This window comes from Saccostrea echinata, unplaced genomic scaffold, assembly GCF_033153115.1.
Source record: "Saccostrea echinata isolate AGI-Se365-2 ecotype Australia unplaced genomic scaffold, CSIRO_AGI_Sech_v1 ptg000033l, whole genome shotgun sequence".
In the NCBI taxonomy this organism is placed as follows: Eukaryota; Metazoa; Mollusca; class Bivalvia; order Ostreida; family Ostreidae; genus Saccostrea; species Saccostrea echinata.
In genome coordinates this window covers 15653949-15726037 of record NW_026889782.1, presented here as the reverse complement: position 1 = coordinate 15726037, position 72089 = coordinate 15653949, and the positions used below count along the sequence as shown (strand labels likewise).

The 72089-nt window shown below is 34.5% G+C and overlaps 3 protein-coding genes across 3 annotated transcripts in view; 2 read left to right on the top strand and 1 right to left on the bottom strand.

Annotated features, from left to right (window-relative positions):
- Nucleotides 1-20181: 20181 nt before the first annotated feature.
- Nucleotides 20182-21966, bottom strand: LOC133199131 (THAP domain-containing protein 2-like). The gene is made up of 3 exons (XM_061335003.1): nucleotides 21765-21966; nucleotides 20870-21394; nucleotides 20182-20549 (listed from the first exon to the last, which is right to left on the bottom strand). Exons 1-3 carry the CDS (start codon nucleotides 21964-21966, stop codon nucleotides 20182-20184), a joined length of 1095 nt encoding a protein of 364 aa, XP_061190987.1.
- Nucleotides 21967-56990: 35024 nt separating this feature from the next.
- LOC133198695 (uncharacterized) lies at nucleotides 56991-57965 on the top strand. Its single transcript, XM_061334720.1, has one exon. It carries the CDS (start codon nucleotides 56991-56993, stop codon nucleotides 57963-57965), a length of 975 nt encoding a protein of 324 aa, XP_061190704.1.
- Nucleotides 57966-67492: 9527 nt separating this feature from the next.
- Nucleotides 67493-72089, top strand: part of LOC133199130 (uncharacterized) — a 4851-nt gene continuing 254 nt past the window's right edge. Inside the window, exons 1-4 of the mRNA XM_061335002.1 lie at nucleotides 67493-67540; nucleotides 70613-70810; nucleotides 71080-71241; nucleotides 71473-72089. The exon at nucleotides 71473-72089 is cut by the window's right edge and continues 254 nt beyond it. Of these exons, the coding sequence (XP_061190986.1) occupies nucleotides 67493-67540; nucleotides 70613-70810; nucleotides 71080-71241; nucleotides 71473-72069 (1005 nt within the window). The 3' untranslated portion in view covers nucleotides 72070-72089. The remainder of the gene's footprint in view (nucleotides 67541-70612; nucleotides 70811-71079; nucleotides 71242-71472) is intronic.

Genomic DNA, 72089 nt, shown 5'->3' with positions numbered 1-72089 from the left:
TTTTTTTTCTTGGGGGGGGGGGGGGCACAGCCATACATTTTCAGTTGACAGTTGAGGGGGCACTACTACCATAAATTTCCTGACAAGCAAAAAAAAAGGTCACCAACTACCAAAAATTCCTTGACAAGCAAAAAAAAAGAAGGTTATCAGACGTTTTTATTGAGGTGGCACAAGCTATAGTATCTATGTCTATTATAGTAATCTATATATCGGCAAATTATTGGGGGGCACCCCCCCCCCTCCCTCGGCCATGTTGATTAAATTTAGGGTCACTAAGGAAAGAATGTTTTGACTGGATGAATGGTCTGAAAGAACATGTGTTAACTTGTCGAGTCGGTAACACATAGATGGGGTTTGCTTATAACCAGAGTGTGTCATGGTTTGATGCAAGGTCATTTGAACGAGTTCAAGGTCATCAACGGAGAAACAACATTCCTTAACTGTCTTTCTACTGGTGAGACATTGCAAGTTGATACCCCTTACAAGATTGCTTATAACCTTAGAATGTGGCATGACCTTGACTCAAGGTCACTTCTTCCTGTTCGCAGCTCCAACGGAAGACCTACTCGTTGCTTTGCAACGAGCTCTGCTCTAGTTTGATATCTATACTTATAAGTTAATAAATTTTGCAAATAAACTTCGAAACGGATGCACCAGAGTTCTCACTTACTCCTCTAAGAATACACTAGATACAAGATGATGTCCGTAAAATATATTTAGATTTCACTCGCATAGTAAATATAGTACATTAAATGAAAAAATCTACTTTTATTCTCTATAAACAGCCATGAAATAGCCGAAAATGTGAGTACGGTGGCGTTTCCGGTTGGCGAATCTAAGTAAATGGCAATTTTTAATGAAACTGACAACAAGCAATCGTTTATTTATTTCATAAAACGTCATCACTGGGTTAATCAATCAAAAATTGATTTAAATGACATAAAAGAAATAAGTTATGATAACCGATTAAAAAGGGAAGTGTGCAAATTATTTTCGTCATTCCCCGATCTTAATATTGACGGAAGCTTTTAGAACATCATATAACAGCGAGCCCGATGTTAAAAAGAAAAACGAGGCGATTATGGCATGAACATAAGAAGCTCATCGGTGAATGGTCATTGAAATAATGGTAAATCATGGATAACACTATAAGTTGTGTATATATTTATATATCGAAAGACTATTACATATATGTACACTGTAGTAGGTTTTCCTAAATTTGTATATATTCCTCACTGAGATCATCATTGCAACGAACCCGAAGTACAATTTCTACTTCGTAATAAACTTGCTTGCATGAAAAGGGAAAATTAATGAATAAGGTATTGTTCAAATACAATTAAAGCTGTAAAATTTTGTGCTTTAATCAATACATTTCGTATTTTTTTCTGAATACAGTCTACTCAGCCTATCCAATAACTGACTCATCGTTTCAAAATTATTTGTATCACAATCTTGTAATATAAGAAAATTTTGTTCGTTTATAAAGAACAAAAAAAGTAATTGTGCTCCCCGACCTAAAATTCCCATACTTCACATTTATAGCAACGCACTAAATTTTGTGTTTTATTTTTCACGCCTGCCTTATCTTTTATTTTGTATTAATCACCCATATTTTCTTGTAATCTCTATATACCATAATTGTAAAATGGTGAAGAGATTCAAATAAATGATTATGAATTACAAGGACAAGACCGGATTCCTGTGAGTTTTCTTTTAAAAAAATTTTCAGTATTTGTCACATTAAAATCTACATGTTCCTAATCGAACACGCAAGCAATTTATATTTACCTGTGGGGAGCCTCCATTTTTCACCGGGTTTATGTTACCCTGTTTTATACCTCAAACCACCGGACCTTTAAAATATTTGTAAGCCCGTGCTTGAGTTTGGACACGGCAGTCCTAGGAGAAGGACGTTTTCAAAACTTCTCAAGATCTGTTTGATTTATCTTATACACATGGCAGATCACTGATGGTTTCACTTGTTTAGAATTTAGTTGTATGGTCCTGCTTCTCTGAGGTAAGCCTTATTTGTGTTTGTTTTTAATATTTTATAAAGTTGTAAATATCTTAAAACACCCAGATACGGAATTTTTAAAATATGCAACTTTAAGCATATCTCAACAGTTCTGGCAATCTTCCAAAACTCATATCCGGTTCTGTTATTTATATTTACTCGAAAATGTTTGAGTCTTAATTGTACGGTGGATTGTTTGTGTCTTTATTTGTCGGTTCTATGTTCTGTAACAACTATTGTATAGTAAAGCATTTATTGCGTTGTGAATATTGTACTCACGGAGTAAGTTGTATGTCTATATTATTCTGTGTATGATATTTAACAGGTCTCATTCCTGTATAGTAGTGTAAAGATGGCGGACGATACCAGTCACATCTCATAGTCTTGAACGCAAGACGGACGTGTAACCTCCTCGGCACTGGAGAGGGGGAAGTGTAAACCTTTCTCGGCACTGGAGAGGGGTGTCTGAGCCTCATTAGCGGCAAGAGACTGTAGTGTAGCCTAAACACCGTGTGGAAAAAAACATAGACGTAGTAGACATTCTAGGGACACGGACGACCACACACCGAACCAGTTTTTTTGTTGTATAATATTATTTTGTTAATTAAAATGTAAAGTTAAAATGTAGAAAAGATTTTCTGTTATTATTTAGGGGAGTTTGGATCACTATTCTCTACGCAAGGTCATTATTTGACAGTATTGCTCCTTTTAAAAAAATGTATTAAATCAAATACCGTTACATTGATGTGCATATAATTAATTACTTTTAAAAAAAAGTTTTCTTTCCATCTTTATTTAAATAAAACAAGAAAGAAAATCAAACAAATATGTAATACATTACCTAATAATTTTATTTTGTTGTTTCCGTATTTTTTTTTTTCGTTCTTAAAATACCACCGGTATGATATATCCGAAAAATATTAGCTACAAACAACACAGAATGACATGTTGATCCATCAATAGCCATATTTAAAATAAAATGACATTCGAATGAATCCTACACGTTTCTCACACGATTCTTGCATGAAAATCGCAGGTATCTCACGCGCTCGCTACACGGTTTGCACGAAACGCTTTGGAGCTTACACGAAACGGTACACGGTTTGCACGAAACGAAAAGCGCACGAAAGTCACAATCTTTTTTGGGGTAGTAGCACGTTTCAGGGTCTGTATTATAGATATGATGTTTTTTACTGCCTTTTGTAAATACAGGGATACTCTTTACAGGTTGTTGGATATTTAGGAATTATCTTAAAATCTTATAAATACACTTGTTATTGCATATTCTTCATATATTTTTTTAAATTTTTGTAATCAATTAAAATTCTCATTCTGTAAGCTGCACCCTTATATTTCTACCCCTTGGCGGGGCCCTTGATGACCGGTCAGTTTTCTGGTTAACAAGAGGCCCAAGGGCCTTAACGGTCACCTGAGTACAATACAACAATTTAGAGGATTCATAAACTGATAAATGAAGCTTTGTTGCCCAACAGCAAGAAAAATTGTATGATTAGCATCAACAGAATAATTGGTCTAGTATTTATCTGCCCCCTTCCCCCATTTATCACTATTTCCATGCAGACTATTAACAAAATGTCTATTATTTAACCCCATATTATTCCTTCTCACAATGGCCTCTCTTGGCCTTTGAAGAACATTTTAAAAGATAAGTTATTTTTGTCTCATTTTATTCATCTATTATTTCCAAGTCATTAAAACTATGAAAGTAATTTTTTTATAATACAATACATTTTCTTGCATAATTCTCTTATTCTATTAAGCTTTCAAATACATTATGTACATTGATTAATTATCAAAGGTGAATGGCAAAGGGGAATAACTTTGCTCAGTAGAATACAAGTTAATATAGCCCTGGCCAGGACCAGAAAACTTGACTAAGTGGTCCAGGTGTTCAAAATTCTGGTAAAAATACCCTTGCATATTAAAACTTTTACTCTGTTTGCCTTCAACTTCCAGAGAAGCATAGACGATTTTCAAAGAAATGCATTTTCACCATGTTATTAAATAAATAAAGCCCCATCCTTACACCAGAACATCTGACCCATTGGCCACAAGCTCGCAATTCTGGAAGAAGCACCCTTTCTCATCGTAACTATACACTTGTTTTTTTTAGTTTATAACCAGTAGTAGATAAAAAAAATTTGAAAGAAATTATGCATTTTCAGTATATACATGTAATCAATAGAGCCCCCCCCCCCACACCACCACCACCAGAATCCCTGACCCAGGGGCCATTAATTTCACAATTTTGGAAGAGGCATTCTTCCTTATCATAACCATGCACTTCCTTTGTTTGAAAAAATACCCATGAGCAGAGAAGATTTTGAAAGAATTATTGTCTTTTCCTTATATAATCAATAGAGCCCAACCCTAACACAAGAACCCCTGACCCTGGGGCCATGAATTTCACAATTTTGGAAGAGGCACTCTTGCTCTTCATAACTATGTACTTAGTTTATTTAATACCCAGGAGCAGAGAAGAAGATTTTCAAAGAAATAATGCACTTTCTATATAGACCCACCCTAGCACCAGAACCCCTGAGCCTGGGGCCATGAATTTCACAATTTTGGTAGAGGGCTCAATGCTTATTACTATGATGCCAACAGTTTGACTGCTTGATGTCCAGGAGTAAAGAAGAAGATTTTTAAAGATTGCATTATTTTCATTGGTTTTAGCCCCACCCCTCAGGCCCCAGGGGGGCAGGGACCATGAAATTCACAATTTTTGTTCCCCTTCACCCATAGATGCTATATGCCAAATTTGGTTGAAATTGGTTAAGCGGTTTCAGAGAAGAAGCTAAAAATGTTCAAATGTTAACACACGACGCACTCCGCACGCCGACGGACGAGAACAGATAGCAATAGGTGACCTGAGTGACTCAGGTGACCTAAAAATAGTTTTAATCTTCCTTGTAATGAAGGAACGGTACACTACAGTTAAAAGAATTAATTAAAACCCTCGTCTATATAAGTTAATTTATATGTATGTTCGTCAGTCCAATTTTATAGTTTTCTAAACATTTAAGCATTAACACTTAAGACTGATTAAGGCCTCGGTTTTAAGGTCATAATAGCCATATTTAAAATAAAATGACATCCGAATGAATCCTACACGTTTCTCACACGATTCTTGCACGAGTTATCTTGAAATTTCCGAAAGACGCATGAATTTCACTTCTAGTGTCGGGAGCTTGGCGAAGGAACAGTCACTACTTATGCTTGTAACGTTTTAGGTTTGATGCGGCGCGGCGAACTAGAATCGAACCCGGGCCTCTCGATCAAGAATCGAGCGCCCTACCACTAGGCTACCTTGTCCATATCCCTGCAGATATTTCTTGAATAGGTATCTTTTATTTGTATAGGATTTTAGAAAAACATTTAATTATACTGACTAAATAAACAATCGCCTGATATTTGTATAAATCAAATACTAATCGTTAAATAATCAATACTGTATATTGTTGACAAGTTTACACACTGTAAATCATTTGCAAGAAATCATAAGCTATGGAAATTCACAAATTGGATATATTGTAGAATAAACTATTTCTTTTTTTTTATTCATCAAAATGTAAGCACATTTCACCATTTATACAGTAAAAATACTGCATATCAACAAAAGGACTATTGGCCATTAGAAAAAAAATAGGTTAACACAACAGCCAATTAAATTTTAGACACTACGCATCAAATTGTTTATTCATATTATTGACCCCAATTTGTTACTAAAGAGGAACAATGTTTGCGTCGGTTTCATAATTAGAGAAAAGATTCTAATTGAGATGCCAATACTTAAAATATTGATTTATATTTGTTAACTCTAGCCTTAGCGTAAACAGTTAAATGTCAACATTTGATTGTCAGTAATTTATATAATCTGTTTCAAATTGTTTAATTCATTCCTTAAATATTTATCCCTACCAAAGATGAATTTTCTTATTTAATACTTCATGTTAATTAATTGGTTACTGAAATTTTAGTATGGATTGTCAATAATTCGTTAAGGTAGAATGTCTTACATTATCAATATATGTTATATTCTCGGCGCTGGATAATTTAAACGAGCAGAGGTAAGGATATTTATGTCCGTTATTTATTTATTTTTTACAGCTTAAATCTCAGAAACTATTTTTTTTTCGGAAAAAATACTCATGACATTGATTTATGTTATATTATTGGCACTAGATAATCTGTAGTAGACGGGGGATTTTTGTCCGATTTCTTCCTCTTCTTTTTTTATTTTACAAAAACAAAATTATCAATTTCCTTCTTAGTTGAAAAATTAAGATATTTTTTTTTTTAAAGAATACTCATAAACTCTTGAGAAAAGAACTTAAGTTTGTTCTCCTTGATTTTATCCGAGAATCTTTTGTAATATATAATTTGTGATAAACAGGTTTTGTGATAAACGTGCAGTAGTTGTTTAGATTTATATATAGAAGCTTTAGTAGCCAGAACTGCATAAGACAAGTCACTCGTGATATGAGTTATGTCAAAGATTTTTTAAGAATATTTTGGATAACTACTCATAAAGCATTACTCAAAATTGCGAAGAAAAAATTGGGTCAGTGTGCATTTTACTGAGGAGTGGTGCAACAAACCTGGCCTTTTTGCACTTAAATTTTATAGTAATTATACAAATTAACCTATTTTATATTTTACTTATTATAACCATGGTAATAAATGTAATCTTATTTTAAGTAAAATGGTTTTAATAACATTTCTTATTGAAGAAAACTGTGTGACCTTTTCGCACTAAAATATATATTTGGGATATAAAAAATCTGAAAAAGCAGAAGAACATTTTCTTGTATCAAACGTTTTTTATGACTTTAGTACTGTTCGGTTGAATGTGTTTTGTAATTTAAAATAATGAAAGAAAAAGTTCTCGTTAGCGATGTAAATTATGAAATAATTGATCAAAATATGCGATTTTCAGGTGAAAAACAACGGAAATGTGATCTTGACTTCTTATATAGGTTTTTATATTTTGGAAAGGTCTGTTGAGTAAATGTGTAAAATTCGTTTTGAAATATAAATTGAAGCCTACTAGTATATTTTAAATTCCTAGCATATAATAACGAACAAAACAATTCTGAGTAAAAATAAATAAGATAATGTGTGTAACGTGTAGATTTGAAGAATTTCCCTCTAAATATCCTGCTTCCACAAGAAGTAGTCCCTTATGAATTATGTTCCTTAACAATTTTGTGGGCAGTTTTGAAACTGAATATTGTATAATGTACATATTTTATTTGAAACAAGTCATAACAAAATTAACAGTAATGAAAAAAAAATTAAATCACTACTTATATCACAGCCTAATCATTTATTTATTACTTTACCAAATCCACCTTTAGGTGTTGTAAAAGACCAAAACAAATTGATTTTTAATTTTTTATGGAAATCAAATGTAGACAAAATAAAAAGAAAAGTTGTGACTCAGAAGTATGCACTGGGAGGATTAAAAATGGTTGACATTGTGTCTTACATAACAGCTTTAAAATCTACATGGATAAGAAGAATAATTTATAACAATAATTCAAAATGGAAAGTTTTATTGGAAAATAGTGTTGACATGGATAAACTTTTAAATACAGGATCAGAATATATGGCACATTTACAAGAAAATGTGCAAAATAATTTTTGGAGAGATGTTCTGAAAGCTTTTCAGGAAATTCAAGAGAAAATAAAGAAAATAAGAAATTGGCAAGAATATGCCTGCCAACCCTTATGATATAACAACAATTTCAAAATTGAAAATCAAACGATATTCTACAAGTCCTGGTATGTAAAGGAAATAAAATATGTATATGATCTTTTAGATGAGAATAGTAACTTCTTATCATTAGACAACATTCAACAAAATTATGATATCAAAATTAATCATTTAACTTATACAGACATACGACAAGCAATACTTGCAAATTTAAAGAAGTATAACTTTTGTAGAAACGGATTTATTCATAAACCAGAAATTCCATGCAATATCAAAGTCTTTGTATCAACCAAAAAAGGATCAAAGCCTATGTATGATATACTAAATAAATCAGTAATAAAACCTGTGGGTATGGGAAAATGGGCAAATTTTTTCAACTTGACAGACACAAACTGGAAAGAAATTTATTATCTGCCTTTTATAACAACCCAAAACAATAAATTACAATGGCTTCAATACAGAATCAATCATTATATATTGACAACCAATAGTTTTATGTTTGAAATAGGTAAAATAGACTCTAACCTATGTACATTTTGTGAAGCAGAGGAAGAAACAATATATCATTTAAATTGGCAATGTCCAGTTGTACAACAATTTCTAGATGGTTTTGTTAGACACTGTCACCAAAAAGACATTTTATTAAATCTAGATGGTAAAACTTTTATATTTGGAGATACAAGTAATACAATATCATCAAAATCTTTAAATATACTGCTTTTGTCAATGAAACAATATATCTACAGAGTTCGTTGTCAAAACCTCAGCCTCTCTATCCATGGTTTTCTGAATGAATTCAAAATTATTTATAAGTCATTGAAATATACAGCCAGAGAATGCAATAAAATAAATGAGTTAAACACCTTCTGGCAAAAATTACACTCCATACTTTTAGACAAACATGAATAAACCCTGTCTTTAAACTAGTTTTGCTACCTCCTCTATTTATCTGTCATCAACATTCTCTTTTAACTCATCTTCTTTCTCTCCCTCTCCTCTCTCTCCCTCTCTCTCCCGCTCTTTCTCTGTCTCTCAAAAAAAAATGAATACTACAATGAAAAGATTGTGTCAATTTCATGTTTATGTTTGTATTATAGCATTGTGGAATTCAAATAAAAATAAAAAAAAAAAAAAAAAAAAAAAAAAAAAAAAACAGTAATAAAAAAAATTCAAGTTAAATCTCTTTTAAAACCTGACGAGTGACATACCTTAAATTGACATTTGTGTTTTCAGCCATTTAAAAAGATGCTTAAGAAATTAAAAAAAAAATGACACAACTTTCCTTTATATTATTTTTTCCCCTCGGTTGGGTTGAAATCTGATTCAACGCTTTCTTAAAATGTACTTCGATGATACGTATAACACCAAATCTCCAACACAATTTTTTTTGCAAGTGTCACATATATTTGAATATTTAAAAAGGCCAAATTCAAAATTAAAGAATTAAACATAGATTAATAATTTATTTTCCTTTTTTGTCCCTAGTGGTGTTTTCCGACTCTTTCTTTTACATAAGTAATATGTCGGATAAAATACAGGTTTCGGCCAAAAATGTAACTTCTATTACTCATTCTTATTTACAGCTTTCAAATAATGAAATTTTACCCTGATTTCTTTTAATATTTGTTTTTTTTCAGATGACGGCTTCCGCTGCAACTGTTACATTTCTAGTACTTTCACAAGGTACTTGGATTATTTTTAAACCTTGATATTTCTTGTTCTCCTTTCTTTCAAAAAATGTCTATCTGATAAAGTACCTATTCAGCATATTTTTCCCTATTCAAATGATAATCATGTCTACTGTCTTCTTACTAGGCGTCAGCTTCCAAGTCTACTTTCTCTAGGGGTCCGTGATCTTCCTCTCTTATCATTCGTATTTTGCTAACTGGATTTTAGAATTGATTACTGTTCATTATCTTAAACCTTTAAAAGAAATAACTGTCGCTGTCAATACATTTTTGGAGCGGTCTAAATGAATCTTGTTATATGTTGAGACTATTATAAGTAAAAGAAAAAGTCAAGTTAATAAATGCATATATCTTTGATTTTTTTTTTTTTTTTTTTACATTTTTGAAAACCTATTTAATATATCTGCATTATTCTCAGAAATGCTCATTTCTGTGCAAGTAGGGTATATTTTGGCAGTGTAAAGCTGTTCGTTTGATACTTCGAAATGTAAATTATTTCAGCCATGTACACACTTCAAACGACTTGTACGTATACACTACAACAGTACAAAATGGCGAGATCACCATATACAGCGTATTGGATCATAGGAGGAAATTTAAATTCAGAGTGCTCAAGGCTGTGTGATAATGACAGTTCATGTAAAGCATACGCCATTGACACATCAAACAGTTACTGCTACCTAACCACTAATACATTCCCTGCCGATGCCAGCAAGCGAAGATATTTTGCATCGAAGACATGCTATACCACCACTACTCCTGTGCCGACAACGACACAAGATACGGAAACCTGTCCGTATGTACTACAGCAATACATGGTAATAACCTCGTATTTTGGTGTCTGGAGTATTGGTGGCAAATTAAACTCCGTGTGTGAAAGACTTTGTGATGACTATGTCTCGTGTAAATCTTACACTATTGATTATGCAACCAATTACTGTTATCTTAGCTCCTCTGATGAAAGTCGTTCAGATTCATCTTCGCAGAGGTATTTTGGAGAAAGACAATGTCCCAGCACTACTACAGACAGTTTTAATTTTATAATAAGTACAACAATCACTTTAAACCCTGAAACGGAATCGGACATCGTTTCGGATTTCTTAACAACAGAACCGGGAATTTTGCTAACTACAAAACCAGACGCATCATTCACTACAGAGGCAAAAAGTTTATTAACTAGAGAACCGGACTTATCATTTACTTCAGAGCCAAAAAGAATACAAACAACTGAACCGGACTTATCATTAACTACGGAGCCGAAAAGTACACAAACTACTGAACCGGACATATTATTAACTATGGGGCCAGAAAGTATACAAACTACTGAACCGGACTTACCATTAACAACGGATCCAGAAAATCTACGAACTACTGAACTGGACTTTTCATTTACTACGGAGCCAGAAAGTATACACATTACTAAACCGGACTTACCATTAACTACGGATCCAGAAAATCTACAAACTATTGAACTGGACTTTTCATTTACTACGGAGTCAGAAAGTATACAAACTACTGAACCGGACTTATCATTTACTACGGAGCCAAAAAATCTACACACTACGGAACCGGACTTTTTATTTACTACAGAGCCAGAAAGTCTACACACTACGGAACCGGACTTATCATTAACTACGGAACCAGAAAGTATACAAACTACTGAATCGGACATATTATTAACTACGGGGCCAGAAAGTATACAAACTATTAAACCGGACTTATTTACTACAGAGCAAGAAAGTATACAAACTACTGACCCGGACTTAACATTAACTACGGAGCCAGATAGTATACAAATTACTGAAGCGGACTTACCATTTACTACGGAGTCAGAAACTGTACAAACTACTGAACCGGACTTATCATTTACTACGGAGCCAAAAGGCTTACAAACTACTGAATCGGACTTGCCATTTACTACGGAGCCAGAAAGTAAACAAACTACTGAACCGGACTTTTCATTAACTACGGAGCCAGAAAATCTACAAACTACTGAACTGGACTTATCATTTACTACGGCGCCACAAAGTATACAAACTACTGAACCGAACTTATCATTTACTTCGGAGCCAAAAAGTAAACAAACTACTGAACCGGACTTTTCATTAACTACGGAGCCAGAAAATCTACAAACTACTGAACTGGACTTATCATTAACTACGGAGCCAGCAATTATACAAACTACTGAACCGGACTTAACATTAACTACGGAGCCAGAAAATCTGCAAACCAGAGAACTTAAATTGTTATCAACTACAGAAGAATCAACGTCAAATACAATCGAGGAAACAACTGAGGCAGAACCCACAATGCAATCAGAGCAGAAAACAACGGAATTCAACTCAGAATTATATACTGATTTGGAAATCATAACGACAACAAAATCTGCAATCCTATTGACAACAGAAACAGGAATATTGGTCCACACAGAACCAAAAACAAAACAACTATTAGGAATGGGCACTTTATTAACCACGGAATCGATAGAATCAAAAACTACGGAATCTCAAACATTTTCAAATACAAAAACTGTGGAACCAGAAATCTTTACAACGACAGAATCGGAAGGGGTATCGAACTCAAAAACCGACAAATTATTGAATACAGAAGAAAAACCCAAATTAACTACGGAATCAGAGATGATTGCCACAAAAAGAGAAACCACAGGCGACATAGAACAACATACAATTACAGAAACTGCAGAACCAGAAATCTTGCAAACTACAGAAACGGAAACTTCTGTGAAAACACTAATAGGGTCAACAACGGAATCAGTAGACTTGGACACTACGGAATTGGAATCATTACCGTCGAGACAAACACTGTCGTCTATGGAGCAAGTAAGTTCACCAACAACGGAGTCTAAGACGGTGACAAATACAGATCAGGGTGGTGTGTCAACATCAGAACAAGGGACTTTTATTACAATGGAAACTACTGTCCTTCCAATATTAGAAACAGAAACGTTATCAACAACAAAGCCAGGGTTATTAAGTACAGAACAAACAACACATTTATCAAGTACAGTTCCGGAGACACCTTTAACCACGGAGCAGAGTACATCATTAAGTACAGAACACGGAACCTTGAATACCACGGAACAGGAGTTGTTGTTTACCGTAACGGAGTACATTTCAAGTACAGAAGAGGAGAAGACAACGGAATCTAAGAGCACAACACAGGAAACAACAAATACGCCTATACAAATCACAAATGGAACAGTAGATTGCATTTGTGTTTGTCAGTATATCTCTGCATCGCTTGAAGAAAGGATAAACCTCAGGAAACGGGCGCTAATGGTGAATGAGAAAAATCTTTCCTCAACTGTTAGAAAGCTCACATGTGCAAAAGATAATCGTAAGTCATCAAAATCAATGGGAACAGTAGGGAGTGTGGTTTTGTCGGTAATATTTGGACTTATTATTTTATCAGATGTTTATCCATTTTACATTTTTATGTGCAAAGTATTAAAAATATTGTCACAAAGGTAAACAATAAAAAGAAAGAAATAGGAACATGTTTATTTACTTGATCGGAAAGCGTTTCTAATCTGTAATCTTAAATGAGTTCTTCTGACTTCCTGTGATGGATTTCTCGGTGCATTATTCATCATTACACATCTTTCTTTCTTTTTCTACAGCTGTATAGAGTCCCAATGTCATTTTTTCACCGAACTTTTGCCTGAGGATCATGGGTAAATTAAATTTAAAATTGTTTAAATAAGGGTAAAAAATATTGGTGCACTTGTCGTGTTTCAAGGAATACACCTATGAAATATGATTACTCTGGCCCCACCTATGGCGCAAATGTTAGAGTTTAAAACCAAGTTTTCCTTAGGAAAATTCTGGTTATTGAAATGGATAAAATTGGAGGCGGTTTCCAGAACGGTGCATCGCTTGTCCGTATAATTCCCATGGTTGTCAACAAAGGATGTTTCATTTTGCAGATTAACTGTACATATATCTAGCATTCTGTTTTGAATTTGATCATTAATGGGAAAAATACCATATAATGAAATTTTTAATTTTTATGCAAAATATACTTGTTGCAATATTACCTCCTAAAGTTTTCAAAAAAGAATTTGTTTCATTAACCATGTGATAGCATAGCTGTTTTCTATTGCTTAAATTCCATATTTATCCCTGGTTTTAGTTTAAAATACGAATTACGAAAAAGCTTTCTAAAATAACGCTGCTGTGTAACACTTTGAGTTTCAATCTTTTTAAAGTCATAATAATACGTTAACTATGATAGGGGTATACTACAATACCATAATTATACTAATACAGTGACGAATCGATTGAATTCTTGAATGATACATGCCGATAAAACGGATATATGCGAAACAACAGGGCTAGAGATTTCGGATTGCGATATACTGAGATTTTTATGAACTATAATGTTATATATGTATTGCAATAGTTTCAACGGAAATGAAAATGATCTTTTCTTATTATTACATTAACTTCCATTTAAATGCAGAATGTACAAAACTATGATAAATGACGAAGGAAAAATGTATTTTGTTGATTTAATTACAGTAATGCACCGATATACTCCTATACAACAGTAACCTTACTGTTTGGCACGATTGAAACGTTTCTGGCATGCATTATATATTCTTTATATTTTATTATAGAAATATTGAGTCCAAGCAATTTACCGGTATATCAGTACTACAAAAACATCTTGCAAAACAATACTTAAGACATCGTACCGCAATCCACCGGAATATCAGTATTAGTAAGTTTAAAATATATTTATTCATTACAAATGAAATGGATTGAACAGCAGGCATAATGCCTATAATCATTCTCTCTATAGGTCAAGGAACAAACAACAATTATTGGTACATTAAACTGGCACGTACTACAGAGTAGCTTCAAACAATAAACAATAATACTAAAGTTAAGAGAGAAAATAAACTGAGTACTATTTAAAGGTTTTACGCCAGGAAATAGCCAAACGAAATGAACTTATACAATTATAATTCTATATCTATAGAGACAATTTCTTTTTTTCATTTTCTTTTTTTTAGGCCTACAGTATTATCAAAGACAAAATTTGCTTCCTAGGGTGCCACAACAAATTTAACTTAATAAGAAAAACTGACACATATTTCAAGTTTATAATGGTTTATTGGCGGTTATGGCCACGGCTGCACTCATAACTGCAAGTACAAAAAACGGAAACAGTTTCAAGGTGAACCCTGGGAACAGATGGACACCCGGAAATTAAAATAACGATCATGTTCTTTAATACTTTCTGAATAAAATTAACTGAAAAGTCCAGGTGAGCACTACTGGTAAGCTGAATATCCGCTCACTCTAGGGATCAGCAGCCGTGTCAGAGGGTTTGGCTCTCATGGTAGGATTTTAACCTGAAAAATACACAAAAACGAAGCCAAAGACACTTGGAAAAGAAATTTTTTCAACCCTTACAGCTTTAATACAAGCTCTTCGAAAAACCTAAAAAATTTAAAGGTAAAACCATTTTGATGGGAGGGTTGGGTGGGTGAATTTCCACGTGTTGAATGCCAAAAGTATGCAGGGAGACTGCAGGGAGGCCGTGACGTCGTATTTCACACTAATGCCAGCTCATGAACTAGGGGTGACTAAAAATCCGATTAACCCGTTAAAATGTCATTAACGCTATTTAGCTTTCATAAACCGATTTCACTTAAATGAGTTAAATCCAATTATCAAAGACAAAATTTGCTTCCTAGGGTGCCACATCAAATTTAACTTAATAAGAAAAACTGACACATATTTCAAGTTTTATTAGGTCACCTGAGTCACTCAGGTGACCTATTGCTATCTGTTCTCGTCCGTCGGCGTGCGTCGTGCGGTGTGCGTCGTGTGTTAACATTTGAACATTTTTATAGCTTCGTCTCTGAAACCGCTTAACCATTTTCAACCAAATTTGGCATATAGCATCTATGGGTGAAGGGAAACAAAAAATTGTGAATTTCATGGTCCCTGCTCCCCTGGGGCCTGAGGGGTGGGGCTAAAACCACTGAAAATAATGCAGTCTTTAAAAATCTTCTTTACTCCTGGACATCAAGAAGTCAAACTGTTGACATCATAGTAATAAGTATTGAGCCCTCTACCAAAATTGTGAAATTCATGGCCCCAGGGTCAGGGGTTCTGGTGCTAGGGTGGGGCTATATAGATCATATAGAGAAAGTGCATTATTTCTTTGAAAATCTTCTTCTCTACTCCTGGGTATTAAATAAACTAAGTACATAGTTATGAAGAGCAAGAGTGCCTTTTCCAAAATTGTGAATTTCATGGCCCCAGGGTCAGGGGTTCTGGTGTTAGGGCGGGGCTCTATTGATTATGTAGTGAAAATGCATAAATTCTTTGAAAATCTTCTTCTCTACTCCTGGGTATTAAATAAAGAAACTAAGTACATGGTTGTGAGTAGCAAGAATGCCTCTTCCAAAATTGTGAATTTCAAGGCCCCTGGGTCAGGGGTTCTGGTGTTAGGGCGGGGCTCTATTGATTATATAGTGAAGATGCATTAATTCTTTGAAAATCTTCTCTCTCCTGGGCATTAAATAAAGTAACTTAGTACATAGTTTTGATGAGCAAGAATGCCTCTTCAATATTGTGAATTTCATGGCCCCTGGGTCAGGGGTTCTGGTGTTAAGACGGGGCTCTATTGATTATATAGTAGAATTGTAGTAATTCTTTGAAAATCCTTTTCTCTGCTCATGGGTATTAAATAAACTAACTTAGTACATAGTTGTGAAGAGCAAGAGTGCCTCTTCCAAAATTGTGAAATTCATGGCCCCAGGGTTAGGGGTTCTGCGGGGGGGGGGGGGGGGGCTCTATTGATTATATAGTGAAAATGCATTAATTCTTTGAAAATCTTTTCTGCTCCTGGGTATTTAATAAAGTAACTAAGTACATAGTTATGATGAGCAAGAGTGCCTCTTTCAAAATTGTGAATTTCATGGCCCCAGGGTCAGGGGTTCTGGTGTTGGGGGGGGGGGGTGCTCTATTGATTATATAGGGAAAAGGCATGAATTCTTTCAAAATCTTCTTCTCTGCTCCTGGGTATTTTTCAAACAAAGGAAGTGCATGGTTATGATAATGCATTTCTTTGAAAATCGTCTATGCTTCTCTGGATGTTCAAGGCAAACAGAGAATAAGTTTTAATATGCAAGGGTATTTTTACCAGAATTTTGAACACCTGGACCATTTAGTCAAGTTTTCTGGTCCTGGCCAGGGCTCTATTAACTTGAATTCTACTGAGCAAAGTTATTCCCCTTTGCCATTCACCTTTGATCATTAATCAATTTACATAATGTATTTGAAAGCTTAATAGAATAAGAGAATTATGCAAGAAAATTTACTGTATAATAATAAAAGTACTTTCATAGTTTTAATGACTTGGAAATAATAGATGAATTAAAATGAGACAAAAATAACTTATCTTTTTAAATGTTCTTCAACGGCCAAGAGAGGCCATTGTGAGAAGGAGTAATATTGGGTTAAATAATAGAGATTTTGTTAATAGTCTGCTTTGGAATGGGGGGAAGGGGGGGGGGCAGATAGGTACTAGACCAATCATTTTGTTGATGCTAATCATACTATTTTTCTTGCTATTGGGCAGCAAAGCTTCATTTGTTAGTTAATGGATCCTCTAAATTGCTGTATTGTACTCAGGTGACCGTTAAGGCCCTTGGGCCTCTTGTAATGGTTTGTTGGCGGTTATGACCACGGCTGCACTCATAACTGCATTGTGATCTACAATGACATGCAAGATTAGTTATTAAGGACTAGAAAATGATTAAGTGTGCCCTGTTATAAATACTAACACCCCAACAAAACAGGTTACGCTAATTTCCACCTGCCCCCCTTTGCAATTTGATCCTCCCCTTTGCCTTGAACCCAAGCTTCTGTAGCTGCCCCTATACGAAAGGACTCTGTCTTGTACGCTTTGGTATCTAACCCTTAATTGGCGATAAACAGAGAGAATAGTGCCATGACCTGATATCTTGTAACTGGGGTCCCATCGGCATGGCAAAAGAAGGAGTTAAGTTGCTGTGGTCTAACTCTCATAAATGCTTTAAGTGATTGCACTGGGCATAGGATCTTAGATGTTGGTATTAAAGAACAAGGTTCAGTTCCTTTAAAAATCGGCCCTCTTTCAAATAAGCTAATTATTGTATATTTTTATCTAAGGAATGTGTAGAATGAAAAATTACTAAAATTATTTTTGTCGGATATAATACAGATCCGAATACTGCAGCCTTTCTAAAACAGAACTTTCTTCAAGATGCCCTGACGTTTTAGAGGAAATTCATGTCACCTTAGAGGAAGCCACCAACCTGGAGAAGCTGACTCGTAAGCAATCCTTATGTACGCAATGGCACACTCACAGGGCTGGACGACTGACAGCCTCCAACTTTTATGAAATATGCCACACCAGTCCACAGACACCTAGTGCAACAGTAATACGCCGGACAATTGATTATTTACCAAATGTTCAAATAGCTGCCGTGAAATGGGGAAAAACAAAAGAGGAAATTGCACTTCGGGAATACCAGAACTTGATGCAGAAGCACAATCCAGGATTTGTTGTTCGACAAAGTGGTCTCGTGATCAACCCTGCATACCAAACACTAGGAGCAACCCCAGATGGTATTACCGAGTGTCCATGTTGTGATAAAGGACTTGTGGAAGTTAAGTGTCCTTACAAGCATGTCCATACGAGTCCATGTGAAGTGAAAGACAAGGGAATTTATTTAAAATCTCACTCATGTGGTAGTGTATCATTTAAAGATGTCAAACTGTGCACAAATTCCTTGATTAGATCATCAAAATATTATTATCAAGTCCAGGGAGAAATTGCTATTTGTGAGGCTGGGCACTGCGACTTTGTGTGTTGGACACCCAAAGGACTTCACATTGAAAGAGTTCTCCGAGACCAGCCATTTATAGAGGAAATGTTGCAGAAATTAAATGTGTTTTTCCTGAATGTCGTTCTTCCTGATTTTATGACAAGATGTCTGAAAGACCGTGATCAAAATAACATCACAGTTGACCTTGTTTGTGTATGTGGTAAAGCAGAGGACTATGATGACATGATTGCGTGCGAGTCTGGACATTGCAAAGTTGAGTGGTATCACTTTAAGTGTGTTGGACTGAAGCAAGTTCCACAGGGAACCTGGTCCTGTCTCACATGTAGAAAGATGCCAGCAGCAAAAAGATCAAAGAAGTGATTTTTTTAACCAGAAGTGTTCTTCGAGTGTTGTGCTTTCACTACAAAAGTAGACATTTGCATTGGTGCAGAGTGTGATGTTTGTTCCTGGAAATATCAGTATTATTGACTAAATGTATTTTAGTTTCAGGACTTTTTGTGATAAAAAAAAACATGCATTTATACTTTAAATCTTTGTTCTTTGTAGTTCAGTATTAAAGTCTGTTACACAGTAAAATGGGTTTTCTTTTTAGAGAGTGTTTAAGGCTCATTTGACCCTTTTGAGACAGGTTGCTGCCCTGAAGACAATAAACTGACACCTGGCTAAAGATACAGGGTTAAAATTTAAAAAAAAATCAAACTTATTTAAAATTTAATGATATATTTCATCGAAAATTATAATTAATTCTTTTCTCCGTTTATGGTCTTCATTCCTGTAAAGTGTTATGTATATGTCAAATGAAAATTTTACAATTCACTGAAAAATATAAACAGTTACTCTGTTGAGGTTATGACCTTATCCTCCATTCACATCATTGAGGTAATTAAGATTTATGATTTAAGCAATGAAAACTTCAGCATGCCATCTGGAGATTTTTAGCTTACAATGAGAAAGAGAAATGGAGTGAATTTTTACTTGAGACAACTTCATCAGACTGGTAACATGGGAAAGGCCCAGATCCGTTTAAGTGTGGTAACAGAACAAATATCCAGCTCTGTTTATTAACTTGTCAATCCAGAATGATGGATCAATTTTTCAATTCTTTATCCTGAAGCAGTTTTAGAACTTTCACTTAAATTTGAAAGTTGTAGTACTTAAAGTTTTATAATAGAAAAAATAAAATTAAACTATTAAAAATTGTCTCCCCTTTAAGTTTGTGGTTAAATATATGCTTTCAAAGGAAAGTCATTTATCATGGAATATTAAAAATAAATCAGTTTATGAATGACTGAAATAAGTCTAGGACTGCTTCATGATCCTGAGGCATGGAGTACCAAGATGATGATATCTTATAGCAACTTTCAGACCAATATTTCTCTTTCGGAAGATTAGAAAGTCACATTGATTAGTTCTCCATTTATTCATTTAATAAATAATTCATTTCACATACATGTATTATGAATATATGGGCAATATTCAGACTTAAAAGTAATTTTATTTCACAACTTCAGTTATTATTCATAGCTTGTTAAACAACAATGAAAACTTTTTTTTAACTGCTTTGCACAATTCCTTGTCAAGTGATAACACAAACAATGTATGTATTTCAAAAGGCACAAAACTGATCCAGTACATTGCATAAAAAAATCTTATACATTGTTATAAGTTCATCATAGATTTTGTTCTGAACCTCACAAATCACAAAGCAACTCATAAGATAGGTCATTTGTTGTTGATAATGACTGTCACAACACGCACTAGTTTGTCACCGGAGGTAATACCTGAATCCAATTTCCTCTTCACCAGATTGATGGGCAATGTTCCTTTGATAATTTCAAAGTCCTTTAATCTTCCAATGACCCTTTCAATGTGAATTCTTGCACGAGACTGCACGAGACATCATTCGGGACTTATCCACCCCTTCCCTTGATAACTGCTTCTTGCCTTTGCTGAAGGCAGGTACAATCAACTTGGCACCTCTAATGGCAAAATCCTCCGACATATTGAAACCTCTGTCTGCTAACACAAAATTACCAGGCACTAACTTGTCCAAAAGTCCAGAATCACAAGGTATCTGTCGGTCACTCACTCGGCCTCCCCAACAGGTTGAGAGAAATTTCACACAGCCAGATGGACTTATTCCTACTAAGATCTTGATTGTGTTGTGTCTTTTGTAGTTCGAATATGTTTGAGCTCTGGCTTTGAGGTTGGATGGTCGTTCAATAAAAATCTCTGTGCAGTCAATTACACATTTTACTTTTCTAAAGACTTCATTTTGAAACACTTCTGGTTACTGGCATTCGTCAGTTTCAGGCCACTTCACAAGTCCTCCTGATGAAGTTTAAAGGACATCCAGCCATGCATGGAATATGTTTGTTACTCAGGACTGGCTGATATTAAATCTGTAGGCCAAGTCAGTCATTGAAAGATTCCTCCTAAGTTTCACTAGGGTCAGCAACAGTTCATCTTCTTTTGGTAACTTTGTCCTTCTCCTCTCCACTTTTGTAGATGTTACACTCAACACTGCACTTAAAAATTCAACTTAGGGAAACCAATGTAGAACTTGGTGCGTCGATCATCCCCTTTCAGATTCTGGAAACTAAGTGTCTTCTCCTCAACATTATCTCTCAGAAATTTGTTTTCTTCTTCCAGTCTTTGTAATGAGGCCTTTAACGTTTCAATGTCTTTGACGTGTTCTTCACACTTGCGCTGTAACAGTTCCTGCTCTTGTTTCAACTCGGCACAAGTTTCAGCATTCTTGTTGCACACACTCTTCAGGTACTGGTTTGTCATAATCAGACCTGTCATGACTGGCAGTGAAATTTCAGTTTGTACGGCCATCTCGCAGACAGACTGCACTGGTGTTTGCGTGGAGGTTCCTGTCGTGACACATAATGGTTCTTCCTGGCTCAAGGAGAGTAGAACTTTGGCGGATTCGTTTTTAGCAATATTCTCTTTTCTTTCAAGAAGCCTCTGGTGACGTTGAACTTTTTCTTGCAGAATGCTTTCAGGAACAGCTCGGTGAGAAAAGACTGTTGGAACAAAATCTGGATTTGTGGGATCCCTTGAAGGCTGGCCTATAACCAAAATATTTACTGTATTAATTACTGTACAATAAGTTTTGTGTGAAATTATGTTTTAACAGTTTAAAAAAATGCACATTCACTGATTTTAAATTATAGGTACATTAATCACCGAAATATTGACTTTATGGAATATATAATACGTATCATGGATGGACTTTAAAAATTATCCATATTCGATTTCTTATTGTTTATACTGTCTTTGATAAAAATACTTAAGAAATTCGGTCTTTAATTCGATTTATAAGGAAATTCGGTCGCCAATTTAATCTAAACACACTTTAATTTTTATCACTCATACCACTTGTTTTAAGGATTATAATTATCAAAAAAATACATTAATATATTAAAAAGTTTTATTTACCGTTTATAAAATGTTTGGAGCAGATCCTTGAATGTTCGGTGGAGCAGATCTTTGAATGTTCGGTGGGCTCCCAGTCGTCTCTCTTGATGGCTGACACCCACTTTGCTCTCAGGTGAGGGTCCCTAGGTATTCTAAAAAACTTGAGATCTACGCCTGGAATCTGTCTGTTTTTGCATGCATACGCACAGCAATGGGCAGGCATCGTGAAGATTTTAAACTAGAGAACCCAACCACGATATTGATGACACGTCATACATGTAAACAATCAAAATGGCGCATACACAGGTAAACTACTATAATAAGATTAGCGTGGCCTTGCCACTCGCATGCATACGCGAACGGAATTATGGGAAGGATTTTTTTAAAAGTTAAAGGCGCGTAATAAGGTCTATAAAGCAAAAAAACATTTATTTTATACGTAATCGACAAAAAAAGGACATATCAGGTGTCGCGACATGTCGAAATCACTAAAGTCATTCTTGTGAGGTTGCGACATCATTTTTCAACTATCCAGGTATTGCGAACAATTAGAAATTTGATATACTTTAAGTTCTCACATACTAAAACTTTTTCAATTCAGATAGCACTTTAAATTCAGAAAATGATTAAGTTCCATTTTACACTTTCTAACCCCAAGGCAAAATACATGCCCTTTTTGGCTATTTTTTTTCTTTTTAATTTATTCATCCCATAAAGCTTTCGTAAAGCTGTGTATAGCGTGGTCCTCTGAAGGTGTTAAAATCTTACGTCATTATAGAGCATTTCCTGGCTTTGTATATAGGATGCCATCCGCTACAGGTGTGAAATGCTTAGGTCAACACTTGAGCACGCGCTGACTTTGGATAGGGTAAGCGCATAGTTTTGCAGACAGTGGAAGGACGAAGACGTGAAAAAGGTGGGCGAAATACTTAATCCTTAGGCTATTAACATATTATTTAAATACTGACTACCACAGGGTCAGAAAGTGTTACTTGTAACTTAATAATTTAATGAACAGTGTTTACAATTATAATTGTGACAGCTCCTCTGTTGTTCCAATTGCTTTTGCTAATGTCAATGTGGTCCTTCTCTTATTCAATGTTTGCTGTATTTGTACATATCTTTTTTGACGAAACTTTGTAATTTTTTTGGCAAAAATAAAACTTGAAAGAATGAGTAAGAATTTTTAATAAATTTCTTCAATATATTATAACACGTATCGAAATTTTTTTGTTCTTCAACAACTGCCACTATCTGAAATAAATAAAAAGAATATGCATTTTATGCTGAGTTTTTATTGAGGTTCGATGCATTTAAAGAAGACTAAAAATGAAAAAAAAAAATAACCAAGACAATGAACTATCTGCTTACTTCTTAATATTTCTTCTTTCCGTTCTAACCCCGTCCCCAGTCCTTTTTCTGTAGTCGTTCGGATGGATTTTCTGGATTCTTTCAATGATGTTCATGCCCTCTGGGGTGGTATTGAGGATTTCAATACAAGCCTTGTTTGTGATTGTTTCGGAGTAGTCTACATAAGAAATAAAAGAAAAGGAATTATAATTGATATTTTCTTTTTCAATCAAAGTTCTTTTCAGAGACTTTGGAAAAGGAAATTGTAGTAACTTAGACAGAAAAAAATGCTTCTCACTGTCAATCAGGCCTCTGCATAATCTTTTAATTTCCTCTCCCTCCTTTGGCGTAAACAGCCGTCTGCCATGCCCATGAAATCTTTCTTTTTCATTCTAGTGTAAATAAAATTATTTTTCAAAATATTTAATATTTACAGCAATTGCACTGAGCTTGTGAAAGGAAATATTTAATAATATGCCAATGCAAGGACATCAGGTCTGCTTTCTTCTTCTACTTCTTCGATGACGGGTTCTTCGTTGTTGTCATCTATTATCATCACCTAATGAAATACAAAATGTATTTTAAACAAGTTATAATTTCTTCAATTGTCTGGATATCTTCAAATCATAAACAAATATTGTGAAAATGAAGTCATTAAATGTAGACCTCCTCATTGACATTCCTCGTCACATGTTCGATGACTTTGACTATCTTTCCTGCATCCTCCTTCTTTATAGCTGTCTTGGGTCGAGGGCCTATGGTTCATTTGGTTGGCCAGCAGATCCCGTGCACCTGGATATCTGGATCTCACCTATGAAAGATAATATCTTTCTATTTATCTATTTATTTATCTATATTTTTATATCTAATTTTATTTATGTGTCTAAGTCTTTTTACCGATGTGGCAGTTGCCTTTCTCATCTGCGTAGCTGATATCTGTTTAGACTGTTTGGCCGCTTTCCATATGGATTTAATTGCCTTGTCGATAGTGGAAGTGTTAAGGCTAGAGGGCATGTTTGTTTTGGAGGGGTATGTTAGGAATAGTGGCGATGTATCAAGCTCAAACTCGTAGCTGAATCTTGGAAGAGTTGACCTGATTTTCTTACAGAACACCCCAAGGTACCGGAATATGTCCTCGGTAAACACCATTGTTACAGGGGCTAGGTGACCTGTCTTGTGCACAGAGATCTGGACAAACATGGGAAAAGAAAACATCACCCAGAACTTTTAGGAATAAAAATCAACAATTTAAATAATTAAACATATGGAAATAAACTTACAACAGCCACATGGCTATCCTCTTTCTTTTCTGCATTCAAAACGTGTCTTAACTTCATGTTTAGTATGGCGACCACCCTCTGACCATTACTAATGAGCAGCTTCAGTATAAGGAAATTCCTGGCAATCTCCGTGTCTCCCTTTTCCAAGTCTTCAAACAGAGCAACTGCCTCCTTATATATCTCAGATTGCTTGAAAGCCCTGATGTCAGATGGCTCAATCCTTCCCTCTGTAAGAATGATATATTTTATACATTAGTATATAAATAATAACTCCACACGTTTGTGTGATTATAAGCAAAAAAGGCACCGTCATCTTCTGCCCTATTCTGGACCATCCGTCTCTGAATGTCCACCTGGAGAGACCTCGCCCACCTCTTCAACTTTTCATTCAGTGTGGAACAGATTGTATTGTCAAGCTCCCCTATGTCTGATAAAAACTCTTGGAAGTCCTTCAGCGATCCTAATAATAATAATATTCTGAGTTAATTGTCGAACAAAGTCAGATAATTTCTAAATATATTTTCGTTCCAGTATTAGTATATAAAACTTTACCAATGTCTGATCGAATGGTTCCAGGGGCAAAGGTATCTCTTGATGGCTGGAGCCATTTGTCTCTGATTGAAGCTGCGTCGGTGATTGCTTCCAGACTTGTACAATTATTTAAAATGTTCCATATTGTGAAGAGTTGCTGACAGTGTTGCTCTGCCACCTTCTCCGGTCGGTTCTTCTCAAGACTAACTTGCCAGTATTTAAAGTCTTTAAGCCTTTTCTCCATAAAAATTCAAATACATTTCTGTTAAAACTATGGCAAGAAAAACATAAGTAGAAATTGTAGCTGGCACAGAGCTTAGGTTTTTTTCCATTCACCGTGTTCCTGCTCTGTTCCCTGGAGGTCTTCATCTATCTTTTCACTTTCTGGATCACTATAATATGTTGACATTTATTAATGTATCATACTTTATCATTCTATAAAACAAGGAAAAGAATATGCATTGGCAAATACTCATCGACTTTCCAGCTTCTTAGCATTAACCACTATCTGGTGCAAGGCTTCCCCCTTTCCCGCTGGTGTGCATAAACGAGATGGCTGTCCAGCCTTTTTACTACTGCTCCACAGCCAGGTATTGGGCACTGCTTAAGTCTAAAATATAAATAAAATACAAGGAGTATTGACATTTTGTTTTGAAACCAATAATAAAATCCATAGATATTGATAAATGAAGGATCTCAAATTGCTAACTTCTTTTTGGTTGTTTTGACGCTGATCTTTGCTCCTTGTCTGGAGTAGTTGTGGGAAGCCACTAAATGTCGCACTAGATGGACCACGTGGATCCCACACTCGGTGCACTCTTTCCTTGCCCTTTTCCCACTGGATTGTTTCCCTGAGACAGTTCTTGGTCTTTGTTCTTTCTTCCTTTCTCTGTCGAGGAAAAAAATCTTTTATTTGGTTATATTATGTTACCCGTACAGGCAACAGAATATTCAAAGCATTTAGCATATTTACCCTTAGATTTCTCTATGACTTTTCCAGAGCACGTAATTGGATTTTTGGGGGAGGGTATCTGTTTTTCCTGTAAGGTAACTATTGTTTTAAATGACATTGAATGTAAACAAAATAAACTATTGTTTTTTCTTTAAAGAGAATTGATATAATTTGTTGTTTAATTTATACCTGATTTCCACGCTTCTGGGTGATTAGACTAGAGGAAGTGGCACCCTATGAAATTAAAAGATAAGGTACAAAGGAAATAAAACAAGAACCATCCAATCATTGAAGTGAATAAGAAAGCATTTGGCTTACCTGTTTCTCGTCACACCTCACTAGGGGTATCGTTAGATATTTCAACTTCGTAATTTCCATGATATCCTCCGTGATATCATCATCCTCATCCTCATCTGGTTTGTAGTCCGGATCATCCTCCCTTTCAATCTCTTCAATGATGTCGTCGCAAAAACGCGGTCTTCCTCCATAGACTCCTCCTCCTCCTCATGATTTTCTACCTGTAACATAAACATAAATAATGCAAGCATTTGTTTATTATTTAATTTAATTTTCCTTTTAGGGCGGTAGTTCCTGGCGTGCGGAAAACTTCCTTTCATGGGACGCATCTTGATTCTCATTAGGTTGGGGTTTTGAGGATTGACCTCAAACCTGTCACTCTCCGGTAACTAATAAAAGATTATCTTTTCTTGAAGTGTTTTTCTCTTAAACAAAACATGCTAGAAACAAAGAAATTTGGGAGAAAACGATACCTTAAAATCAGGGTTAAATGGGACCTTTTTAAAGAATAGGTCACTTTCTTCCTCTGTAAGATCTCTCTCTGAGTTTAAAACAACCTACAAAATATATTTGTTAATTTGTATCATTTTTAGATATTTATCCTGTATTCAAGGTTTGGATATTCTTAAACAATCTATGTTAAAAGCTTATTTTCTCATCTTCAGAGTCAGCCATTTTCCAAATTTTACTTTTTAAACTCCTTTTACAATGAAAATAAGATCTTACAATGATTTAAAGGAGATTTCTTAGAGAAAATGATTGTAGCATATACTCTGCGCATGCGCACAAACTGCTGCCCCTTTCACTTATAAAATTAATCTACTCTTATATGCATACATGTATCTTGAAAATTTAGTTCATTTAGGGCAATTAATAAGGCTACAAATGGCAATTATATATCCTTTTGTTTCTGTATAAAGTTCACGCATGCGCATAACTAGGTACCGTTTACCTATACAAGTCACATGTTTTTTTCACATATGCATTTCTTTTGTAAATTTGGTTATCAATTGGATAGAAAATAAGGACACAGCATTTTAGAAACTCCATTTATTTAAAAATAACTGGCGCATGCGCACACCAAGGCTACAGTTTACTAGGTGATTAATAACAAATTACATGTAGGTATATATTTCCTAAATTTGGGATTTGTGGGATCTAAAATAAGGATGCAATTGACATTTTGAAATTGCTTATTATCCTCTATATATGTTGCGCATGCGCACACCTGGCATAACCTTTTGACAATTTTTAATAGCTCTTACCTATACCTTTCTGCATGCAAAATGTGGTATCAATAGGATGGAAAATAAGGATACAATTAGCATTCTAGAAATTCAATTTATTTGTAAATAACTGGCGCATGCGCACACTAAGGTGGCATTTTACAAGGTGATTAATAACATATTGTATGCAGGTATTTACATTCTAAATTTGGGATCTGTGGGATCTAAAATATGGATGCAATTGACATTTTAAAATTGTCTATTATCCCCTATATATGATGCGCATGCGCATACGTGGCATTACCTTATGACACTTTTTAATAGCACTTACCTATATCTTTCTACATGCAAAGTTTGAGAGTGATTCTCTTATAAACTCCAAAGTTATAGGCATTTAATTACTATCCAATCACACTATTCGATACAATTCAAATCACACATCACACAAAGCACAATTCAAATTTTAAATCAGTCTGGTTTATGTATTTCACCAGAAAAACTGAATAAAACCTCTTTCTTATAGTACCCAAGACTGTAGTTTTCATAAATACACGTAATTTTTTTACTGCCAAATACATATTAACTATGTTTTTAAGTAAATTTCAATGCTGTCTGCTAGCACGTGTTTACCTCTTGAATCCAAAGGAAATGAAAGAAAGCTAAAACAGAAAAAAGGAAACAAGTAAATGTGAAAAATCCGGAATATTTTTATTTCTTTTTTTTTTTAAAGAATATGATGAATGAAAACAGCATAGCCTTTGCTTCTTTGCAGTATAATGAGAGCTGAATAACCAAATTGTAAGAAACAACCTGTACAGCGCATGTGCATGCTTATTCATGTTTAAGTTACATTTTACACTTTCTAACCCCGGGTTAGAAGGTGTAAAATCTAACTTTATTATATTTTGTATAATGTTAATACTCTATAATACTTTCATTGCCATAAAGTAGACAAGATTGATAGTAAAAGGTTATGGTCAAAGTTCAAGGTCACAGGGATCGATTATATCCGCAATGCTGCAATTGATTTTATGTATATACATTTTCCGTACATTTCTTAAAAATACAGGGAATTAAAGTAAAATAAAGGTTGTTATTTCTTCTTTTTAGTTAACCGTACAAATATAAAGCAAAATAAACAAGAAGTCTGCGAGCCAATGCTCACTAATAATACCCCCGCTCTGATGTGAATACACAAGTTCAGTTATGGACAAACACAGTGATAATCAGGAAATTGACATTGGATTAGTAAAAAATGAATCCCAACATATGGCATGCCTAACCAAACATTGTGTTAAGATTTCAAGCACCTGCAATGAGTAGTTGCTGAGAAAACTGCGACCAAAATTTGTTATGTATGGTACAGACAGATGCAGGGATAAACAGGAAGTTGAAATTGGATTTGTACCAAAATGAATCCCATTATATGGCATGCCTAAACAAGATTGTGCTAAAATTTCAAGCATCTGCGATGAGTAGTTGCCGAGAAAACTACGACCAAAATTTGTTATGTATGGTACGGACAGACGCACGGATAAACAGGAAGTTTAAATCGGATTCGTACAAAAATGAATCCCACCATATGGTATGCCTAAACAAAGAGTGTGTTAAAATTTCAAGCATCTGCAATGAGTAGTTGCTGAGAAAACTACGACCAAAATTTGTTATGTATGGTACGGACAGACGCACGGATAAACAGGAAGTTGACATCGAATTCGTACAAAAATGAATCCCACCATATGACATGCCTAAACAAAGATTGTGCTAAAATTTCAAGCTTCTGCAATGAGTAGTTGCCGAGAAAACTGCGACCAAAATTTGTTACGGACAGACAGACACACAGACGGACAGATAGACAGACAGACACACAAGGATGAAACAGTATACCCCCCTCTCCTTCGGAGCGGGGGTATAATTAATTTTATGCACAGTCGACAAAAAAGAGGACAATCGAGAAGTCGCGACATGTCGAAATCACTTTAGGCACTCTTCCTTCATTGCGACATGCTTAATGGACTATCCAAGTATTGCAAACAATTAGAAACATGTTAAATTTTCTTTATTCTACCCATTTACTACTTTATAGCAAATGAAACAGAACATAAAGGTCACAAAATGTTAAGTTACATTTTACATTTTCCTTGTATTTCTTAAAAATACAAAGAATTAAAGTTAAATAAGGATTTTTATTTCTTTGTCTAAGTCAACCGTACAAATGTAAAGTAAAAAAAATTTAATTCTGTGCGCAATCCACAAAATAGAGGGCAATCGAGAAGTCGCGACATGTCGAAATCACTTCAGTCATTCATGTTTTGTCGCGACTTGATTTTTCGATAAACCAAGTGTTGCAAACAATTTGAAACATGATATATTTTTGTAAGTTCAATTAGAAACGTTATTTTCTATTTATTCTGCACATATTCTTTATTTCAGGTTTCAAATATTCTGTCATTTCATATACATTATACATGTACATTATATAACAACGTAATAGATGGGATTAGTTGAACAAAGTATGACTTTATATGCTTTATTTTTCATTATAATGGCAAATTATATCATTACAAAGTGTTTCAAAGCTTAAAAACATAATTATCTGCAAAAATAAAAAAAAAATTGTTCTAACCCCAGGGTTAGAAAATGTAACTTAATATATAATGAGATATGCTTGATTTATTTCAAGAGAAAGCTTGTATTTTAAGGCATAATATTATCCAAAATATTTTAATTATACATATACTTTCAATAAAAAGTTTAATTTCTTTAATTAAAAACATGAAAAAATAGTCTAAATAAATGTGTAAAAAGTAACCTAATAGGTTCAGATCTCAGCTATAAATCAAGATATAACGCTAAAACACAGGTGGTTAGGAAGTTCAAAACAGAGTAAATTCGGGCTAAACTAATCAATAAAATCAAAAAGATCGATAAATTGTGACTAAAAATAATTACGTTACATTTGAAATGATTAAGTTACAATTTACACAATCAAGTTACATTTTACACCTTATTAAGTTACATTTGAGACTTGGTCTTGATTTAGTTATAAAAAGTGTAAAATTAATTACATTTTACACCTAGACTACAACTCCAATTAACCCTAACCCCCATTAACCCTAACCCCCACTAACCCCAACCCTAAACCTAACCCCCACTAATCCTGACTTTAACCCCTGCCAACACTTACTTTTTGTTTTTTGCTCATATCTTTTGACAGACTGCTCAGATGTCAACGTTCTTGGTGTCGTTGGAAAGGTCTTTAAGAGCTCTTCACGATGATGTCATGAACTTGTCAGTTCAGCGAGCAAAAAGTAGAATAACAAGCGATTTTCTTAATATGCTTGCAAACGGCAGAAGATCTTTATTTCTTTATGGAGTTTCAAGTTCTTGGGCTTGTCAGAAAGCTCTTGACAACGTCTATCCATAGCCATTATAGTCAGAACAATTGACGACTTTTCACGAGTCTTTCTGGAGCAAATATTGCATAGGTGTACCCACGCTGCTTAGACGGACATCTTTCAACCCTCGCAACTTTTTCCGTCTTCAACCTTTAATAACCATCTTCGGATTGTTGACAGAACTTGCCAAGACCTTTGCAATAACACCAAGAGTTTGAAAGTCGCATGAAAACTAAGAGAGATACGGACCTTTCATTTTGGCGTCAATTTTCCACCCCTTCTGAGCAGTTTTTGGTCATTCAGGAAGAAGGATTGAGATAAGGATTTCAAAATCTTCTTGACCTTTCATGGGATGAGGAGTCCCCCTTCGTCCCAAATTTTCGACTACCGCCGACCTCGTCTTCCGGTCCATCCGGCCTTACAGTACATTTTTTCAAATGCCCATAGGTTGCATGCCCTTGGAGCTATGAGGCTGAGCTTTGGTATGTGGATTCCTTGAGCTCTACACAACCGTTTTGCAGTTATAAGCTGAAAAAGAACTTGGTGCAAAACGGAATTTCGCCTTCATTCCCAGCCAAATCCCTTTTCTTGGCACTTGAAAAGTTCTCACTGAGACCTCCTCAGCAACGTTCAGGTTGTCGAGATCTGACCACCATAACCCGTCCGACCCCTGTTTCGAATTTTCTAAGACTTTTGTACATTTTCCGCATGTTCTGTCATTAATATCTTTAGAGGGCGAAAGTATTTCTGCTAACTCTTTGCAGCTTCTAGGAGTCACTATCGGGGTGTATGACGGACATAAGTGCAGTGTGTCGATTGCATGTCATTCTCCAGATATGGGAGGTGGAAAATGGTCAAAAATTCTCAATCTGTCAATTTCTAACCATAATATTTGATGTAAATTAGAAGCCTCTTTTTCTCCCTTTTCCTGGCACCTGGGTTTAATGCCTCTGACTCAGTCATGTTGTCCGTTTTCTTAGCTTTCCAACGACACCAAGTTCGTCTTAATCGGACGATAAATAAGAAAGTTGTGAGCTTCGGAAAATTCCACTATTTCCTTTACTAGTACTTCTATCCATGACTTTCACTTTCATTTGACCTAGATAGTTCATGACCTAGATAGTTCATATTCGTTTTTTGCCTATACTCTAACTCTAACCATGACTTTCGCTTTCACTTTCATTTTGTTTGACCTAATTCCATCATGACCTAGTTCCGTCATCTTCGTTTTGTACCTATACCCTAACCCTAATTCCTGGTCTACGTTTGCAAAAGAAATATTGGGGTTTTTTCTTAGACGAAACTGAATATCGTAGTCGCGCCAACAATGTCCCGATGACCTACTAGCACCTAAACGGATTGTGTGCATATACTTAAATAAAGCAGTGGCGCATTCTGGGTGTACCGTCACATATATAGACGAATATACAAGGAAAAGATTTGTCCAGACTTGGATATCCGTTATAGTTTTGACCTTGTTCTTTGGGGCCATTGCCAGACTGCCCCCCTTAAAATGATAGATACTGCGTTTCGTCATCCGGGTCTGAGAAATTAGGCGACAATTTCGCTAAATTTACGTAATGCCCGCTGGAAATTTGTACTTTGATTTTATTAGAGACATTGCATCGTAACTCAAAGCTATAACTGGGCACTAACCCTGCATGATATTCGTCAGCCCCCATAAACTCCGAACAAATTGAGTCAAAACGACAATACCTGGGCTGTTTTGGTCGCCTATAGGGGGGTCCGTGACTCTGACGGGAATAGTAGAAGGCTGAGGTCCCCTGTCGGCTAACCTCGCCGAGATTGCATCTGTTATAGCCTTCATCTGGGCGTCGATCAGAATTGCCGGTGGTCATTCACTCGTGGTCGTTGGCTGTGGCCTTGAAATTTGGCTGCGACCTTCGCCGACTCGGCCTGTGTCTGGTACCTCGTCGTGCGTGGTCAAACTGGTGTCTTGGAAGTGGCCTTCCTCTTTGGCATTTTATCGTAAATATACAAAAGTCCAAAATAACAGATAAAAACAACGTACCTACGTTCGGTAAGGTACACACACACACCAAAAAGTTCTTATCGGAAAGTTGGGAATTCCTTCAGGCTGTCTGATGATAAAAATTGAAATTACCACGCTCATGAATCCATCCCGTCCTACCTCATGAATTTCCACGTGTTGAATGCCAAAGGTATGCAGGGAGACTGCAGGGAGGCCGTGACGTCATATTTCACACTAATGCCAGCTCATGAACTAGGGGTGACTAAAAACCCGATAAACCCGTGAATTAACGCTATTTAGCTTTGATAAACCGATTTAACTTAAATGAGTTGAATCCAATTCATTTTGGACTCATGTACTAGGAATATCATATCTTTAGCAGAATTGAGCTTACTCTTTTTAGGAGAGCATGATGCAGCATCCTGGATGGTATGTAGGCTGTTTGTCAACATGTGAAACCCACGTGTATTTCGGGGTAGGTGTGTTTTCTCTCAATTTTTTTTCTTAAAAGCCGCATAAGGCGTATTTTTTCTGATCTCAAATTTTTGACTCAGCATTAATCTTGATTTTCTCTTTCATGAATTATCTGCTGAGAGTCTAGTTAATTAATTTATTTAATTAAAGCTATATAAATACATGTATTGAAATTATTTGCTTGTGTGAGACCTTATAGAACTGGGGAAATCCCTTAAATCTTAAGCGTTTGAAAGACTAAGATATAAACTACCATGGGCGTACACGATTGGCAGTTCCTCCAGGGAGAATTCCAAACGAGCGGATCGGAATCGCCGTTCTGGTACTGTCGGAACAGTTCCTGCCAGATATGTGGTGCAGACGGAATCAAAATGGCGGAAAATCATCAAACGGTATATCGCATACACTCTTGCTCCCGTTGCAATATGATATTCCCTTCGATGAAAAAGTTCAACATAAATGTGCAGAAAGAGGTAAATATTTCTCAGATAAAAGATGTGGAATGCATTTGATTAAAAATTAAGAATTTTTAATGCAGAAAAAAGAACATTCATTAAACTGTTCATTTAGACAATTTACCGGTAAGCATAGATTTATTTTTGTTGACCGAAATAAGGCAAAGTCAGTACAGATTGTACCGTAATAATGATATATATATATATATATATATATATTCAGAAGTAGTCAATCAGGGGGTTCAGCCCCTCCCCTGTTTTTAATTGTTTTTCCACCTTCGACCAGCTGGCCAGTGAGGATTTCAACAGTTCAAGGCATCTCTGAAACTCCCAGCAGACATGCACATGAATTAAATAAATTATATAAAGTTATAATATTTATGTAGTCTAATAAGTTAATCTGTTTTATGTTGTTACAGGTGCCTTTCCTGATATGACAATTGTTGGGACAGAGTCCTCGGATGAAGTGAACAAAACGCCTAATATGAAGAGGAGGAGTCTTGTTCAATGTAAAGAGTGCCAACTGTTCTTCTCGGACATGGGCATTTTTACCAAGCATCCATGCTGTAGGAATGGTAAGTATAACTGAAAATGACTTTTAAATGAGATCTTTTTATGCACTGTTCTTGGTTAAAATTTAAAACTTTGCAGGCTTTCTTTTCAAATGTTTTTTTTTTTTTAATTCAAGTTTTGCCCATTTATCTAAAAGTCAATGAATTTTTCCAAGTTTTCCAAGACAACGAACGACAATCATACTAAAGGCATTTTTAGTCTATTAGGGGTTTTATTTCCTTATCTAATTGTTTAATATCAGACTACCAATTGAATAAAATTGAAGTAAAAGATCTGTCATGTTTATGATACGGAGATTTCCAAATTTACCCTTTTATAAAGCTCCTTAGCATAGTGATACTTGTACCTTTAAGATAATTATGATCATAAATGTTAAAGGGCCTGTCACATCTGAAATCACTGACGTACATGGAGAAACCGATGGCTTACCCGATATTCCTGCCACTACAGAAAATGGAGAGGGGGGTGGGTTTTCGTCTAAATCCCCAACACTCTTGCTACTAAATGAGTATAAGAACCATAAAAATGCCCTTGAAACTGGTAGACTGAGAAAAGTAGCTCAGTGGTCAAAAATCTCAGGGAAGCTGAGAGAACAAGGTTATAGATACTCGGAGATGCAAGTGAGTGGCCGGTGGAAGACCCTTGTTTGCTTGTACAAAAAGACCAAAGACCATAATGGCAAGCCTGATGTGTAGAGAAAATGTGGGAATTGTTAAATTTTATCATCAATTATCATTGAGAAATGCATTTTTTTCATTGATAGCACAAATTTATTTTTCAGGAAATGTCAAGAAGGACTTTTCATTCTTCTCTGAAATGGAGGATATCCTTGGCAAAGACCATGCAGTTACTTCAATGGGTCTTCTGTCTAGTGCTTCTACATCAAAAGGTAAAACTTATGAAGAAATCCAACCCACTCCTAGTAAGAGAAAGCATGAATCAGATTCAGATGTAGAGAATAGTTCAGCTTCATCATCATGTACAAGTCAAAAGAAAAAGCGACGAACGACGAACGCAGTCATCAGAAGTTATTGAGTTTTTAAGCACGTGTGAGCAGAAACAAGAGGAGAAATACAAGAAGAAAATGAAGCAGTGAGAAAAAATGCACACTGAAAAAATGTCAATGTTTAATGCCCTTATTGAAACAATGAAAAAGTACATTATTATCACTATTTTAATTCTTACATTTCCTGACCAAATTAAAAAAAAGCGGATGTGTCTCAAAAATTTTCTCTGTGCATAAAACTAGTGTTTGTTGATGCTAAACTTTAAAATGTATATTTAAAGATAATTTATCTCTTTAAATTGCATTTTTTGTATTTACAGATGACTTGGATGTGCCATTTCGAGAGTGTACAATTTGTTTGGAGAAATGAAATATATGGAGATAACGAACAGTATTCAAGCTCAAAAGTCCATTAAACCAATGGATTATGTTATCTTGGATTGTAGCCATCTGTACTGCTACTCCGAATGTGCCAATCAAATAAAGGAATATTCCATCTGTTGAGGAAAGCTGTCAAAAGTTGTCAAAATTTTTAAAGCATAGATATGCACCAAGAGAAATATTTGAGTTGTAAACCATTTTTTTGGTCTAATTCAATGAAATTATGTCCTTAAACTAAGCCATACCAAGGCATTGAAATTTTATGTTGGAATTACTAGCATATATGAACTTTTATACACCCATCTCACCATATACCGCTGTTCACATCTTGATTTGATTTAGGATAGGCTCTTAAAGTTGATAATATGTTGTGACATTTTTTTTTAAGATTGTGCAAGTATGATTGTCCATTATCCAAATGAAACTTGCTTTCATTTTTTTTTTATATTGTGAATGCTTATGTATGACAGGTGTACTTTTGTGTACATATTGTTCCTGATTCTAGTTACATGTAAATAGACTCAAAAAGGTCTGAATTCTTGTCATTTGATTTAACTTATTAAGTGAAGATTTCAAAATATTTGACAAGATTGCAATTTCTATCAATCAGTGTTGCTCTTAAGGCTGGGAACCACTCCATGGAGTTTTTTGTTTTAGCATACTTTACCACACATTGTACTTAAATACCTGTTATTTTGTGAAATTTAAAAAAAAAGTGAATCACTGCATTTCCCGAGAGAAATAATTTTTTTGATATTTAAAGGTTAAATAACATAGATTTGATATATTAAGTTTTCAATAGTTTGGTACATTTTGTAAACTACTCAATTGATCTCAGAGTTGTTCAGGCTTTTTTTTAAATACTAGTTGAATTTTTGTTTAAAAAAAAAGCTGAAATAATTATTGGTGCTTTTTTGAAAAATAAACCTGAAATCATTATTGGTGTTTCTTATTATTTGAAGAAATCCAACAACTTAAAATGAATACATTGAATTTATTGTTAGAAAGACTTGCATATTTCAATAAGTAGCAGTATTCAAGGTCATACTTTTAACGTGGTAAATTGCAAGTAATTAGAGCACGATTTACAACCCCTTCATTTCGATTTGCATTTCTCTGTACAAACAAAATCGGGTTTTGTAATCTGTTATTGTCAAAGTCAACCTCTACGAATTCTTCAATAGAGTCGGAATTCAAAAAACAAATGTGAAATACACAGCGTAACAATTTTCAATGCAGTTTCCACTTCAGCAGTGACTAAATACTGCAGCCTCTTCAATCTTCCCTTTAACAGATCAAAGGATCTTTCAATCGTAACCCTATTAGTCGATAACAAACGATTGAAGTGTTTTTCATCCGGAGTTAAGTGACCATTGTTTCTATAGGGAGTCAGTAACCATCTTTAAATGAGGTAGGCTCCATCTGCAACAATATGGCCTTAACTACATTGACTTAAACCAGTTTCCCAAAGATCAGAGTTTCGCAGTATATTCTCGCATCATGGCATCTTCCTGGAATGCCAACAAAGCAATGCTTAAATGTCATGTTTTCTCTACAAACACCTTGTTATTGGAGACTATGAAATCCTTTGCGATTTACGTAAGAAACAGCACTTTCATTTGGGGCACAAATTGGAATGTGGGTCCCATCACGACATCCAATAATTCCAGGAAAACAATTCTTCCTTTCAAAATAGTTAGATATTTCATTTTGATCTGGCCACTTAATAAGTTTTTACATCAGGTGCTCAAGTATTCCATCTACAATTGTATTCAGCATCTTCAGAACAGTCGACTCGGACACACCGAATCTGCCTGCAATTCTGTGAGCCAAGATTCTTTACTGTGAGTGGTTCTCTTCCCCCATGATGTAAATCCACCTTTAAGCTGGGCATGTCTACAAAGTATCTTAGAAATACCCCAAAAAGTCTTTAAAAAATTTCTAAAATACTCAGGTCCGTAGTTTCCAACGACATAGTCGACATAGCCCATCAGCCTTCAAATGAATTATTTCGATATAATACGCGTATGTACATTGTGCTATACAGTTTATTTATTATACCTGTATAAAGCATCCATAACCATGCACATCAATACACATTTTTCACTAATCCTTACAAACATCATTTTATTGTGGGTGTGAAAACTGTTTTCATCGAAATCCATCTTTTTTTTCAAACGCATTTTTACGTTGTTGCTAATAAAGCACCATGTACAATAATATTTGCAAAATTTCCATGCGGACTGCCGCTACCATTATCCAACACTTCCAAACACATCCTTACTGTCGCCATGTTTCAACTCTGTTTTATTCTATTCGTGGAACAGTTGGAATTGTCGAGACTGCGTTCAGAGCGATTCCGGAACTGTAGCGTTCACACTGGCTACATATACGGATTAAACCAGATTCAACACTCGTCATTGAAGACAACATGTATTTACTGAACCGGAAATAAGAACAAAGACAAGGGTGATAACTCAACATAAAATTAGACACAGAGAAATAGAGTTTTCTTTCTTACATGAAACAATTGTACAAACACTACCCAATCGAGTACATCACATGCGTTCGTGACTGAGTAAACTACGAGTCTCAAGACTTGTAAAGTTGTTCAATGGAGTGGATGTCATTGTGACTGTTTTTTTTTTCGTACTGGCCACCATTATGTTTGAGTTTTTGTAAGTCGTCAAAACTTCTGACAGTTTTTTTTTGTCTAGTGTTTTAACGAGTTTATTTCCCAAGCATGGTCTATCGCGTTGTCTTTCATAAGTTTTCTGGCATGAAAAAGAGGTTCTGTGCCTTTCCTTGTTAATGCTTCATTTATAGATTTTGTAGGTTCATTTTTGTTGAATGACTTAAGGTTACTTTTCTTTGAATAAATGACTGCCAGATCTCTTTATGAAAAGAATTTCACAACGATATCACGGGGACGTTGAATGTTGCCTTGGTTTCCACGATTGTTATCGTTTTTAAGTGGTCTGCCCAACCTGTGGAATCTGCTGATGCGATCGAGACCTATCTTTGCGTCTCGTGTGTCAAGAACATACTTGTTAATTACATTCAGGATAATTTGGTCTTATTTTCGTCTGCATTCTCGGGAATTCCCGTAAACTTCAGACAGTAACGCCTGGAATATTGTTCTATATCGTCCATCCGTAGGGTAAGATTCTCAACCTGTGACTCAAGTTGAGTCTCCTTTTCTACGAGGGTCTCTGATATTGTTTTGCTTGCTGAGTATAAATTCTACATCCTTCTTTATAGCTATTTCATCTTTAGAGATACTATCCAAGAGAAAGTTATGTTTGTTTATTTCTTCATTGTGATCATGACTGGTCGCGTCGCTAGTTGCCATTAGGGACGTGTCACTGACTACTGTAACTAGACTCTGTTTCAGACCGTGACTGTTTTGAGCAGGTTTAATTAAACACTCACTTGAGTTTTTATTTGTGGTAGAATAAGATTTTTTTTTTTATTCCTGGGCATACTGGAGCATTACACATGCAACCATAATGTTACTGAATGGCCGATGATTACTACTCACAAAGTTATGCTACCGAGCCACCTTTATTTTTCTCAATAATTAACTGGATAGATCACATTTCTTTTGATTACTCACAGTACTGTATCTTCAGCAAACATCCTAGAAACAGTCACTTGTGATTTTTTTCTCAAAATTCAATAATAAAGTTTAATTTTCCGGAGCTGCCCAGAACGCGGCTGACGTTGTAGCGACCTTGACCATATCGGTATTACTACCAAGCCCACGGTGACCTATAATAAACATCCTCATATAAATGTGATGAAAATTGAAAATTTAATTAATGTATTAGCAAATATAAATCTATGGACAAAAAGCTCAAATTAAGGAGTGAAGCCATTTAAATAAATGGATACTGCAGAAAATGGTAAACAGCTCTGTGATAGCTACCAGTACTGTTCAAACGAACAAAAACCGTTTTGATTTTTTCTTGTTTTTCTTTTGTTCAAATGTAGGTCCAAACTTAGGATGAAAATGTGGAAAAGTTACGGCCAAATTAAAGCTGACATGAACTCTTAAATATGTTATATTTTCATCCTTGTACGACTTATTTCATTCCCGTACTTCCTTTTCCGCCATATTTCTTTCAGATTCGCTCACTTATTTTACCAGCTATATAAACCCTGATGCCTTTGTTACACTTCGAGTGATTTTCTAGCCTGGCTGTCGGCATGTACACATCTCCGATAGCAAAGTTTTGGAACACGCCATAAACTGACCGAATACATGTAGGCCTGTACACATCTCCGATAAAGCAGTTTTGGAACATGCCATAAATCTAACAATCCTACCAAAACTAGGATTTTTTTCTGAAAACTGGAAAGGAGTATATAAATTTTGATTAATTTAAATGCAATGCATAAAAATAAAAACGGCAAATGCATGTTTGATATACATATATATTTGAACAATAAAGCAGAAAAGGCTACCACATGCATTTTTTTTTACCAAATATACTGTACTGTTGAGCTTTATGCATGCTATAAGCACATACTATGCAACTTACGAATTCAAGTTATACATGCATTCATACCGAAAAACGCGTCGAACGCTTTAAACTCATCTACCTGAAATACTGCTATTTGCACTTATCGAAGGAATTACTTCCTATTTTCCCTTTGTTGAAATAGGCATTATAGAAGAAATAACTCCATTTGTAACTCAACGGTAAACACATTGTCACTAGCACTTGAACACACGTGGTCCCTGCCGATCAGCATTTTGGTAAGGGAAAATATCAAAGGTGGAAATGACACTGGTATTTGCCTGATTAGACAATATAGTCTTTTATATTCTTTTATTCCTTGTATCAACAGATACATCAGATAAACATAATTTACATACAAGTAATTACATACAGTATATACATAATTGACATGGCTAAAGAAGAGAATATATATAATATATATTACAATATATTCACACAATTTAAAATGACATTCTCGACTTGTACATTCCGATAATGCATTGCGGCGGATATTGGGGTCAAGCGAGGTCAGGGGTAAAGCGTCATTAGAGACTGTTTACACGTGAATATCAAAATGGGTAAAAACGACTTTTGTGTCGCCTACGGTTGCAACCATCATCGGGCCTATGGGGCAACTTGTATATTTTTTACATTTCCAGAAGACCCAGATTATTTTCAGAGGTGGACAAACGCTTGCAAACGTGAGGTGGTGTTCCAAAGTGGAAAGAGAATGAAATGGACGCCGTCTGAATATCAAAAACTTTGTAGCTGTCATTTTGAGACTGGCCAATGTCCAGATCCCAAATCTAGAAAACCGGGAAACAAGAACAAGATTCCTACAATATTTTCACACAAGGCAAGAACGTGTAATGTACATGTATATATTTACGTATAGAACCAAGATGTTAAATGTATGTGTATTGTTTTATATATCCCCGAGGAACCTATTTCGGTAGTAATAAGTATTCAATTTACAAAATTTCCCAAACGAGTACAATTGAATAGGGAATTAATGCAGTTTTGCTATAAAGGTTCCTATAATTTATCCAAAATTTTAATAAAATACTAACGAATAGATATTTTTTCTCCAAATGTATGACATTCTGTTTTGGGCATGTTCAAACAGATGAGGTACCTAAATCAGTGGCATGATGCTTTTCAAAGGTATCTACCTTCACAAGTTCAGCACCAAACAAACAAATGATTTAGAATAATATTTATTATTTTCGAATAATAAAAAGCACCAGCTTAAAAGGAGATGCCACCAATTTAGGTACCCAACTGATTTAGGACCCTCCACGATACATGTAAAATCAAGGAACATAAACATTATATAGAACTATGCATGATTTATAAACTTTATCTAGCACCTCTATACACTGTATACAAAATTTTAGTCACATGCATTTTAAAGGATAACCCATGAAAACTGTATCATATGTATTTTTTATAAAGCCATAGCCAATGGCATAGGTGGTGCTACAGTTCTCATATTAATTAAAAACTGAATAAATCATTAGTTTTTCTGAACTGATACACTGCATGGTTTAATGATCAGTGCAGCTCACCGTGATGCAATTATTCTTAAAACCTTTAAAATAATTAAATATTTAAATCTAAGTTTGTTTTATTTTATTAATTCTTTTTTTTTTTTCTATATTAGGAAATGCCCAAGAGAAGGCCCCCAAATAGACATATTAGATCACACGATAAGCTAGTATCAGCAACTGCGTCTTCCTTTTCTGAAAGTACAGGTATAATCAGTTTTGTATATTCAGCAATAAGAGTGAGTTAAAAGATACTTATTATCACATTTTCAGATCACTTATTATTTAAGGAGCCAATGATAAAAGATACTACATATACTCCAGGGAATTAGAAATTAAATGCTTTGCATATTTTCAGTTTCAGTCAACACTGCATCAGAGACAGCTATTAATCAGCATGAATCTATCCAAGAGTCATCTACAACAGCAACTGATCAGCATGAATCTGTCCAAGAGTCATCTACAACTGTTAAAGTATATACTTTTTTCTAATCTTAAAATTTATATTTTTGAAATAACAGACTACATTTAAATAGAATATGCACAGATATGACAGAATATATTAATTTGTATCATTTTGTTTTCTACTGTAACCATAAATATTTTTGAGTTATTTTCTGGGTAGCATGTAGGATTAATAACTGACTCTATTAATTTAACAGGCACCAGAGATAAATGGCCATGATTATTTAGGAACACTTTCTGACAAGCAGAGTTTCCAGCATTTTGGTGATTTAACTTCAAATGACCCAGATTTCTGGGATTTTTTCAAGTCTGTTCAAAGAGACTCAAAAATTTACCAAGAAATGTGTTCAAAAAATCAGATCTTCAATATGGAAGTCATACAGCAAAATAAGCAGTTATTTAACTTTTACACGGGCTTGGATCTTGATGATTTCAACTCATTATTTACATATCTACAACCAAAAGCTTCATCTATGCAGTACTTCCATGGTGAAAGAACAACATATGTCCAACCATTTAATCTGGACGGCTACGGTGTGAAGAGAAAGCCTGGTGTCACTAGACAACTCAGTCTGCGAGAGGAATTCTTCAGTGTATTGTATCGTTTACAAACAGGACACTTACTTGAAGAATGCAGTCTTCGTTTTGTTGTGAGCTCCAGTCAGTTCTCCAGAAATTTCACAACCTGGATCAACCTCTTATCTGTGGAACTGGAACTTTTATGTAAAAATGCAGAGCCAGAAGAAGATGTTGGACTTGCAAGTTGCTTCAAACCATTTTCAAACTTAAGAGTAATTCTGGACTGTACAGAACTGTTCAGTGAAACACCTTCCAGTGTGGAGTATCATAAACAGACTCACAGCAATTATAAACACCACTCCACAATAAAATTTCTAGTTGGAATCCATCCTTCAGGGGCTGTTACATATATCTCAAAAGCTTATCCTGGAAAGTCATCAGACAAACAGATCACACAAGAAAGCCAGGACCTTCTGGGCTCTCTTATACCAGGACAAAAAGTCATGGTGGACAGGGGCTTTACGATTGAAGAGGATCTACCTTGTGGTGTTAAATTAGTAATTCCTTCTTTCAAGGGTGCAAGAAGACAACAATTTACTGCAAATGAACTATCAAAGTCGAAGGTCATCTCCAGAGCACGGGTTCATGTAGAACGATGTATGCGTAGGATAAAGTCTTTCAACATCCTAAGACAAGAACTTAAACTATCGCAAGTAGATGTTTATGAGCAAATATTCAAAACCTGTGCCTACCTTGTGAATTTTCAGAATCCCTATTTGAAGTCAGATGAATAAGGGTATATCTGGTGTATCTGAACTAAAAATAATACTGATATGAAATTGAGTGTAGATACACATGATATATGTAATGCATTAAAATTTCTATGATTTTAAACTCAGATACCCTCATGTTTCTATAATTAAGTTGACTTAAGATCTCTATTATTTTTGTGGAGTTAGTAAATAAATCGGTTATTGTTTTAAATTTTTTATATCTTTGAAACACAATTGATTTAAACTGTGTAATTTACAGAAAAGTCCTATCCTATATATATATGGTATTCACTCGTGCTTCGCACCTCTTGGAAATATCAAACTATCCTGTCCCACTCAGGAAATAAATTCCATATCCAACTACAAAACATTGAATATCCTCTCTGTAATTTCCAAGTTGAGTAAAACATTTTTTGTTAATTAACATCATTTTGTCACAACTTGTTTTATTAATGATAAAATAACAACTGTCATTGTCACATACAAAAAGATGGAATTGAAAAATTCTACTAAATATACACACCATCAAGTTCTAATTGTCTGGCATATTGTTTCAATTTCAATTATATATTAATTTTATGAAAGTGAATGAATTACATGTACATTTTTGTTTTGTATTTATTCAAATTATCAAATACATATTATTAAAAACTTGTTTTAAATCATTGACAATGAGATTGCCTCATTCCATGAACTAATATATGCTTGAAGTTGGATTCACTATAATTAAGAAATATGAAGAAATTTGGACTTCTTCACTTATATATAAATAATAGTAGAACCATAACACCTATTTTTTGGAATTAATGAGGTTTGATGAGATTTTCATAATTCAGAACTTCAGGAACCAAGAAAATTTCAGCTTGGACCCCTTAATTATGATTGATTTTCAAGGAGCCTGTGAATTAACGTCTGACCTTTAAAATATTATGTCACAATTTCTTACACAAGTGGGACAATACCAGAGACAATCTAGATCTTCATACTCAGTTGGATCATAGTACACACATGACCAATGATACCATTTTCTACATCCACAATTACACTCACATAAAATGCTTGTATCCTTTTCCTCCCCTAAAGATCTTAAACATTGCCCACATTTGACATACAAGTCTGAGACAGCAGCTGACTCTGACTCATTCGGACAAGCATTCATTTTGATAAGGTATGGGCCTAGAAATTTCTCAAAAAAGAGAGAAATATTTTCAAATACACTATTCCAGTGCATTTGGTCAAATTCAATGACTTCATGTATATAATCAACAGGTGACCATACAATGAAGTGAGTTTTCTGGATATTAGTCACACCCATCTGTACCTGAACTTGAGTGTAATACTTATGGTTTCTGTTAAGAGTAATCTTCTCACCCACTCTTTTCAGAAAGAGAGTTTTGTCAAAGTCATGTTTGGGATTACTTGCTGCCAATGTAAATGGACATTTAATTTCTATAAGAGATTTTCCGCAACAATCACAACAAAGTACACCATCCGGAGAGGCTCCAATATAGCCAACACAATGAAGATATAATCCTGATTCTCTCACTTTTGTGTTTACATGACACTTTTTCATGTCTTCCTCAAATTTTCGCAGTGCTACTGGTTCAAATTTGTTGCCATACTCAGTAGCTTTGTTTCCTTTGAATGATTTTCCCAACAATGTTTTGAGTAGGCTGCTGACATTTGGACTTTTTCCAGCTTTTAGACTTACCATGGCAGTTTTCACATTGTGAGCATTTGAGGCTGTAATGATACCTTTTCTGTAGTCATGCCACAAAATATTTTTTGCCTGACCTTTAGTGCTTTCTTCAATGGCACGGATTTCCTCTGGCGTTCGCTTTACAAGTTCAGTTAAATTTTTCAAGCTATCTGTATTTTTACTAAAGTGTAGGGCTGTACCAGGTAGTGATGGTTGTTCCGGTAAATTATCCATTTCAGTGGCTATTTCCTCTCTTGATGGAACCATGGGATCACTGAATTCTGTCACAATGTACATATCTGGAAGAGACTGAACTGAGTGTTCTTTGTAAAAAAAACTGTCTTCTGGGGGTCTAAATTTAGAGGGTTGGTATAACTTGTTAATTGGAGCATTTGGTTTACACTCTCTTAAAGAAGAAAACAATTGTAGGTAATCTTGAAAATGTACTTTCGTGTCATTGGGATGTCGAGGATCATGCTCAAAAGCTCTTATTTTCTTCTTTCTAGGTGCCTTGTTGAATTCCTTCTTGTGAATCACAAAGTCATGAAATGGTTTTGGTTTGGATGATGATCCTGAAAAGGCAGAATAATCAAGTTAAAAACTCACATACTTTATCCAGGAGTGCTTATATACTGTAAATCTCAAATAAATGATTACTACTTATAAATGCATGCGTTTCTATTACACATATTTTAAGTTTATGATAAAATAGATATGAACTCATTGAAAAACATGAACCAGCATGCTTTTCATGTGTTGTTGAGACAAATATCTATATGTTGATAATTTTTTCACAACATACATATTTAATCAGGTCCATATTTAAAGTGTACTTACCTTTGCTTTTTCACATAAATATTCAAATCATACAGTGGATTTGATACCTTTCACAATATTGAAATTGAGCAAATTAACAGCAGCAGTATGATGTCAAAACAAATAAATCAAAGAATTGACAAAACACTGATACCATTATATTGCATGCTATCAGACCTGCTGATTGCTTCAAATGGCACAGCCATGATGTTTTCAAACAAGTTGTCTGGTTATTTCAGCACAGCTGAAAAAAACTAACTGTTGGTTAACATTTAAAATGAAAAAGAAAATAATGAATTAAAACATATCAACAAAAATTAACAATAATGGTCCAGGTAATCTATGTTATTTATTTACCCCTTGGATTAATCCAGTATGCCAATTTTTCTGTTGTTGCTGGACCATCAGGTAGTTCTTGAAACCCATGGGATATGAACTCAGATACTCCAAACAGCATTCCAGCTGTGTGACTGCAAGCTGCCGCAGCACTGAAAATGCATTCATTAATATAAGTTATGTAACAGGAAAGGAGAAAAATGTGACTTTTTTTTTTACCTGACCAGCATTAAAATCTCGACCCCCTGAATCTCCAGTCAGGTGCTCTACCAACTGAGCTATCTGGCAACTGGATACACACACAATATATATATATATATATATATATATATATATATATATATATATATATATATATATATATATATATATACAGTACAATTCGTTATATACATATACATATATATATAGAGAGAGAGAGAGAGAGAGAAAGAGGGATAAATAGACAGTTCTTTTAATATTCTTGAAATTTTAAGATATAATACAATATATCTAGATATTTAACAAGGATATCTAAAAAGGTGTTTCAATGATTTAAACCTTTTTCAATTTGTATATTATATAAGTTTATATATATATATAAATATATATATATATATATATATATATATATATATATATATATATATATATATAAATTAACTTTCAATTCTCTAGACCATGCATCTTACCCTCCAACACAGAGACAGTATGCACCGACTGGATCTCCACTCATTTTGTCTAGCACAACACTTGTTTCATAAACCTTACCAGTTGTCCACGAGGCATTAGACTTGCACCTTAACAAACACACACTGCTTTGTTCTTTCAAAGAATTGTACTCAAAGGAATGGATATTTCCGGAGGCCCACAAGTCATAGCTTCTGGAAGTTTTATATCTCAACATCAAGGTGTCTGTGAACTTTTCATGAAGGCATGCATCCTCTGTTTGTTCAATGTCACCCTGTTCACTGAGTATTAAATACTTTTTAACTTTTTCTATTGTAACAGAGGGTATTTGTCTAATATCTTTAGTCCATCCAGACTTGGCATTATTTATTATGCTAACAATATCAGAACTTGCATCATTTCCTTGTATGGGAATTTTTAAAATACTGCATAATTTTAATCTTTTTGATTCAACTGAGAGGGATTTAATATTAACACCATTCTCCCTTAAAATCCTATTGAGTTCTTTAATTTTTAGTTCCTTCACATCATTGTATATTTTCAATGATTCCAATTTTACTGTTGTTACAGTACATGTATTTGTTGATGACATATTGATGAAATCTATCACAGCAAGTTAAGTTGATTGCAGAAATCTGGAAAAAATATATTTACACACGGAATTAAAATTTTTGAAAGATGTAGTCTCATAACTGAAATGGTGCATGGAAAAAAATTTCCTAACTCTCAGAAGCAAGTGCGATGATGCCCAGAAGGCCTTGCACAGTATATGAAGAAGTAGTTATGAAAATTTGTTTGCAGTTGCATCTTTCAACAAAATTATGATTAATGCTTATATATTTACCTTTTTTAAAACTCTCTGCCTTGTCTACAAATGTGATTTATATTTCAAAATCCCTTTATTATCCTTTGGGTAAGTTACCAAGAAAGGAAGAGCCAGTGCAACAGCTACTTCCTACTTCGGTTGAACTGTTCGATGTGAGTGTAAGTTTTGATTTTTACTTTTGACATTACACTTGCATGGCTTCAATATTAATAAGAAGCATTACAATCTTTTGACTTCGCTGTCCATGCTATGGTGTATTGCATGCCGAAACTTTCCAAATACTTAAGAAGCAAAATACTTGTGGAATGTGTAAAAATACATGTTTAAACATCATGCATGTTACTTTACATAACATTGAGGAGTCGAACAAATATAGACTAAATGAAATAATCACCAGACTTAAAACAATGTGTATTTCTATTGTGTGAGGGGTGGGGGCACTAGAGCAGTGCTTAGGCCTATGTTTCATAATTATGTTTAATCATTTTAGTTACACCCCTCCCCACCTCTATTCGGTGTTCCAAATTTTTATACGTGTACATTATCAGAACATATGGTATAGTATCATAAATCTTCACAGTATATAACTAATACATGTCCCTATCAAAAGAACTTGTAAATAACATTCATCTCCTTGCAGAATATTCATCCCGAATTGAAATTTCATATCATATAATTGGCTTTTACCCCCTTGTTTAAAAGAAAAAAAAAGAACATTGAGCAAATTCGAAACGGGACATAATTCTGTATTTCCTGCCTTAAACCTTAATTATTGAATCTCTCCTTCCTAAAATAAGTGAATTCTGTAATAATCAATGTGGCTAAATTATATATTAACATTTTTTATGTCTCATGAGGCTTATTTACGGGGAAAACGTACCTTCCATCTTACACTGTTTACATTGCAGCGCCATGATTGTTTTACCCCTGACCTCAGATTGACCTTTTGACGCGCGCGCCTAGTACAAGTGGTGAATTGAGATTAAATGCATATATATATATATATATATATATATATATATATATATATATTTATATATATATTGTTGTGACATAGTAAATCACTCTTAAAAAATTAATATAATAGTTCTAATTTACTTTCCCGTATATGACTTGCTTCTCTTAAAAAATTTCCAAGACCCCTTAATTCCTTTACATTTCGAGCGCTAAATAGTTGTATTAATTCATATACACTACTATTTTGATAATAATATCTTTTAATATATTTCTTTTTTATATTTTCATATGTTGGGCACTGTAAAATAAAGTGAAATTCATCTTGTATTTCATCCTGATTACATAATAATACCATCAGCATGCTCGTATGATTGAAAAAATGGAGGCTCAAAAAATCAGCATGTAAAAAAAATCACAAATAATTGCAGTTTTCTGTGGCTATACTGCCTTTCGGAACAATTTATTTTGACAGTATAGTTGTACGATGGCTGATTCAACTGATTACTCACTCACGAACGTGCATGGTAAATATTTACAGCATATTCCCGAAAAATTGAAACCCCCTACTGGAACAAAAGCGCGCCAAGCGCTGTTTGAGGAAATTAACGAACATTTATACCATCAGCATGCTCGTATGATTGCATTTCGTGTAAAAAGAGAGCGAATTTGTCCATGGATAAGAGCTTTAATGATTTTTTTTATTTAGAAAATCCAACACTTCCGAGTGAACAGTCAGTTTCTTGGGTTTACGAACCCGAAGATTGAAGCACAAACATAAATGATAACAAGTCGATCGTGATTGAAATTTCACAGAATAATTCTTCTGATTGTTCAGCCTCGTTGCTTTATAAAATAACATTCTTTTTGTCGACTGGCACATTTCAGATCCAAGGTAATTGTAAAGACAAATTTGCAGAAAGAGATTTTCACTCACTGAAAGGTTTGGTAACCAAGATTGTTGAATTCAATAATAATTCAGATTCAGATATCCAGATCCAAGATGAAACCTGTGTCAAACAAGTACATGATACTACGCAACACCCGACAACTGCTACAACCTCTGAGTATGCAGAGGCTATAAGAATTGAGAAAGGCCTTGAGAACTGCCTAACTAAGTTTGACAAGTGCAGTCTATCCAGTACACAAAAAATAATTGAAATGGTTGAAAGTTGCAGTACAAAGATCATGAAGCAAATGGATACAATATACAAGCCCCGTGTAAATGAATTTACAAAGAATTCATCCGAAGTAGAAACTTTGCGAACTACAGTGAAGCGTTTACAAGATGAACTAAAATTAGAAAAAGGAAACTCAGTCATACTGAGATCACAATATGAAAATGCCCTTAAACATGACCAACAGATGACCTCTGAACTAAGAGTACAACTTGAGAAAATGGTCTCCTCTACCTCCACTGAAATTGACTTCATTTCAAAAAGACTTGAAGAAAAGAATGAAGAAATTCAACAGCTCTCGTCCACCATCACTAAACTATCAGAAAAAATTGAAACTTGTCAAGACGAAAATCTCAGTCTTAAAACGCAACTATCTCAACATCTTGACAGCTTCATCCCTGAAAACAAGAAGGGAGACACTCAAGCATCGCAGAATTTTGTCAACAAACCACAAATTCTTCTGATTGGAACATCCAATATTCGTGGAATCAATGAAGCATTCCTCACAAATGCAGCCCAGATCACAAAAGTTATTTGTTACACCCTAGACGAGACACTGAAGTATATTGAAGACTCAAAAGAGGTACCCAATGTTGTCATTCTCCACTCACTTACTAATGATCTGAAGACCCTGGATCCTCAAGCCTTTACAGAGAAACTGTTCAACATCGTCTCAACACATATCAAATCAAAGTGGGCTACAGCTGGTGTGATTATTTCCCTGACCACACCCAGACTGGATGACAAATCTCACTTCAGCAACTCCCAATTGATCAACGCCTTGATTAAGCATAAGTTCTGTGAAAGTGCTGCAGTTTTTCTTGATGATCATAGCAACATGCTAATGCATGGCAACCCCAATAAATTCCTTCTTGAACCTGATGGAGTGCATCTGAACAAAAAAGGTACTTCCATTCTTGCCGGCAACATAAAACGTGCAATCCACTCAATCCTGGACATACCAGTGTCGCGCAGCACCAGCAGATCAAGGGAGAGACGTGCAGGTTCCAGAATGCGTGGGAGAGGCCGTGGTCGTGGTCGCTTTTTATTCAACCTTTAAAGAATCGTACTGTGCCTTACTTGTAACTCAACTCCTGATACACTGTGTGTCCGTAATACATGTAACTTGTTTATATCTTTTGTCTAGTCAGTTTTACGAGAGTACATGTAATGATGTACATTGTGTTAGTTTCTCATTTTGGCTCAATGCAATGTATTATAAATGTGAAATAGTGTTTAGTTTATAAATACGGCAGTATGCCAAGATTACTGCAATGCTAAATAATATTCCTTTCCCTTTATAAGGTTCCTCTTCTTTTTTCTTTTTTTTTTCTTTTTTTTTTTCTTTTAGTATATATACCATATATTTTATTTTTATAGTTTCATATCAACTTTATTCTGTAGAACATTTTAGTGTATGAGCATGACTGTACAAAATTCAAAAACCATTTGCTCTCTGGTCAAGATGGGATTCTGGAATATTGGAGGACTTAAATCAAGAAATAATGAAAAATTAAATGATCCTATTTTCCTCAAAGAAATTGATGGTTATGACCTAATCTTCCTAGCAGAAATCTCACTTCAGCAACTCCCAATTGATCAACGCCTTGATTAAGCATAAGTTCTGTGAAAGTGCTGCAGTTTTTCTTGATGATCATAGCAACATGCTAATGCATGGCAACCCCAATAAATTCCTTCTTGAACCTGATGGAGTGCATCTGAACAAAAAAGGTACTTCCATTCTTGCCGGCAACATAAAACGTGCAATCCACTCAATCCTGGACATACCAGTGTCGCGCAGCACCAGCAGATCAAGGGAGAGACGTGCAGGTTCCAGAATGCGTGGGAGAGGCCGTGGTCGTGGTCGCTTTTTATTCAACCTTTAAAGAATCGTACTGTGCCTTACTTGTAACTCAACTCCTGATACACTGTGTGTCCGTAATACATGTAACTTGTTTATATCTTTTGTCTAGTCAGTTTTACGAGAGTACATGTAATGATGTACATTGTGTTAGTTTCTCATTTTGGCTCAATGCAATGTATTATAAATGTGAAATAGTGTTTAGTTTATAAATACGGCAGTATGCCAAGATTACTGCAATGCTAAATAATATTCCTTTCCCTTTATAAGGTTCCTCTTCTTTTTTCTTTTTTTTTTCTTTTTTTTTTCTTTTAGTATATATACCATATATTTTATTTTTATAGTTTCATATCAACTTTATTCTGTAGAACATTTTAGTGTATGAGCATGACTGTACAAAATTCAAAAACCATTTGCTCTCTGGTCAAGATGGGATTCTGGAATATTGGAGGACTTAAATCAAGAAATAATGAAAAATTAAATGATCCTATTTTCCTCAAAGAAATTGATGGTTATGACCTAATCTTCCTAGCAGAAACTCATCTTGGACCAGATTGTCCTATACCCAGTCACAGTTCCTTTTATTTTTATAGAATTTGCAGAGAAAAATCCAATTACAATAACAGATACTTTGGTGGACTAGGAATTCTAGTTCGAAAATGTCTGAAGAATTTTAAAAATTAACATTCTACCAAATACATGTAATGACTATCAATGGATAAAACTAGATAAAACTTTTTTTAATTTAACAAGTGACTTATATGTATGCTTGGTTTATGTACCACCAACTGTATCTGGATACATCCAAAAACTGGACTATGATATCCTTGATTGTTTAGAAAAGGACATTGTTAGATATAAAAATCTTGGAAATATTATTCTGTGTGGTGATTTTAATGCCAGAGTTGGATCTATGTCTGATTTCATTCTTAATGATGATAACAACTTTATACCATTGTCTGATGACTATTCAATAGACAAGCATCTTACTAATAGACTATGTCAAGATTCTGTAGTTGATAAAAGAGGTAAATACTTAATTGACATATGTATTGGAAATCAATTACGTTTGTTAAATGGTAGAATTTTTGGTGATATGTTTGGCAAATTTACTTGTTTTACACCAAATGGCACTAGTACAGTAGATTACACTATTGTATCTGAAAATCGACTTAATGATATATTGTACTTTCATGTGTCAGACTTTATACCTACAGTCTCTGACACTCATTGTAAATTAACTTGGGCATTGTCTGCTAATTTTCAAATTGTAAGGAACTCTGACTGGGATGATACACATGTTTTATTGCCTAACTTTTACTGGGTTGATGATTCTAGAGAAAAATTTTTAAACACATTAGTGAATGACAATATTAAAAAAAAATATCAAATTTACTTTTATCCTGTGATAAAATTCATACATCACAAGATGACATTGAGAAAATAACTTCGGATTTTTCTAATATTTTGATTGATGCATCAACTTATGCCCTGGGTAGAAAAAAGCAACCCAAAAAACAAAACCCAAAAGGGAAAAAATGGTTTGATAGCAATCTTAAACAATTACGGTCAAATCTTGTAAATTATGGGAAAATATACTCAATGTATCCCAAGGACCCTGATGTAAAAAATCACTATTATAAACTACACAGAATATATACCAAAACCATTAAAAAAACACGAAAAGAGTACGGAAATTCTATATTGACTAAAATAGAAAATCTACACAAAAGCAATCCTAAAGAATATTGGAAACTAATTAATGATCTTAAAGAAGATAAAGACATTAATAAAAGCAGTCATTCTGATATTAACCCCTCAACTTGGTACTCCCACTTTAAAAATCTAAATAAATTTAAACAAAGAATGCAATTCATTGAAAATAAACTCTCAAACAGAGAAAAAGACTATGTATGTTTTAACGAGCTAGATCTCAAAATTTCTGAAGCTGAAATCTCTCAGGCATTGTCAAATTTGAATTGTAACAAATCCCCAGGTTTGGATAATATATCTAATAATATGCTTAAATCAGGTCAACATGTACTACTTCCAGCTTTACATAAACTATTTAACTTGTGTTTCTCTAACAGTATCTATCCAACATCATGGGCATCAGGTTACGTAACTACTATACATAAATCGGGTTCAAAACTAGATCCTAATAATTACCGAGGAATTACAGTAACAAGTGCAATTGGCAAAGTCTTTAACAGCATCATGAATAAAAGACTTGAGAACTTTTTGACTTCCAACAATATTATTGATGATTGTCAACTTGGATTTACTAAATCTGCAAGAACATCAGATCACATGTTTATTTTAAAACTATTATTGATAAATATTGTAAATCTAAAGATGGTAGGATATATACATGTTTTGTAGATTTTCAAAAAGCTTTTGATACTGTTATACATGCTGAATTCAAGCTTAAATTGTTAGACTTAGGAGTAGGTAACCTATTTTACAATATAATTAAGAAAATATATCAAGCCAGTAACTCTGCTGTGCGCTGTAACAATCATATTACTAATTTCATGCCTATAACCTTAGGAGTCAAACAAGGGGATAATTTAAGTCCAAATTTATTCAAAATTTTCATAAATGATCTTCCAAAATAATTTGATCAATGTTTAGATCCTATTATACTAAACAACAAGCCTGTACATTGTTTATTATATGCTGATGATCTTGTTCTCCTGTCAACCTCTGCAAGGGGCCTTCAAGATAGGCTTGACAAACTTAGTAAATATTGCTCTGACTGGTGTCTAACAGTTAATCCTGCTAAGACTAAAACACTCATTTTCAATAAAGCTGGTAGAAGCATAAAAGAAAACTTCCTATTCAATGACATAATTCTTGATTCAGTTTAAAATTATAAATATCTTGGTCTTCTTTTCTCAGCATCGGGTTCTTTCACTTTAGAACAAGATGAATTATATAAAAAAGCACTAAAAGCATATTATAAATTGAATCACGAGTTCATAAAACTTAACCCAGGTATAAAAACAGCAGTTCATTTATTTGACCATACAATTGTACCAATTATGACATATGGAAGTGAGGTTTGGGGTGCTTTCAATCCACATTCTACCAAGTTCAAGAAAGATAAGGAATTTTTTTTACAATTTTGAAAGACTCCAAATGTGAAAAACTGCACACTAAATTTTGTAAAAGTGTACTTGGTGTTAATAGAAAAGCAGCTAATTTTGCTGTGCTATCTGAACTTGGAAGACTACCATTAATTTTTAAATTATTAAATAGCATGCTTAACTACTGGCATAGATTAGAAAATATAGAATCTTCAGATAATGAAATTATTTTTAATGCATATTCTACATCCAAGCTTCTGCATTATCAAAATACTCCTTCCTGGTTTGGTTGTGTAAGATTTATTATGGATAAGATTCCCGAGATAAAAAACCTATATGAGTGAATAATTCTCGAGAGGGACGTTAAACAACATACAAACAAACATCTTTTAAAGCTCAAATGAAGGGGGGATGGAATATGTATAACACATTTTTCAGTATATTTAAAACAAACGTTCGGAAAAAGGTCGGATTTTCCTTGATCAAATATATAAGTCAGAGTTTATAGGAAAGAAAAAAATTAACATCGTGAGTAGTAAAGGGGGTAGTCTGGGGGCACTTTACGGGCACCCCCTCTTAGGGTCGTCTGAGGGCACCCCCGTCTGAGGGCACTACGCTTAGGGCCGTCTGAGGGCACCCCCTCTTAGGGCCGTCTGAGGTCACCACTCCAAAGGCTGTTTAAGGACACCACTCATATATATATATATATATATATATATATATATATATATATATATATATATATATATAAGTATTCAACAATACATAAACATCTTATTTTTAACCATGGGTGATAGCAACACACAGTACAAGTGGAAAGTTTTAGCGTGGAATTGTATCAGAAGAGATGAAAAAAAAATGGACACTTTTAGAGAGCAAATGGTTTGATAAAAAAGAAGATTGTATTACTGATTTTAAGCAGAAAATGAGAGAAGGATATGATGTTGCAGATTGCTGGGGAACAAATGAATACCTATTGAAACGTCGGATTATGCCTAAAAAATACTGTCTGTAATCAGTAATGTAGAGTGTTTAAGATGAACAAAATGCAGAAGAAAGTTCAATTTGACAATCATGTACAAATTATATCAATACCACTTGAAGAACGGAAAGGAATATGGATGCAGTATGCTATAGATAGAGCACATTTTAAAAGGAGAATTGAACACGCCGAAATATTATTGTCAACAATCCTACATTTAAAATTAAACGACATAAAAATGTCTGAGGTCAATCTGGGACATCAGAGACAGCTGAGGATCTGAACGATATTAAATTTTAGTAAAACGGAAAGTTGTGACGAAAAAAAAGATAATTTCTAAGACCCTAAAGAGAATCAGACTTATACAGTAAAAAAAAAAAAGACATCATACGAGTTCTCTATATAAATCGGCTTGCAAAATTTGAGCAAAACCATTTTTATTTAAGATGGCTGAGCAAATGGTTGTGATGGAAATTCTAAAAAGTGATAGTGTTAAAGATATGTTAAAAGAGAAATTGAAAAAGAATATTGGAATCATGATACCTAGTTTTATGGTGATTGGACTTATCATTTCTCTGTGTACTATTGTCAGTGAAAAAGATATGCATAAAACTTGTTCTTACGTGGATCGGTACCCGCTTTCCAACGACGTATACGCTATGATATGTGACAACGAAACCATACAGATTGACATAAGACGGTTTTATTCCGGAAAACCGGGTGACGAAGGTATTACCTTGACTAAAAAACAGTGGCAATACCTGAAAACATATGTAGATCATATGGACGAATCTATTTTGAAAGCACAAAATCAGTTATAAAGTTTGTAAAGTAACTCAGAAAAAAGGATTGTAGAATGTTTGTCTGGTGTTTTTTGTCAGGATCAATGACGTCATGGGTCCGTCTGAGGGCACCCCTTTTAGGGCCGTCTGCAGGCACCACTGTAAGGGCCGTCTGCGGGCATCCCTCGTAGGGCCATCTGAGGGCACCACTCCTAGGACCGTCTACGGTCAACCAACCCACGTGATAATTTGCTATAAAACGTAGTGATTATTAACATTTTTCATCAGATCTAAGCCGATCTTACTAGGCATAACATCGTTTCAACAGACATGGAGCAAAACCAGCAGGATGTTATAAAAAAGAACTATTCGACCCTGGTAAAGAAAATAAGGACCTCCACGGTTGCCAGACATCTTTATGACTCTAACATTATCACAGACGAAATGAAGCAACAAATTGAGACTGAGAAGACCAATTACGATCAAAACAGAAAACTACTCAGCATCATTCTTCGGAGAGGACAGAAGGCTTTTAGGGGTCTCCGAATGGCGCTGATGAAAGCCGGTCAAACAGATTTATCCAAGCTTCTCACTGACAGCGAAGATGTCATGTCCGAGTACGATAAGAAATTAGCTATGGCCAGATCCTTAGCTGTAAACACGGCCAAAAATCAGTATGCTGAAAGCAAACCAAAGAGTGATTCTGTAGCACGACAAATATCTCAAGATGAGCGATGCAGAATCAATCTGGATGGTGAACTTTTCCTCACAGCCGTGTCTTTCAAAGACAGGATCAATATACACATCCGTCAGTTTACAGCAGCCAACAATGGTCTGATACCCACAAAGAAGGGAGTAACATTTCCATTACCCAGATGGTTGAGGTTTGAATCCATTCTTCCAGATATCCAAAATCATCTGCACAACAGAACAGACGAAGAAATGAAATGTCATATAGGAGGGGGAGTGTACGTCTCGATTACTCCCGGATATGGTACAGTAGATATCAGACACTTTTGGAAGCCCGATGATGCCCTGGAACCGGTTCCAATTAGAAGAGGCGTGACCCTGAACAAATACAAATTAAACAGATTACTACAGGCCCTTGAGGAAGTTCAACAGTCTGTTCCAGAATTAAATGACTTCGAACTTTGTGCATTCACAGAGTCCCATCAAAATCAGCTTGGGATGTTGAATTGCCCAGAATGTACTCCATTTGGTTACGAGCCTAAGATAGATGTGTCCATGGAATGTAATGTCGGTGACTTACAAGACACGCTGACAATTGAAAGCGACAATGAATGACAGTGTTCTTGATTAAATTGTATTGCTCATGTGGTATAAAATACTATTATATGTACATACGTATAACTGCATCATGTTATTCATAATAATAAAAAAGAATATACTTTAAAAATGTTTTATGATTTATTTGGTATAATACAACAATAAGAAGAAAAAATGATCAGTCAGGTACAGGATGTCAAAGTATACAGATTATTTGAGAAAACTCTACTACACTCCTGGAAATCCGGGAGCATTTGGAGGTCCAGAAAAACTTTATCAAGCCGTAAAACAAGATGGAAAGTACAAAATAGGAAGAATAAGGATCAGACAATTTTTGAACAACGAAGATCCTTACAGTTTAATGAAACCTATTCGTCGTTCATTTCCCCGCTCAAAGGTCGTAGTGAACACCATTGATTCTATGTGGGATGGTGATTTAGCCGATGTCACAAATATTTCTTCTCAGAATGATGGTTACAAATTTTTGTTAGTGTTGATAGAAATATTCAGTCGCTTTTTGTTCATAGTACCATTGAAAAATAAGCAACACGGAAATATCACGGATGCCTTAAAATATGTTTTCCAAACAGGACGAAAACCGAATACTCTTAGAACAGATAAAGGAAGTGAATTTAAAAATCGCTGGGTAAAAGCGTTTTTAAAAAAGGAGGGTGTCCATGTCATATACACCCAGAATGAAACTAAAGCAAACTATGCTGAAAGAGTTATTCGTACCATGAAAAATCTTATGTATCGTTATTTTCTGAAAAATAGAACATACCGTTATGTTGATGTTTTACAAGATTTAGTGACTAGTTATAACCAGAGACCTCACAGATCTCTTGGAGACCAAGCACCTGTTACTGTTACCAAGGAAAATGCAGATGAGGTGAGACTCATTTCCTATCTCAGTACCAAGAAAAAGAATCCTGTGAGGAAAAACAAGTTGGAAAAAACAATCAAATCGATTAATAAAAAGAAAAGAACTAAACCAATTTTTAAGTATAAAATAGGTGATAACGTACGTATTTCACAGCTCAAACATCCATTTCAAAGAGACTACCAGCAAAAATGGACTGAAGAATATTTTAAAGTGTCTAATCGCTACAAGAGAGCTGGTATACCTGTGTACAAAATAAAGGATTTAGCCGATGATCCAATAGAAGGCACTTTTTATGAATCGGAACTTCAAAAAGTCATGAAGTCGGGAGATATTCTGTATAGAGTGGAAAAGGTGTTGAAAACGCGGGAATAAAAAGGAAGTGTACGTAAAATGGGACGGATGGCCTAGTAAATTCAATTCGTGGATTCTCGAAAGTTCTCTTGAAAACACTAAATAAATACAGTTTTTTTAACAAATCATCATCAGTCAAGATGAGCCTTCGAATGGTGCTGAGGTCTACAGACAGCTCCGAATATTTTGACAATAAACCCAATTGTTTTCGAGTTCACTTGAATAAACAAATTCAATTGGATGGATACTGGACAGTTGCTTTAACAGAATTTACTACAGAGAGTTGGGATCCAGCCAAGAAAACCCCTGAGGTGTACATATGCTGTGACATATGCGAGGAAACCATTGTTGGTGGTAAGGACGTACCCCTCTTAAGACGAGTTTTTCTTGGAGAAAAACAGGAGAACAACATCATCTACACGTTACCTTATTATCTTCCCGTAAAGATTGGTCAATTACAACAGATCTGTATATATATAACGGACAGAGCAGGCAACTTAGTGCCATTTCTAGACGGACCGGTGAGCGCTACACTTCACTTTAAGAAATTCCCTTACGTTTTATAATGAATAGTCAGACGTACATAAGTGACCCTAAAATCTGGGAAGCTTTTTATAAAAACATGGCAGAGAAAAAGTTCAGTCCGTACAAATATAAACCCAAACAAATTGGAAGGGGTATGAGAAAACGAAAATCTTATGTCATTCCGATTAGACCTCATTCACAGTTATAGAATCCGTTAACCCTACCCCTCAAGTGACACCGGTGGCTGCCGTGGAAGAGAGAGCCAAATCGGAACATGTGAAGACGTAAAAGAAGGCGTTCCCTTTGTCAAGGTGACCAAGAGTATAAAAAGACCATCAAAACACTCCACAGTCATTCCTACTAAAAAATTAAAGACGTCAACATCGCACAAGAGGAGGAGGGAGAGCAAGAAATTCAATCTTGGGAAGAAAAAACCAGTCTCGAAAAAGAAAACGAACGGAAGACCTAAAAAGCGACATACATCTGGAGGAAAAAAGACATCACGAAAAAACTCTTTAAGATCGATAGTTACAAGAACGTTTTTAAGCAGTAAAGATGGCCTTCTTAAGCAGTGATAATAAAGACATAGCCCAGCCAATGGAACTTTCTCTCTTTGCGTCACCCACTAATCAGGTAGCAGTCGGAAAAAGTGTATTTTACTGAAGCCAGACCGATTTCCAGTATTGGAGTGTCAGATACTCCCATAGAAATAGTCGTATCTGGATCGGGGGCGGAATATATCGATTTAAAAAGAAGCCGATTGTATGTAAAAGCCAGGATTTTAAAAGCGGATGGTTCCTCATTAGCGGCCAATGAGAAGACTGGAATTGTGAATCTCCCATTGCAAAGCATGTTTTCGCAGATGGATGTCTACTTAAATAACAAATTGGTTTCCTTTAATACGGATAATTATCCTTGGAAGGCATACCTGAAAACAGTCTTGTTTGGTGGAAAAGAGGAATTATCTTCCCAAAAGCAGTCCAAGTTGTTTTTTAAGGACGAAGGAAATTTGGGTGATGCGAATGCCTACAATGGTGGCAATGCTGGACTAGTCCTGCGATACGGCTATACACAGGAAAGTAAAGTATTTGAACTAGAGGGTAACCTGATGGAAGATATTTTTGACATCGACAAATACCTGATCAATGGCGTAGATATCTACATCAAGCTTTTTAGATCTAGTGCACCTTTTGTAATGATGTCAGCACAGAGCACCCCGGCTTACAGACTGGAATTACTAGATGTCGTGTACAAAGTGGCCAAAGTGCGAGTAGATCCTGGAGTTCTATTGAACCACAGCAAGCAGATAGAATCTACCCCTGTAAAATACACCATGTCAAGAAATGAATTGAAAATGAACACCATTCCTAGAGGATCTACTGAATTTTACTGGGACAACATTTTTCCTCAGGCAGTGCCCGACCGCATCGTTGTAGGATTGGTAGATCAAAAAGCTGTTAACGGGGATTACACAACCAATCCTTTCAATTTCGAGCATTTTGGTGTAACGGATGAGGGATATACGTAAACGGAGAAAGTGTCCCAGGAAGACCCTTAAAAACCGATTTCACGACAGGGCATTATTCATCAGCATATGCTCGACTGTTTGAGGCCTCTGGAAAATGGAATCAAGACGCTGGGCTAGTAATTACTCGAGACAACTTTGGAAGTGGATATTCTTTGTTCATCTTTACCATAGATCCCTGTGGTTTTGGTGAAGAATATTTAAACCTGATTCGAAGAGGAAACACCAGACTCGAACTAAAGTTCAAACAAGCAACAACAAAAGCTGCAAACGTTTTGGTGTTTGCCACCTTTTCCTCTCTACTAGAAGTGGACAAGTCCCGGGACATCAATTACATTCAACCATGAATTCAAAACAGCTCCTCGATTTTGTGCACAAGGAACCTGTCCTAAAACGATTTGTAAAAGGAGTACATGCCAGTAATACTTTACCGGAAGTCGTGACGCATTACCCAAGTGCCTTCATCATCAATACGCAACCTTTGCCATTTCCTGGAGAGCATTGGATTGCTGTAATCATACACAGTTCCTCGGAGGCTGATTTTTTTGACAGTCTAGGGAAACCACTTGGGAATTATCCAGAGATTGAGAACTTTATTTATAAGAATAGTGAATTCTGTAACTTTAAATGTAAACGACTTCAACCTTCCTATTCAGATTTGTGTGGGCTTTATGTACTTGTATTTTTGATATCTAGATTGTGTCTTAAAATGTCTTTGTCACGTGTTTATACTTTATTTTCTAGTAACATTCAACTTAATGATGACTTTGTACGTAGTTTCATACATGAATTCTTGTATCAATAAACATGATATATGACATTGGTGACTTTTTTTATAAATACTTGTTCAGTATTACATGTCAAATCATTCGTTAATCAGTAGAGGAAAGGGAAACATGGCAACGCAGATCGAATGGTGGAAAACAAAATCTCTACTACCATTTTCAGCACCCACCACAATTTTGATTTGTGGTAGTACGCAAAGCGGAAAGACCCATTTCACTAAACGACTCTTGCAAAATGCAGATGGCATGTTTTCCACTTCTGTAGATAAAATCATCTATGCTTATTCTGAATATCAACCCATGTTTGACGAAATGAGGGCAAACATACCCAGACTCATATTACATCAAGGATTACCCTCCAAGGAAGATATAGAGCAGTATACTGAGAATGTAAACCACACGATAGTTGTATTAGACGATCTTATGCTACAAGTTGCTCAATCTCAAGATTGTGTACATCTTTTTACGGTGACTTCTCATCACCGTAACGTAACCACTATTATCACTACTGGCTTTCAAAACCCCTGTCCGTATGAAAATCCCGTCTTTCTCTGTAACCTACAGCATTTCAACAATTATCTACAGTACATTTACAGTATGGTACGGTATGCCTACTCTGTACATACAGTAATTCTCAGTATGCCACTGTATGTATCCCCAGCATGCCACAGTTATCTACAGTAGGCCCCAGTACGCCTACAGTAGGCCCCTGTATGGCTACTGCTTCCTACAGTAGCCTACGGTATGCCACAGTATATGCCCCAGTATGCCCCTGTAGTGTTCATCGAAGCAAAACAGTAGTAGTATACACAATTCCAGAGGCACTGTACGGTTATCTAAAATGTGGGTTTGTCAATTCAGTACACAGAATTATTTCCTTGAGAATTTTTTTAACATTATTTTATACACATTATAAAATAATTGAAGTCAACTGATACGGGTTTCGTGATTAATATTAGACAAAAACTTCAAGCATATTTTATTGACGCAAAGAAATCATTGAAATGGTCAATAATGTTGACTGATGTGAAATATTCATTTCTTGCTGACAAAATGACAAAAAATACACTATAAAGAGTAAAACTTATTTATTTATTTTTACTTTTCATTTTCTTTATACTTGTTAAGAGACTTATTGGGTTATGTTATAACTCTTAGAAGTTTACAAATCATCGCTTCAACCCCCCCCCCCCCCCAAAAAAAAAAAAAAAAAAAACAATAATAATAATAAAAATAAAATAAATAAATTAATTAATTTAAAAAAAAAGTCATTAATTGGTTTTTTATTTAATATTTTTCATTAATTGATTAATTAATTAATTTATTTATTTGTTTAAATTTATTTAATTAATTAATTTATTTATCTTTTTATTCATTCATTCAAAAAATATTTAAACATCAATCTGGGAAGGGTATGATTCTGCACTGAAGAGATTATTCCCTTCAGTACAGTACGGCTACACTAGGGACCTACATTTATATACTAATATATAAGTTCATGGCTATTGACTACATGTACATGTGCTTGTAAAATATATTTCTTGGTGTTTAAATAAACTTGAAAATATTGTGTAACTAGATCTCACCGATGCAAATACATGTATTTGAAAAGCAATCGGCGTCGATACAGGACGTTTTGCATTTATTGAGAAAACAAGTATTCTATTATACGAGGGATGCATTACAAGTATATCGAAGCTATTAATTTCGGCTTTGTTGACAGAGAAATGTGACATCAATTTCATAGGCGTCGGAACCGGGGGGGAGGGGGGGCTTAGCCCCCAACCCCCCTTTTTTGCAAAGATAGACATAATATAGGCATTGAAAATTGGGGCTTACCTTTTTTCGTTGGTTTAGCCCCCCCCCCCCACTTTCAATTAGACACCCCACTTTCAATTTGCTTCCAACACATGTCCAAGGCCTATGAATTTTGTTAATGGAAATTTCTGTCTGACCTTTTTTTCTTACACAATGGAAAATTCAAAAGTCAATTATATATAATTAAAACACGTTTACTTAGAACAACAATATTTGGCAGACAAAAAGCTCTTCCCCTATAAAATATACGTTTGGAAGGGAACATGAAAAATTCACCAGAAATAAATGTGTTGACCAAGAGGACAAGCTGAGTAAGTAAGAAAAATGTTTTCATAAAAAAATACCGAAGGGGTTGATTATATAAAAGACATTTTTTTAAAATATAGTATGAATACATCAAAACATGTTTTAATTCAATTCAATTCTTTATTAGCACAAAAGCACATTATAAGAATGTGTTGTTAGCCATAATAATGTTAGACTGGTATTGCCTGTCTCTATCGTTGTATATCGCGCATATCATACAGGCAAGCCAGTCTATAATAATGTTACGGGATCGAGATCCGTATTTTGGAAGAACTCTTCAAAAGTTGGAGGAGAAAAAAAATCACAAGGGGAACCTTGGATGATGAAATCATGAATTACACGTGGACGCATTATTCTTCACTCACTCTGGGATGTATATATTATAGTAAGTACAAGCTGTAGTGTGTGTATTACTTAGGTAATTGTCATGAGTGTACCATGTTTACGGGGCTTCATTACTTTTTTCATCACTCAGTCAGTCGAGATGTTATGCACATCGAGGCTGTAATCTACTAGATTATCTAGTAATTCATCTTCCATTACCCATAACGTTACGTAGTAATTGTCAACGTTTTTTTTTTTATATTTTTGAAATCATTATTAGGGTATTATTTTAATGTTCTAAGCAAGGAATCATTTCAGAGGTATAATTATTTCTTGCAATTTCATCAACTTAAATTATGTGTCATCATCATGATCATGGCCATGCAAAGTACATTTACCTGATATGTTATTTTACATCTGGTTCAGGAGAAGTAAAATGAAAGTCATTTGATAGAAGACAATAATTTATTATTCTTTTATTATTGAACACTAATATGATCCATTCATGTGGCTACCAAATCAAATTCATTTATAATATAAGTTTAAAAGTGTATATACACATGAGCAGTCATAATGTTACATTACAGATTACAGTCACTGGTAACTTGACTTGTATGACTAAATAAATGCACATCCTGTCATACATAAAAAGGAATCCTTAAACTAAGTCAGTGCATACATGCCAACTTTCCCGATTTAGGCGGGATCCTCCCGATTTTACCCTTTGATCCCGCTCTCCCAATCGGGAAAGCAAAATTGCCCTAAAATCCCGATTTGACAAAAATTCAACTTAAAATTTCCGATTTTCAGAGTTTCCCTACCGCAAAAGTTTGTCAATCGGGATTAGAATATCAGACTTGTTTATTCAATGCACACAGATTAGTCTCTTTGTTTATTTAACTCATGCAGAGGTGTTAATTAGCCACAGGAAATCACTTCTCGCTTGAACGCACACAGCTGTCCAGGTACAGGTAACATAGCCTGGAGCAGTTAGGGGATTAAACTTCTCAGTCAGAAAGGGTATGCATAGTGAAACACATAGATTTAGGGGTTAATTAAATATCATTTTATTAAAAACAAAAATTAAATATAGTTATATGATAAACTATCAACAAATTCGGAATTAATCCTTGTTGATCGTTTTTTAAAAACGAAAGTAGAAAACAACAAAGCATAGCTGCTGATTTTATCTGCTTGTAATAAAAATATTGTAAAGTCTACCGGTTAAAATAAGATAAAATAATTTAGATGAAACAAAAAAGTCTTATAACTCAAGTACACTGAATCCCCCCCCCCCCCCCCAATGTAATATGACAAGGGAATACCCACACGACACTGCCAAGATTATGCAAAAGTTATGATTATAACAATTTCAATTTTTGTTTGGGATAGGGGGTATCCTTGTTTTAAATAATTGATGATCTCAAGGGTACATTCATTTCTTCAAATTTTTTTGTGTTTGTGATAAAATTAATCATCATGATGTATACTTATTAATAGGGAATAAAATGACACTTCTATTTAAAGTACATACCACAAACAAATTTTCTTATCTCTCTCTCTCTCTCTCTGTCTCACACACACACTCACTCACACACACAATGCATTGCAATTTTTCAATATTTCTTTCAATTTAATGTCTAATTAGGAAATTCTAATTGTGTAAAATGTAAATATAGAATTTTACAAATGTTTCCCAGAAACTGTACAGTAACAAAACCTCATATATTTCTAAAACTTTGCAAAAAAATTTATTGAACTGAAAGTTGTACATTTTCACCAAATTATGTGTCTTTTTCAAACATAATGTTGTTAAACTAAAAAGATATTTGAATTTTGGAAGGAAAAAATTTGTTTGTATTATTTATGCTTAAATTGTATTAACAAGTGATATTGATATTATAAATAAAAAGAAATGGGATAAACATTTATTTTCACGACAAAATGTCGCAAATTTAAAGCTTTGAAAATTGTCGTCACGCGCAAAATCCCCCATGGGAATTTTCAAAAGTTGGCATGTATGTCAGTGAAATCTTCAGCAATTTATGTAACCTTTGCACAAGGAGATTTCTAGCTGGATCATGGCTTCTTCAAGTCCTTTCTCTGAGCCAGTGCAGCCAGAGGAATATCACTTTCACTTGAGCTGCCTTCCTGGGACTCGGCATTGAATCCTCTGTTATCATGCCCTCTGTAACAATAAAGTCTGATTTTAGAAACTGGTACATAAGTTTATGCATATATTCATATATATAAACCATATATACACACAAACTGGTAGCAATATCATCTTGCTTAATTTTTTGTTATTATTTTAACAGGATGTACGTTTAATTAATTGATGTAATCATGTGGTAAATTAATTTATACTTACACATCATGTAGATCTTGTGGAATCAGATTCTCTTTATCTCCTTCAGCCTGATCAGGTCCTGCATGGTTCTTCCTTATAAGTTTGCTAACTTTCACACCAAGACTTGATGCATGTGTTCTGAAAAAGAAGACAGATTTTTTTTTTTACATATATGTCTGGAGCTCTGTATATTTAAAATAGTGAATTATTAGGAATACAATGATAGCATTTGTTTTCAATTATGGAAAAAATCATTCTGAATGCAGATAGAAAAAGGTAAAGTAGCAAAACTAAGCAATATGTTTATAAGCATGCACACCAAAATTAGGTATCCAAAACTGCTCTTTATAAATAAACTTCACAATATGTTTAACAAGGCACTTTTCTTTTCAAAATATCCATGTAATACCAGATACATGCAAATTTGGAGGATGTCATGCACACTAGGAAATCGATTTATATTGTTTTATTCACCCAAAATGTTTCATCTTTTAGTAGCTTTAATTTAAAACAAAGAATATTACAGAAAAAAGGATTAAAACTTCTTACTTAAAATTATTATCATGATTTTTTTTTTCATGCAAAGTGCACATGATGATTAAAAATGTTAAATATACACACTAAATCAAGAGGCAACTATTTTAAATTCTGACCTTTTTAGAAGAGATATTATTGAGCATGATTGAGAGTGTCAATCAATGGCAATTGTTCATGTCACTGTGGGAAGTCAGTCAGTGGACTTGTATCATTTATGCATTTTAGGCAACAAATATCAATATGTTTGGGGAAGTTATTGTGAAATATCTTATGTTTTACTCAGTTAACTTCTAGGGGAGCTAATTCAACAACAAAAAAATGTTTGCAATCAAATAAACTTAACCAATGTTAACAAGACACTACTAAATTAGGACTTACGTATTTTACTAAGGCCAAACAAAAAAATATGTGTGGTTCTGCTTACACTTCCAAAAAAATTAGGGTAGGTAGGTAGGGTTTGTTTGTTTTGTTTTTTTTTTAACAAAATGATTTTCTTAATTTTTTCTATATAATACCTATCACTGCTTTGCAAATGGCATTTAGATGTGGAGTGATAATATACTCGTCAATATTGGTAGGGGACACCTACATGCTAGCTTGCTTTGGATTTAACACTACTAAACACTTGCACTATGTTTTGCAAGGAGGCCGTCATTGCTGAAACTAAAACTTAAACTGGATCCATTGATGGAAATCGGGGGAAATTCTGGAAAAAATATGAAAATTGCCAAAAAAAAGTTTAGGGTCGGGGGTATAAAATAGGGAAGGTCGGGTAACCGGAACCACACATATTTTTTTACTTGGCCTAATTTTTAACTGAGTTGCCTCTTTCTTGAGTAGTATCGCCTCCACTCTAAGGCCCTCAAAATTCTGTTCTTTACTTTCTTCTCCTCATCACCAGTGTCGAGAGAATGAGTTCCAGCTCTGATGATTGTCACCACTTCCTTCACTGCTGTTTGGAGATGAGAGTCTTTTGAAGATTTCAAATTATACTTGTCAATGGATTTGGTGATAAGACTCTGAAGAAAAAAAGAAACAATATATAAGAATTTTTTTTCACATAGTTTACAATAGCAAGTTTTGATCCAATGATCATGATGATGAAAATTCCTTTTTTATTTTTCAAAATTTAGGCTGGTTATATATATTGGTATACTTATTTTATTTATTTTATTACATATATGTACGTAGTAAAAAATACATTTTTTTTTAAATAATGGGGCTTAATAACCTTTGCATCCAGATCTTTAAATATGAAGATTCTGGGTTTGTTGTTTTATTATGTCAACATTTAAATGCGAATTCTAATATGAGAAAACAACTGTACATTATAGGCATATTACAGTCACTATACATATACTATTTGTATACATTTTATGCATCCTAAAAGTTGACAGCTAATTCCCTGTCCATTATATTGTTTGTTTTGTTCTGTTTATATTGTTATTTATATATAACTATAATGATTTCAGACATTGTTCATCTTTATGCTCCACTGTGGGCCCACATTGGTTGAATAAACATTCATAAATTCTATTCTGTAAAAGCTAGGACCCTATCCCAATTGAAAATTTGCTCATTTTTCCCAAAATGTATATCAGTATAAAATATTCCCAAATGACATGTACAAATTGAATTTTTCAGTGCTTTTTACATTAAGAGAAACATAAATTTTGAGATTTTTACGATTCATAAACATGTGAATAGGGAATTAGCTTTAAAGTATCTCTGAATTCAACAGTAAAACTAATTAAAACACATTTGATATTTCAAAATTTTACCACTTTTTTGATTAAAATTCCCAATTGAAGATACAGGACCCTGTACTCAAAAGGGTCGATTAAGCTCTATACATGTAAAACATATATAAACCTGACATCATTGTAGCTGCATAAATTGATCAGCATGTACCCATGCACTACATAGAGAATAAAACATTTTTCCCTTTTCCATATCACATCCTGTATCAGCCCGAGACACCAATATCAGCCAGAGGGCTGAAGGCCCGAGGGCTATTAATGGTCGAGGGTTGATACAGGATGTGATTTTGAAAAGGATGCTTTTTGTTATAATGTTTATTGCTTAATAATAATACTTAAATAATAAATAATACTTAATAATACACTTAATTAGTACTGTAATAAAATTCAGCACACATCAACTTGATAAAAATTCAAATAAATAATCATGCACTGACTACTGACTTGTAGCATATTATATCAAATAACAATAATTTAAACTTAACAGATTGCGAAAAAGAAATAGGTGTATTATCAGAAGTACTGTTTTTAAGGTTTAATCTACTAGGGGTGTGACATAAATCCGTATCAGCCCTGCAGATCCATATAAACCCTGCAGAATTCTTATCAGCCCTGGAAGCTGATACGGCCATAGTAACATCAGGAATATGGCATTTGCAAAAAACATGTATTAATTACAAACTACTAAGCTGCTGTGTATTATATGGAATGGTAATGCACCTACTGCAGATCTAGGTTGGTTTGGTACAAACAAACTGTCATGGAAGTTTGCTTATATATATAGTAAGATTTTGACACAGCTAGAGCTTCAATACACCATATATTTTGGGACTCAAAGGACATTATATTATATAAAAATTTAAATTTCGAGCTTAATTGTCTAATTAAATTTTAACATATAGGAACAGCCATTCATTGCCAGGAAAAATGTTCTCAGATTATGAACTGTTGATGAACAAAAATTACTGTTGCCTAGTTTATTTATCAGTTGCCAAAAAATGTAAAATTAATTCATCTTGGCCAAATCAATTGTTGATGCTTGAACTGACTACAAATGGAGAAATAAAATGTAAAATTTAGATGTTATGATGATTAAATATTATCAAATTTAAAAAAAGAAGAGTAGCTCAGAGACTTGTATGAATTCAATGTATTACCTAAGTACTGATATAGTCCTTTTTGAAAGTTATTTTAAAAAAAAAAACAAACAAACAAAAACAACAACAACAAAAAAACAATGACTTCGATGCATGAAATTATGTACCCATTTCTTAGAATACATGTTTAAGCACATTATGCTATAAAGATAAAAAGTAAAACTGCCTATTATCCTCTATTTGTACATGCTAAAGGGCTGAGATGATCGCATGTTTATCTTATTAAGCGACTCAAATACAGCTAGGTTAAGTTGACAAAGAACTCCTTTATCATTAAACATATGTATCTGAACAATAATTTCAATTTCATAGTAGGAATACATGTGCATTGTATTCATTTTCAGTTTGTGACATCAGGGGCATTTGAGTGGTGTATTCAGGGATTCCTCCCTCCAGCCCAAGAGAAGACTCTACAGGCTATCTGTGATGTTATTAAACGAATGATTGCACCTGAACTCACCATATCTGAACTACCTCAACTCCAAGCTGATACACATGAAGCCCTTGCTATGCTGGAAAGAGACTTTCCACTTACAATGCAGGTAAAATGCAATAAAAAAATAAGTATTATCATGATTATATCAATAGATTTTTTGGAAATGTAAAAAAAAAAAAAAATACAAGCATGTGTATGTAGACTTTCTGGCCATGTTTTATAACAATTTACAGTCTTGTTGTCAGTTGATAGATAATTATATAAAATTATTTTAAATAGCCTTCTCCAAGTTTGAAACTGAGATAAGGTTGTTTTTTATTATTTCAAATTATTTGGTTTAGTTTTTCAATATATGCTTGGTTTAATTCTTTTTAGAATCTCACAACCCATTTAATTCATCATATTGTGGATGACTTGGCCAAACTTGGCCCCATGTATGGGAGATGGCTGTTCCCGTATGAAAGGGCAATTGGCTGGATCACAAGGCAATGTTTAAAGAAAGGGATGGAGGAATCTACTGTTATGGAAACATACGTAGTAAGTGGCACTAACTTTAGATACAATTTCTGAATCAATTATGTTGATCTCAAACATGGTTAAATAGAAGGATATGAACTGGTAGACTGTTTTACTGATATGCACCTCTTATTTTAAAAAAAATAAATAACAATAGTAAAACAATTTTCTTCATAGATTGCTGAAATATATGAACTTATTTTATTAATTTAAATACATTATTTTATAGTTTTCAATTTATTTTTTTTTTAGATATATGACTGGTGTATTTACATGATTTTGAGTCAGAAGTTCAATCCCAGTGATGTGTTTGGTGGTGAGAAGTCCTTGGTGAAGATAAGCCAACAGGTAATGGAGGAGATGAGCAACGAGTCAGGTTCTGCACCAAACAACCAACAACCAACGAAGAATGCTAGAAGTCTGCTGACGAAGGAAATGAGACACCACATGCAGAACTTCTATCTAATGGACTTGAAGATTAGTGCTATAATGTTTACAGACACTGTGACTGAACACCATGGAACGCTCGATATTACAGATGACAGTGGTAGGAGCGTCCGATATGTCGGTGACAAATACAGAGGGAGTAAGCCACGGTCTATCGTAAAGCTGCATAGTGTAAATGGCGATCTGTTTGGGCGCATTTGCTTTTTCTTAGAGCATGTAGTTGATGGAAGTATTCATCATTGGACAATTGTTGATGTGTTCCCTCTGGCTGAGAAATGCGGTTCGTTATATCTTTTGGAAGACAATCCAGTTAGACGGCAGCTTTTTCATGTAAGCAGACTTAGCAAGCCACTCGTTCATAGTAAAAAACAGAATACGATTTGGATTCTCGGTCTTCGGTGATCTGGATGGTGACAGTGATG

Bases quoted from the DNA above. Each gene is read 5' to 3' on its own strand.
- LOC133199131 (XM_061335003.1), bottom strand. From the start codon at position 21,966: ATGCCTGCCCATTGCTGTGCGTATGCATGCAAAAACAGACAGATTCCA. The intron at 21,395-21,764 runs GTAAATAAAACT...TTTTGGTTATAG, and splicing joins CTCCAAACATTTTATAAACG to GCCAGCCTTCAAGGGATCCC. The intron at 20,550-20,869 runs GTTTCCCTAAGT...TTGACTGCACAG, and splicing joins ACGCACCAAGTTCTACATTG to AGATTTTTATTGAACGACCA.
- LOC133198695 (XM_061334720.1), top strand. From the start codon at position 56,991: ATGGAGCAAAACCAGCAGGATGTTATAAAAAAGAACTATTCGACCCTG.